This window comes from Oncorhynchus tshawytscha, linkage group LG20 (assembly GCF_018296145.1).
Source record: "Oncorhynchus tshawytscha isolate Ot180627B linkage group LG20, Otsh_v2.0, whole genome shotgun sequence".
NCBI lineage: Eukaryota > Metazoa > Chordata > Actinopteri > Salmoniformes > Salmonidae > Oncorhynchus > Oncorhynchus tshawytscha.
Window position 1 is genome coordinate 14,902,098 of NC_056448.1, and position 71,207 is coordinate 14,973,304.

The 71,207-nt window shown below is 42.9% G+C and overlaps 3 protein-coding genes across 5 annotated transcripts; 2 read left to right on the top strand and 1 right to left on the bottom strand.

Annotated features, from left to right (window-relative positions):
• Nucleotides 1-24,169: 24,169 nt before the first annotated feature.
• On the bottom strand, nt 24,170-37,072 carry stoml2 (stomatin (EPB72)-like 2). The gene is made up of 10 exons (XM_024380579.2): nt 36,893-37,072; nt 31,603-31,764; nt 31,365-31,464; nt 31,217-31,275; nt 31,019-31,120; nt 30,797-30,931; nt 30,485-30,629; nt 25,616-25,695; nt 25,388-25,516; nt 24,170-25,248 (listed from the first exon to the last, which is right to left on the bottom strand). The coding sequence occupies exons 1-10, from the start codon at nt 36,932-36,934 to the stop codon at nt 25,138-25,140; spliced, it is 1,065 nt and encodes a 354-aa protein (XP_024236347.1). The 5' UTR covers nt 36,935-37,072; the 3' UTR covers nt 24,170-25,137.
• A 1,476-nt stretch (nt 37,073-38,548) lies between these two features.
• On the top strand, nt 38,549-50,599 carry pigo (phosphatidylinositol glycan anchor biosynthesis, class O). Of its 3 annotated transcripts, none has more exons than XM_042302242.1 (12): nt 38,549-38,680; nt 39,280-39,758; nt 39,901-40,044; nt 40,136-40,259; nt 40,443-40,602; nt 40,729-40,911; nt 42,054-43,650; nt 45,208-45,240; nt 48,775-48,978; nt 49,222-49,412; nt 50,151-50,221; nt 50,393-50,599. In XM_042302242.1, the coding sequence occupies exons 2-12, from the start codon at nt 39,281-39,283 to the stop codon at nt 50,520-50,522; spliced, it is 3,315 nt and encodes a 1,104-aa protein (XP_042158176.1). In that variant the 5' UTR covers nt 38,549-38,680; nt 39,280; the 3' UTR covers nt 50,523-50,599. The 3 variants fall into 3 exon arrangements, with proteins under 3 accessions (XP_042158176.1, XP_042158175.1, XP_024236345.1); XM_042302241.1 differs by having other exon boundaries at nt 38,575-38,800; XM_024380577.2 differs by lacking the exon at nt 45,208-45,240 and having other exon boundaries at nt 38,576-38,800.
• Nucleotides 50,600-58,690: 8,091 nt separating this feature from the next.
• On the top strand, nt 58,691-59,925 carry LOC112219844 (C-C motif chemokine 19). Its single transcript, XM_024381345.2, has 4 exons — nt 58,691-58,848; nt 59,099-59,219; nt 59,348-59,472; nt 59,620-59,925. The coding sequence occupies exons 1-4, from the start codon at nt 58,788-58,790 to the stop codon at nt 59,634-59,636; spliced, it is 324 nt and encodes a 107-aa protein (XP_024237113.1). The 5' UTR covers nt 58,691-58,787; the 3' UTR covers nt 59,637-59,925.
• Nucleotides 59,926-71,207: the final 11,282 nt, after the last annotated feature.

Below are 71,207 nucleotides of genomic sequence, written 5' to 3' on the forward strand. Positions count from 1 at the left end.
TCGGTACTGGTACCCTGTATATAGCCAAGTAAATCGCTACTCAGTGCATTTATTATTACTCATCTCTTTTTTTCTCTCTCACACTGCATTGTTGGGTAGGACCCATAAGCATTTCATTGTTAGTCTACACGGGTTGTTTATGAAACATGTGACAAATACAATTTGATTTGATCCAGCATCAAGAAGCATAGACATTTCCTGCTTGAAGCTGGACTGATTGCTGACGGTCTACTATCAGAGTGTGGAGACTGATCAGCGAAGATCTGCCCAGGTTACTAAGCCATTCTTTGGGAGCTCACCAAGCCCCTCTGTCTGTCGCTCCAACTCACCCCACATGCCTTAGTCAAGTGTCTTCATTCATTATTAAACGCATGCTAAGTTTCTCAATAAATTAGTCAGAAAAACACGTGTGGTTTAAAGGCTGACATTTAAAATTAAGACCTCAATGTTGTATGAGTTAGGAGACATATTCCTCTGTCACAAGAAGCACCTGGGTAGTTGTGTTTTATGAATAGCTTACAGTACAAATGTATGTGGTGGGTAAGTATTTGCTAGTAGCTACAGTATATTTGTATTCTGGGCAACAATTTATGTCAAGCACGACCAGCTGGATTAATTTGCAATTGAAAAACTATCCTAACATGGAGTAGTCAAAACATTGAGCTCAACCAAACCCTGCCTCAGAAGATACGTACTGTACCGTGCAGTATAGCTACACCATCCTCTTTCCCTTGCCCAGTGACTACCATAAAACACAGCCATATTCTGTCCAGTTCTAGGACTATATAACCCCGTTGATACTTCCAGGAAAACATCAGTGCATGCACATTTCAAATCAACCACGTAGCCTCGTATCAAGTCTCCATTCTGAGCACCAGAACTCTGCTAAAGCAGAAAACAAAGGCACCCATTGGCCGGTTTCAAGGTAATATGGAAGCAGCATGATGCAAGCCCTCGCAAAAATCCCAGGCCAATTCAAGGTCAGTCTTAATGTGTGGTAAAAGCACTTGACCAGAGACCAAAACATTAAAAGGGCTGTGCATGTGTGAATGTGTGTGCCTGCATATGTGTGTCCATGTTTATTCTGCAACTAAAACCTCTATCACCTCAGTCAAGTCACAGAACTTTTCAGACCAGAGCTTACAAATCAAGCCATGATTACAGGCTCAATAGAACTGAATAAACAGACAAAAGACAAACGGCTGGCAAACTGGTCCTGTCCTTGTCTGTGAGGTGAATGTTTACATGTAGCCCACAGCACAATGGAGGAGATTGAACAGACTTTATGTCTTCTGTTCAGAGAAGTGGAGTGTTTACTCTGCGGCTGAGCTATTGTCAAAGTGGAGGAGGGGCCAGAGGGATACTGCTCTCTTACCTCCTAGGACATAGGCTGTTCACCTAGGACTATACAACACAGCCCAGAAAAAGTACAAAGTTGAACTGTTTTAAGACAAAAAGAATCAAACAACTCTAGGAGATAAAGTCTAGGGAATCAGTGATCGTTAGCCAAGACAAGGGTCAGTCAAGGACCTGAGGTGTGCGAGTTCCACCACACTGGGAGATGCCATGGTAAGGTCAGCAGTGACTCACTGCACTGCTGCAGCTACTGCTAGCCAGGAACACATTCATGGGGCTTATGGGATAGGCGTGAAGGCAAACAGTGGAAGGATTTGCCTAGGTGGAGGGCGTGGGGATTTGGACTTAGCCAACACTGATCTGAGCAGCTAACCTGAAGCACATGGGCTAGAGCTAGGCAGGAAGCAGGGACACAGAGCTCCATGAGATTATGCAATACACAATCAACCAATCACCGCCCTGACATATTTAACTGTTTGACCTACAAGATAAATGGGTGCAAGTGACTAGCTGCTAGGAAGGCTTTAAGGTTTACACACAGGCAGGCATGTGCACAGATAGGGCTCTACCTGCACTTTACCCTTTGTCCCGCCAAAGTGCCCTTTTCAGTGGTGATAGAATTTCCCAAAAAACATTAATTTATTTTGTATAATTTTTTTTGTCGTTGTTCAGAACCCACAAGTCGTGGTTAAATTCTCATCTACGCTTTAGAACCAATAGTTGCACGTCTTGATTGTTGATGTTGACCAATGACCAAACATACTTCAGAGGCATCTTTGCCAAAACAATAATAGACAACCTGGCGATTTGATTGATCATTTTCCACATAGGCCTAGTTTGAGTGGCTACATGTCTAAATATAAGCAGCTGTAAAGTCGCACTGCCTTCAATATTATGGGATGAAGATGTTACATATTCTGGCAAATGTATTACGACAAGGAAGAACAAGGCTTCCCGGCTGGCAACGAGCACTCTGCAGGCAGGCTGCACTCCAAAAAGATGGCGCAGTGCAGACATAACATGCTTTCCATCCAATCCTACAACATCTGCTAATGTAGGGTATATGATTTTCCTTGCCCTGGACTCCAAAAAAAGCTACATGATATACCCCTAGTTGATATTTGCTGCAAACATGAATGAATTTCTGCTCAAAATGCAGTTGTAAAACAGTAGATTTCTCTAGCCGATCTTGCATTTTGAAAATGCATCAACGTTTATGGCTGTAATGACAGGCTAGATTTGTGCAGCGATTGTGAGCCTATGCACACTTGCATGTACAGTGGACTTGGAAATATTCAGACCCCTTGACTTTTTCCACATTTTGATATGTTTTATCCTTATTATAAAAATGTATTAAATAAAAGTTCCCCCTTCAATGCACACACACACACACACACAATACCCTGTAGTGACAAAGCAAAAACAGGTCTAGAAATGTTGGCAAATTTATTTTAAAAAATTAGAAAAAATAGAAATATGACATTTACAGAAGTATAAAGACCCTTTACTTGGTACTTTGTTGAAGCACCATTGGCAGCGATTACAGCCTCGAGTCTTCTTGGGTATGACGCTATAAGCTTGGTCCACCTGTACTTGGAGCTCTGCCAGGTTGGATGAGGAGCGTCACTGCACAGCTATTATCAGGTCTCTCCAGAGATTTTCTATCGGGTTCAAGTACGGGTTCTGGCTGGGCCACTCAGGGACTTCCACGAAGCCACTCCTGCGTTGTCCTGGCTGTGTACTTAGGGTCGTTGTCCTGTTGGAAGGTGAACCTTCAACCCAGTCTGAGGTGCCTAGCACTCTGGAGCTGGTTTTCATAAAGGATCTTTGTACTTTTCTTCATTCATTTTTCCCTCGATCCTGAATCATTTCCTTGTCCCTGCCTTTGAAAAACATCCCAACAGCATGATGCTGCCACCATGTTTCACAGTTGGGATGGTGCCAGGTTTCCTTCAGATGTGATGCTTGGCATTCAGGCCAAAGAGTTCAATCTTGGTTTCATCAGACCAGAGAATCTTGTTTGTCATGGTCTGAGAATCCTTTAGGTGCCTTTTAGCAAACTCCAAGCTGGCTGTCATGTGCCTTTTACTAAGGAGTGGCTTCCATCTGGCCACTCTGCCATAAAGGCCTGATTGGTGGAGTACTGCCAAGATGGGAGAACCTTCCAGAAGGACAACCATCTCCACAGAGGAATTCTGGAGCTCTGTCAGAGTGACCATCGGTTCTTGGTCACCTCCCTGACCAAGATCCTTCTCCGATTGCTCAGTTTGGCCGGGAGGCCAGCTCTAGGAAGAGTCTTGGTGGTCCCAAACTTCTTCCATTTAAGAATGATGGAGGCCACTGTGTTCTTGGGGACCTTCAATGCTGCAGACATTTTTTGGTACCCTTCCCCAAGATCTGTGCCTCGACACAATCCAGTCTCAGAACTCGACGGACATGGCTCATGGCTTAGTTTTTGCTCTGACATGCACTGTCAACTGTGGGACCATATATAGACATGTGTGTGCCTTCCCAAATCATGTCCAATCAATTGAACGTACCACAGGTGGACCCCAATCAAGTTGTAGAAACATCAAGGATGATCAATGGAAACAGGATACACCTGGGCTCAATTTCGAGACTCATAGCAAAGGTTCTGAATACTTATGTTTTATTTTTAATACAATTCCAACAATTTCACTGTCATTATGGGGTAGTGTGTGTAAGTTGATTGAGTAACTTTTATTTAATCAATTTTAGAATAAGGCTGTAACGAAATGTGGAAAAAGGGAAGGGGTCTGAATACTTTGAATGCACATGTGCCACATATAGTTTTGGGGGGGTAGCGGGACAAAACGTTTGAAAACCACTGGGATACATATTAGTGGCAAGAAATGGAGTTGGGTTGGATATAGTAATGTTAGGCTATAATATTTCTAACTCTTCTATTTTGACGGAATTATTGTTAATAAATGTATAATTTATTCCAGATCAAAATAGTTTACTTATCCGATTGTGCTGATTTCCCCACTTGTGTTAATTGCTGAATGAATCTGTGACCGCGGTTGTGGGAAACCTTTTTTGGGATGCCCCCACAAAAGGTCTGTGCACGTTAGATTTAGGCAGTTTTCAGACTGTCAAACAGACCTTGTGCCATCCTGGGATATTCAGTAACACCGGCACTGAACACAAGGGGCAAACCCCACTGAGCCGCTGTAATCTGAAGGTTAGCAATGCTAACAAGTACATGTCAAATCTCATAGCAAAATGCAAGCTATTTGCAGGACAGTCATCCCAGCTCAAAGTTATGCAAGCAACTCAAAATTCTACTCAGTTTGCTGCATACAAAACAAATAGACAGCAAGGCTCTTGATCCTGGAGGGGATTCTCTGCTGTTACGTTTCATTTTGCAAGACTATATAACTAGCTACTAAGTTAGCAAACCAAATGCAGAACATTTAGCACATTTTAGACAGTTAGGGTAATAATTATAAGATCTATCATTTTGTGAATTCCATACTGTAACTAGATCACCTGGTGGGTGCTGCACCACAGTGAGTGACTCACAAGGCTCTGGTCTCTTGTCGTTGTGTGTGTGTAAACAAAAACGTGACTTAGGACAGCCCTAGCACATTAGTCGACCGGTTGATTGTTGGGACGTTAGGCTGTTGGTTGACCAAGAGTGTTTGCTACTGCTTGACTAAAACAAACAAATATATATTTACCCCCATCTCAGTGAACTAATCCATTGCGGAGACCTAGACTAAAAGACAATTTATGCTTGATCCGCCATCTTACACCATAACAGGTGTGACGCAAATCGCGGAGCCTCCAGAGGCATGCAGAGGCCAAATCCAGCTCTGTACTGCATCGCCATGCACCCCCCAAATGTTGTAACAATGCGGAGGGCTGCATATAGCTCCGCATTGACATGATTGGTTGACACTAGGTGGGGGCGGTAAATCCTGTATAAACAAACTCACTTCATTGACAACTCTGCGCTGCTCCATGAATCGCAAGAAGTATGAATGCCCTAACTGTGCTGAGGTCATATCACCATAAATGCTGCATGGCCAATGCAGACGTTGGATTGACCATGCACAATGTACTTCTCTCTCCAGAATGCGCTCTCTAGCCAATTTGTGCACATTCATTGTTTCATAACTTAATTGTGTGAATTGTTTGCGTCTGATTGTTAGTGTATATCAATTCCCTATTACATATATAACCAGTAGTACATCAGAAATTATAGGAATTTAAATTGTAAGAATTTAAACTTTAAATCTACAATGTTTTTTATTTGGTTATGGTCATTTCTGTTAATGCATTCAATATTATTATTCCAATCTTCCTGTTCTCAATGTAGGAGTGGAAACATTGTGCACTCAGCAGACAATGCTACACTTGTGAGAAACAAGTTTTGGTTTATTTCATTCCATTTACAAGTTGCAATTTAGTCATTGTCTTTTGTTCGGAACGCTCCTGTCAATGATGTGTAAGGACGCACACACATAGAATTAGGCCTATACGTGCAAATGTAGGCATATAAAATGTGCCCATTTGGGGATCTGAGTCTTTCTGATTGGCTTTACGCACCACCACTAATGACCTATGGAGTTTCGCAAAGTAATGCTTTCTTCACTTCAAACAGCAAGCATGTATGTTTTTACATACATCCATTGAGAATTACAATAGTCCCTCTATGTATTTGAAAAATCTTTCCAGCTCTCCCTTTCGATAACCACTGTGTGAAAAGGGAAAAATGTAATGCTCTCATCCAGTAGAAACCTAATAAAATAGGCCTACCTGACTAGTTCTTATCAAAATCATATCAAACTTTGTCACGTGCGCCGAATACATCAAGTGTAGACCTTGCCGTGAAATGCTTACATACAAGCCCGTAACCAACAGTACAGTTCAATAAGAGTTAAGAAAATATTTACCAAATAAACAAAAAATTCAAGAATAAAAACACAATAACGAGGCTATATACACAGGGGGTACCGGTACAGAGTCAATGTGCGGGGTTACAGGTTAGGTAATTTGTTGGTATGTAGGTAGGGGTGAAGTGACTATGCATAGATAACAAACAGCAAGTAGCAGTAGTGTACAAGGGGGGCATTTGATTAATTGTTCCGCAGTATTATGGCTTGGGGGTAATAGTTGCCAAGGAGCCAATTGGTCCTAGACTTGACGCCCGGCACTACTTGCCGTGCGGCAGCAGAGAAAACAGTCTACGACTTGGGTGACTGGAATCTCAAATCAAATCAAATTTTATTTGTCACATGCAGATGTTAATGCGAGTGTAGCGAAATGCTTGTGCTTCTAGTTCCGACAATGCAGTAATAACGAGCAAGTAATCTAACTAACAATTCCAAAAAAACTACTGTCTTATACACAGTGTAAGGGGATAAAGAATATGTACATAAGGATATATGAATGAGTGATGGTACAGAGCAGCATAGGCAAGATACAGTAGATTATATCGAGTACAGTATATACATATGAGATAAGTATGTAAACCAAGTGGCATAGTTAAAGTGGCTAGTGATACATGTATTACATAAGGATGCAGTCGATGATATAGAGTACAGTATCTACGTATGCATATGAGATGAATAATGTAGGGTAAGTAACATTATGTAAGGTAGCATTGTTTAAAGTGGCTAGTGATATATTTACATCATTTCCCATCAATTCCCATGATTAAAGTGGCTGGAGTAGAGTCAGTGTCATTGACAGTGTGTTGGCAGTAGCCACTCAATGTTAGTGGTGGCTGTTTAACAGTCTGATGGCCTTGAGATAGAAGCTGTTTTTCAGTCTCTCGGTCCCAGCTTTGATGCACCTGTACTGACCTCGCCTTCTGGATGACAGCGGGGTGAACAGGCAGTGGCTCGGGTGGTTGATGTCCTTGATGATCTTTATGGCCTTCCTGTAGCATCGGGTGGTGTAGGTGTCCTGGAGGGCAGGTAGTTTGCCCCGGTGATGCGTTGTGCAGACCTCACTACCCTCTGGAGAGCCTTACGGTTGAGGGCGGTGCAGTTGCCATACCAGGCGGTGATACAGCCCGCCAGGATGCTCTCGATTGTGCATCTGTAGAAGTTTGTGAGTGCTTTTGGTGACAAGCCGAATTTCTTCAGCCTCCTGAGGTTGAAGAGGCGCTGCTGCGCCTTCCTCACGATGCTGTCTGTGTGAGTGGACCAATTCAGTTTGTCTGTGATGTGTATGCCGAGGAACTTCAAACTTGCTACCCTCTCCACTACTGTCCCATCGATGTGGATGGGGGGGTGTTCCCTCTGCTGTTTCCTGAAGTCCACAATCATCTCCTTAGTTTTGTTGACGTTGAGTGTGAGGTTATTTTCCTGACACCACACTCCGAGGGCCCTCACCTCCTCCCTGTAGGCCGTCTCGTCGTTGTTGGTAATCAAGCCTACCACTGTTGTGTCGTCCGCAAACTTGATGATTGAGTTGGAGGCGTGCGTGGCCACGCAGTCGTGGGTGAACAGGGAGTACAGGAGAGGGCTCAGAACGCACCCTTGTGGGGCCCCAGTGTTGAGGATCAGCGGGGAGGAGATGTTGTTGCCTACCCTCACCACCTGGGGGCGGCCCGTCAGGAAGTCCAGTACCCAGTTGCACAGGGCGGGGTCGAGACCCAGGGTCTCGAGCTTGATGACGAGCTTGGAGGGTACTATGGTGTTGAATGCCGAGCTGTAGTCGATGAACAGCATTCTCACATAGGTATTCCTCTTGTCCAGATGGGTTAGGGCAGTGTGCAGTGTGGTTGAGATTGCATCGTCTGTGGACCTATTTGGGCGGTAAGCAAATTGGAGTGGGTCAAGGGTGTCAGGTAGGGTGGAGGTGATATGGTCCTTGACTAGTCTCTCAAAGCACTTCATGATGACGGATGTGAGTGCTACGGGCGGTAGTCGTTTAGCTCAGTTACCTTAGCTTTCTTGGGAACAGGAACAATGGTGGCCCTCTTGAAGCATGTGGGAACAGCAGACTGGTATAGGGATTGATTGAATATGTCCGTAAACACACCGGCCAGCTGGTCTGCGCATGCTCTGAGGGCGCGGCTGGGGATGCCGTCTGGGCCTGCAGCCTTGCGAGGGTTAACACGTTTAAATGTCTTACTCACTTCGGCTGCAGTGAAGGAGAGACCGCATGTTTCCGTTGCAGGCCGTGTCAGTGGCACTGTATTGTCCTCAAAGCGGGCAAAAAAGTTATTTAGTCTGCCTGGGAGCAAGACATCCTGGTCCGTGACTGGGCTGGGTTTCTTCCTGTAGTCCGTGATTGACTGTAGACCCTGCCACATACCTCTTGTGTCTGAGCCTTTGAATTGAGATTCTACTTTGTCTCTGTACTGGCGCTTAGCTTGTTTGATAGCCTTGCGGAGGGAATAGCTGCACTGTTTGTATTCAGCCATGTTACCAGACACCTTGCCCTGATTAAAAGCAGTGGTTCGTGCCTTCAGTTTCACACGAATGCTGCCATCAATCCACGGTTTCTGGTTAGGGAATGTTTTAATCGTTGCTATGGGAACGACATCTTCAACGCACGTTCTAATGAACTCGCACACCGTATCAGCGTATTCGTCAATGTTGTTGTCTGACGCAATACGAAACATCTCCCAGTCCACGTGATGGAAGCAGTCTTGGAGTGTGGAGTCAGCTGACAATGTTATGGGCTTTCCTCTGACACGGCCTATTATATAGGTCCTGGATTGCTTGAAGCTTGGCCCCAGTGATGTAATGGGCTATACTCACTACCCTCTTTAGCGCCTTACGGTCAGATGCCAAGCAGTTCCCATACCAGGCAGTGATGCAATCGGTCAGGATACTCTCGATGGTGCAGCTGGAGAACCTTTTGAGGATCTGAGGACCCATGCCAAATCTTTTCAGTCTCCTGAGGGGGAATAGGTTTTGTTGTGCCATCTTGACGACTGTCTTGGTATGTTTGGACCATAAGTTTGTTGGTGATGTGGAACTTGAAACTCTCAACCTGCTGCACGAAAGCCCCATCGATGTTAAATGGGGACCTGTTCAGCCCGCCTTTTCCTTTAGTCCATGATCAACTCCTTTTGTCTTGCACACACAGAGTTAGAGGTTGTTGTCCTGGCACCACACGGCCAGTTCTCTGACCTCTTCCCTATAGGCTCTCATCGTTGTCAGTGATCAGGCCTACCACTGTTCTGTCATCAGCAAACTTAAGGGTGTTGGAGTCGTATTTGGCCACGCAGTCGTGGGTGAACAGGGATTACAGGAGGGGACTAAGTACACACCTCTGAGGGGCCCCAGTGTTGAGGATCAGCGCGGCAGACGTGTTGTTACCTACCCTTACCACCTGGGGGTGGCCAGTCAGGAAGTCCAGGATCCAGTTGCAGCGGGAGGTGTTTAGTCCCAGGGTCCTTAGCTTCGTGATGAGCTTCGTGGGCACTATGGTGTTGGACGCTGAGCTGTTGTCAATGAACAGCATTCTTACATAGGTGTTCCTTTTGTCCAGGTGGGAACGGGCAGTGTGTAGTGCGATTGAGATTGCGACATCTGTATTCGAATTGGAGTGGGTCTAGGGTATCCGGGAGATGCTGTTGATGTGAGCCATGACAAGTCTTTCAAAGCACTTCATGGCTACCGACATGAGTGCCACGGGCGGTAATCATTTAGGCAGGTTACCTTCGCTTCCTTGGGCACAGGGACTATGGTGGTCTGCTTGAAACATGTAGGTATTACAGACTCGGTCAGGGAGAGGTTGAAAATGTCAGTGAAGACACTTGCCAGTTGGTCAGAGCATGCTTTGAGTACACGCCCTGGTAATCCATCTGGCCCTGCGGCTTTGTAAATGTTAACCTGTTTAAAGGCCTTGCTCACATCGGCTACCGAGAGCGTTATCACACAGTCATCCAGAACAGCTTGACTTGGACTGAAATAGGTTTTGGTACTCATTTTGGGTGCTGGTACTGTTTATATTTAGGTACAGGAGATCCACAATACTTTTGAGCTAATATTCTATAAGAGGAACAGCTCAAGCAGTAGAACATTTGAGGCTCCTGCCCAAGTCAAGCACTGCTTCTTATCCCTTGCACAAATAGCCTAGAGCTGTGTCTGTCCCGAGCTCACTGGCGCAGGAAACTGAGTGCCCAGAATATTTTATACAATGTTGCAAGTTCGCTAGCACAAGCATCATGACTGGACCCAACTTAATAGTTGATACAAAGTTTCAAATTCGTTGCAGAGAGGTGTTGGCAAAAAAAGTTTACCCCTTTCTCTTCCCAATTTTGTGGTATCCAAATGGTAGTTAGCGTCTTGTCTCATCGCTGCACCTCCAATACGGACTCAGGAAAGGCACAGGTCGAGAGCTGTGCATCCCCCGAAACAAAACCCAACCAAGCCGCACTGCTGCAAATCCCCACTTAACCTGGAAGTCAGCAGCACCAATGTGTTGGAGGAAGCACTGTACACCTAGCAACCGTGTCAGCGTGCACTGCACCCGGCCCACCACAGAAGTCGCTAGTGCACACTGGGACAAGGCCATCCCTGCGGGCCAAACCCTCCCTTAATGACGCTGGGCCAATTGGGTCTCCCGGGCATGGCCAGCTGCGACAGAGCCTGGACCCGAACCCAGAATCTCTAGTGGCACAGCTAGCACTGAGATGCAGTGCCGTAGACCACTGCACCACTCGGGAGGTTGTATAGGATTTTTTATACCTGCAGGCTGCAATGTTTTTATTTGTTGGCTTTATGTAGGCTATTTCTACATACTTGGCAATAATTTACTTTTTTAGGTTTATAATTTTCATTTAGATTTTTATGGAATTTTGATTAACCACATGACAATGATTTTGAGACATGAAGACATTATTATAGATTAAATTAAACTGTTACACGAAAATGTGCATATGAAAACCATAACTGGCACACAGATCGGTAGAAAAGATAAATTGGCATTCAATATGAGAAAGGTTGCCAACTCCTCGTGTAGCACATTTACAAGCAACTTCAGGAGAGTAATAGCAGAATCTGCAAAAGCCAGCTGGAGGAGAATAGTTGGGTCAGGTTACTTTTTTTCCTTCTGGTTATTTAGATCTCTGGCGCCCTCTTGAGGCGTTTGTCTTATTTCATCAAACCGTAAGCTTTAAGCATCAGACAAGCTCAATGCATTAGTTGATTTCATTAACCTGTTGAGTGTAGGGGGCAGTATTTTGATGTTTGGATGAAAATGTACCCAAATGAAACTGCCTATTTCTCAGGCCCAGAATCTAGAATATGCATATAATTGTCAGATTAGGATAGAAAACACTAAAGTTTCCAAAACTGTCAAAATATTGTCTTTGAGTATAACAGAACTGATATTGCAGGCAAAAACCTGAGGAAAATCCAACCAGGAAGTGCCTAAGAGAAACTAATCTCCCTGTTCCATTGCATGCCTTCCCTCCATTTAAAGTGATGTCAACCAGATTCCTTTCCCTATGGCTTCCACATGGTGTGAACAGTCTTTGGACATAGTATCAGGCATTTATTCTGAAAAATGAGCGAGAAAGATCACATCGCGTCAGTGGATGGCTGGGTGCCAGCAGAGTTTTGCATGCGCAACTGCTTGGAGCAGACACTTTCTCTCTCTCTCTCTCCTATTGAAAAAGCTAGGGTCCGGTTGAAATATTATTTATTGTAAAAACAACCTGAGGATTGATTATAAAAACGTTTGACATGTTTCTACAAACTTTACGGATACCATTTGGAATTTGTCTGCCGTCATGACCTGCACGAGCCTGTGGATTTCTCAACGAAATGCGCCAAACAAATGGAGGTTTTTGGATATAAAAATAATCTTTATCGAACAAAAGGAACATGTGTAACTGGGAGTCTCGTGAGTGTAAACATCTGAAGATCAAAAGGTAAGCGATTCATTCTATTGCTTTTCTGACTTTCGTGACCAATCTACTTTGCTGCTAGCTGTTTGTAATGTTTTGCCTGCTGAGAGAGATGTCCTAACATAAAAGCTTGGATAGCTTTTGCTGTAAAGCTTTTTGAAATCTGACACGCCAGGTGGATTAACAACAAGCTAACCTGTTTTGCTATATTGCATTTGTGATTTCATGAAAATTAAATATTTTTAGTAATTTAAATTTGACGCTCTGCAATTCAGCGGATGTTGACGAAAATGATCCCGCTAACGGGATGGGTGCGCCAAGAAGTTAAGTTAAGGAGGCTGCGAATTTTCGCAGCTTTTTGTTAAAAATCGCGCAACATTTCAGCGTCCTGCTACTCATGCCAGGAATATAGTATATGCATATGATAAGTGTGTGTGTATAGAAAACACTCTGAAGTCTCTAAAACTGGTTAAATCGTGTTTGTTGCTATAACAGAACGTGTTTAGGAGTCAAAATCCTTCGAAAAACTGTTCACCAAAAACACAAAAATAATATTCATCCGCCAGTCAATGTATTGTCTAAGGCTGAGGAAAATACATGGGGATCCCCTGTAAACGCCTACAGCTTCCACACGATGTCTCCAGTGCTGCCATTTTCAGTCTCCTTTATCCTTGGTTTTGTGACGTATAGGGACTTCCTTTCTTGGGGCTCACCACAGGATGTTATGAAAGTGAAAACAGAGTATGATTTCAAGACTTGCTGCTATCGAATACAGATCGCCCCGTGATCAATTTGATAGATTATTAACGCTTATTAATACCTAAAGTTGGTTTAGATAAGTAGTTTGAAGTGATTTGTAAAAGTATAGGCAACTTTTGTAATTTTAAAAAGTCCCTCTTGTAAAGGGGCATTTTTCTGGATCAGACCGGTCTTTAGCAAATCACATTTTGGGTATACAATAACGGATTTAAATCGGGAAAAAGACCCAATTGTGATGTTTATGTGACATAGGAGTGCCAAGAAAGAAGCTCGTCAAAGGTAATGAATGTTTTATATTTTATTTCTGCGTTTTGGGTAGCGCCGGCTACAGCAAAATCTGTTGTTTTGTTGACGGTCTGGTATTCTGGGGGTACATGCTATCAGATAATAGCTTCTCATGCTTTCGCCGAAAAGCATTTTACAAATCTGACTTGGTGGCTAGATTCACAACGAGTGTAGCTTTAATTCAGTACCTTGTATGTGTGTTTTAATGAAAGTTTGAGTTTTAACGAAAACTATAGGTTGCGCTCTAAAATTTCCGCTGATTTGATCCCGCCACAGGGACCTAGTCCATAACAAACACAGGGTGTGTCTATATGGAAAAATACATGTTTAAAAATTTCGACCAATTGATTGGACCAAGATTTTTTTAGTCGGGACAGCCCTAGACTGGAGCCTACCGGTAAGCTTCATAATGTAAAATAATGTGACAGGTGAAATGAAGAACGCAATCTGCTTTCTCTCCAACGATCGAAGAAGTTCACTGCAGGTATTTACTTAATAAGTAACTACAAATATTCAAATGTAATGAAAGCTTCAAATAAATTGTTTCAATGGCATTGACAGTATAGAAAATCATCCCGTGGCCATTTCCAAATACCTCGGTAATACCTCTATTTTTAGGCTGGCAATTGTCAAACACGCTTGTTGGCAATTAATACTTGTTAAAACCAGTGCTCTGCTATTTTCCAACCCTTGCAGCAGGATTGGTAATTTACCTGTTTTATGTGCTCGCTTGAGCTGAGGTGGGAGGGATGGCAATATCTGAGGTGTGTCCTTAAAAACGTGCACCAGTGCTAAATCAGTCTGACAGTACTTTTGACAGTCCTTCAATCATATGGAAGTATGGTTTGCAGTGACAAATACATCAAAAAGATATTGAGAAATTCATGAGATCATCAGGCAATACGTGTTCCTGCAAGTCTTATCTTTCAGTGATGGAGTCATAATATTTTGTAGCTTAAACCGTTCAAAAGACAGCTATACAGTGGGGAGAACAAGTATTTGATTCACTGCCGATTTCGCAGGTTTTCCTACTTACAAAGCATGTAGAGGTCTAATTTGTATCATAGGTACACTTCAACTGTGAGGGACGGAATCTAAAACAAAAATCCAGAAAATCACATTGTATGATTTTTAAGTAATTAATTTGCATTTTATTGCATGACATAAGTATTTGATACATCAGAAAAGCAGAACTTAATATTTGGTACAGAAACCTTTGTTTGCAATTACAGAGATCATACATTTTCTGTAGTTCTTGACCAGGTTTGCACACACTGCAGCAGGGATTTTGGCCCACTCCTCCATACAGACCTTCTCCAGATCCTTCAGGTTTCGGGGCTGTCGCTGGGTAATACGGACTTTCAGCTCCCTTCAAAGATTTTCTATTGGGTTCAGGTCTGGAGACTGGCTAGGCCACTCCAGGACCTTGAGATGCTTCTTACGGAGCTACTCCTTAGTTGCCCTGGCTGTGTGTTTTGGGTTGTTGTCATGCTGGAATACCCAGCCACGACCCATCTTTAATGCTCTTACTGAGGGAAGGAGGTTGTTGGCCAAGATCTCGTGATACATGGCCCCATCCATCCTCCCCTCAATACGGTGCAGTCGTCCTGTCCCCTTTGCAGAAAAGCATCCCTAAAGAATGATGTTTCCACCTCCATGCTTCACTGTTGGGATGGTGTTCTTGGGGTTGTACTCATCCTTCTTCCAAACACCGCGAGTGGAGTTTAGACCAAAAAGCTCTATTTTTGTCTCATCAGAAAACATGACGACCTCCCATTCCTCCTCTGGATCATCCAGATGGTCATTGGCAAACTTCAGACGTACCTGGACATGCGCTGGCTTGAGCAGGGGGACCTTGCGTGCGCTGCAGGATTTTAATCCATGACGGCGTAATGTGTTACTAATGGTTTTCTTTGAGACTGTGGTCCCAGCTCTCTTCAGGTCATTGACCAGGTCCTGCCGTGTAGTTCTGGGCTGATCCCTCACCTTCCTCATGATCATTGATGCCCTACGAGGTGAGATTTTGCATGGAGCCCCAGACCGAGGGTGATTGACAGTCATCTTGAACTTCCATTTTCTAATAATTGCATCAACAGTTGTTGCCTTCTCACCAAGCTGCTTGCCTATTGTCCTGTAGCCCATCCCAGTCTTGTGCAGGTCTACAATTTTATCCCTGATGTCCTTACACAGCTCCCTGGTCTTGGCAATTGTGGAGAGGTTGGAGTCTGTTTGATTGAGTGTGTGGACAGGTGTCTCTTATACAGGTAACGAGTTCAAACAGGTGCAGTTAATACAGGTAATGAGTGGAGAACAGGAAGGCTTCTTAAATAAAAACTAACATGTCTGTGAGAGACGGAATTCTTACTGGTTGGTAGGTGATCAAAAACTTACGTCATGCAATAAAATACAAATGAATTACTTAAAAATCATACGTGATTTTCTGGATTTTTGTTTTAGATTCCATCTCTCACAGTTGAAGTGTACCTATAATAAAAATTAGACCTCTACATGCTTTGTAAGTAGGAAAACCTGCAAAATCGGCAGTGTATCAAATACTTGTTCTCCCCGCTGTATTTGTAGGTAGAAAACAGACACCGCTCTGTTTATTACAATCTCAAAAAGCTTCGGAGCAGGTTTTCATTGGCCAGTGAGTGGTCAAACCCTCATCAGACCTATAACTTTTTTGTTGCGTTTATTACGCTAACGCCAGGTGTTCTGCCCATAATTCCCACTGTCAAAATAGCTAACATATTTATGACACACCTACAAGGTCCTAGTTTGGGACAACATTCAAAGACATAACACCAAACTAAAGAGTTTAAGGACTTACCCCGTGATCCATGTAGCTTGGCTTTCTTTACTGAAAAAGAAAGAAACATAAAATAACCATTAGAAACATTGAAGATGTGTTTTTATTTTTTATTTTTAAAGAAACAGCAAGTCAGTATCCCTGCTCATGACTTACTTCGGGGATATCACACAGCTTAAACAGAAACAAATTGCTGTAGACTACATTGTGTACAATGACTGTGATCCCGTGGTCACTTCATGTCTCCTCAATGGCATCCCCTGAGAGGCTGCAGTCAGATCCATCATGCTGAGTGTAACCCAGCAGTGCATGCCAATTGGTGAATCAGGGACCAGGAACCAGTCACACAAACACCAATCAACCACAACAAAAAAAGAGCACATGACATGTGTAGGTGAGGCCTGAAAAATGAATTAATAATGTATGCAGACCAACAGATGGAGCACGTGTTGATGAAGCATCGAGTAGGAATCAGTTGAGGGTGAGACGTGGCCATCCAGGTGATGTCTGTATGAGTGAGCATCAGCATTACAATATCCTCTCAACCTCAACCTAGCAGCAGAAAACACCAGCCTCTCACATTTTAGACAATCACTAAATACTGACAAAAAAATGAATCTAAACCCTAAAGATGTGGGATACTTTCATAAAAACTGCTTAGTTATTCCGATGGAGAACAGCAAGGCTGAAAACATCAATATTTTAAAACCAAAAGAAGCCATGATGTTTCAATACACCATTGAACATCATAAAAAGGAGTTAAAATAACATGTTACAAGGTTATCAAGTTCTCATGTAAATATTCAGATGTAAATGTAAATTTACCACTACTCTGTCAGGCCACACTTTCATATTGTGCTGTAATCTTTCACAGTCAAATCCCATAATACACAATCCACTCCCGTACTGACTTAGCCTATCTGGGAGGGCTATGTTCTCTGGCACTGGAGCCATAATCCCAACCTTTGCCTGGACAAAACCCTGATAGACTGGAATATGGAGAGCCCTAAATCCTACACACACAGGACTAGTATTACTATAGAACGTTGGTTATATAAATGTTACCACAGCATGTCCGTTTTTCCAGTGGACAATTCAGACGGAATTAGTTTCACCAAACTTCCCCTGCAATATATATATATATATATTTTTTTTTTTTAAACTTAAAATGGACCATTATGACAGAAGCCTGGAAGCTCTTCTAGACATGAAGATATTTCACATGTCTAGGGATAGCCTAATGTTGACCTAATGACCTTCAGTTCGCAGAAAGTCAAAGTCATACCTATCATTCCAGTGTAAGGTGTGTGAAACATCAGAATGGTGAAAAGGTAGTCATTGGTTGAATGGCAGATTAATCTACACGAAATATAGGTATCACAAAGCAGAATGTAACATACAACAAGGGCAATGATATGATGCTAAAGCCTACCAGATGTTTATAAAACAAAACAATTAGCAAATTCTCTTTTCATCTACTATGTAGACAACGAGAGCAGAAAAACAACATCTAGTGCACTCGTGTATTTTTAGACCTAGCTGACTTTAGACATTTCCTGTATCTATACAATAAGCGTTATGGATTTGAAAAACGGTTTAGAGGGGATTAATTGTGAATGCTGCTTCAGCCTTATGTACCACAGCGACTAAACGACAGGGCTGGGATGGCAGATGGGCAGGATTGGGTGGCGGTGAGTGACAGGAGCGGACTCTACATGATTTTAATATCAGCACGTACAGCTCTTCCCCCTCTCTCGCTCTGTACACAGCTAGAATAACATGCAGCCCAAGTAAGTGTGGCTCTATTTATTTGCCCATCTTAGTTAGCCTCTTAATCTCCCCAGCAACAATGTGGCAAAGAGACGACCCCAAGGAGGGAAATGGTGGAGGAGAGAGCGCTTTCAAAATGCATCTGCCATCTTCCATTCTCTACACACACTGAGATATTCTCAAATGGGCAAAGGTCTGTCCAATCCGACTCCTCCTTCCTCCAGGACCCGGAAACAGACAAGCGGTCGCCATGTGTTGGAGAGCATCAATTAGTTAATAGGTGACCGGAGGAATTTGCTCCTCTCCTAGATTGCCTCATGTGGGGGAGTATGTTCAGGTGTATCCTACCACGGAAGAATTTGTAATCCACCACACTCCCTTTGAAACTGCTGTTGTTTTCTCAGATGAGAAAAGCATGCGCACAAATTGATACGCTACTTATCCTTCTATATATAAAAAGTCTAGCACAACTAGCTACATTCATCACTTTACACATTATTTTGGGATTCCACTTCTGTAATTGTCATTTTCCTGATGATGACGCGCTAGACAAGAGTCATTTCATACAAGCTCATTTATTTCCATCTTTCCTCTCGGAGGAACCAAGGAAATCCAATTGCGATTCTCCCACTAGCTATGCGGAAATAGGAAAGGGAGCAGTGGAAAAGCAGAGGGTCAGGAGTGTGACGTCAGTGTTTCCAGAGAGGCTCTTCTAGGCCACCAGACTGTGACTCTGGCCTGAGCTGGCACGACGGCAGGCATGATGTCCCAATCAAGCTGACGTCATTGTAAGCGGAGGCGAACAGAGCAGAGGGCCATAAAGCGAGGGGCCATTATGATGGAAACCGATTCTTATCGCTCTTCTGCTCAGCCGTCCATCTTTGTGACTGGAGGAAGCCATCAGTGTTTGGCCAGGGGCAGTTGCTCAGTTCCCCTATCAACCTACTGTTTACTAATCTGCTCTACTGTGTGCTCACCTGATGTTTGACCATAGCTTTGTTTCTTTACAAAATGATAGGAACAACAAAAGAACCCTAACTGTAACCAAAGTAAAAGGAAACAATTGGCTATATATAATTGAAGATAGGGTATATATTAGTTTTAGTATACTGGAAACACAGCAGCAGAGTAATAAAATGATAAGACAGAAAAAAGGTCCAATAAGAATACTACATACCAACTATATCATTAATCACATAGAGTCAAATTTTAAGATACGTTTGAGAGTTGCCAGCAGCCCAGCACAAGGTGCATTTGAATATTGAGTTAAGGGATTTCCACCAGTGAATCCACTGGACGCCTGCCTGGCTTGCGATTGTTACTCAGCTCGGAGGATTAGTACTGGTAACCCTTAAATTGGGGTCAGAGGAAGCAAGTCACGTGACCACATTGTGGATGGGACGGACACACTGCTTACTCCGGCCACGCATGCCTAGGGAGTGTTGTCAGGCGGTACAGGGAGACAGGAAGAGAAGAGCAGGGTCAGAGTCTTCTATTGTTCTGTATTTACACACTGCACTGGAGCTGATCAGGTGGAGCTTATGGGCGGGAAAGCAGACCAGAGAGCAGAGAGAAACAGAGACAGAGCGAGCGAGACAGAGCAACAGATGGCCAGGGGATTACTGTTGCAATCTCTCAGCTCTCTCCCTCGCTCTCACTGCACTTTATACTCAATCTCGCTGTCCTCTCTGACCAATTCTCTTTCCCCTCTCACACTATCTTCTTGATTTATAGGCCTAGACCATACATCTCAAGCTATCCTTCTGTCCCTCTATCTATATATCAGATTATTGACGCAGCTGAATCTGTGACAAAGTCAACATGGCCCATTTCCTCACGCAGTGTGCTTTCAATTCATCAAGACTGTCACAAACACTTTTTTATAGCACTGAGACACACACATCAGAGTTTATTCATAGGAGCCACAGAATAAATCCCTCTCCATGTCAATGGCACACTTAGCATTTGAAAAGGCTTGGTGGTACTCCTAAAACACTCAGTCTGCAATAATAATCATCTACCAAACCAGGATGCCTATTCAGCATCCACACAATAGAATCCCTAGGTTTGCAGGACCATATTATTATGAGAGGTCCATGTGTACTGTCCACCCAGCCCAGCCCTGATCCACACACAGCATGGGTCTCTGTGACTGTCCACCTGTCACACTTGGAGGGGTAGAACACATATCTGTTGTGTAAAGACATCACCATGGAGATGGGCCTTTCTATGGGCAATAAATAAACAAAAAACCATGACACTGCTGTACAGGGGAAGGGGTGAGTCACAGCAGCCAATCACATACAGGCTGACCATCCGGTCTAGGATTCAATGCACTACTACTGTGTTTGGGTTGGTAGACTAAACTACGGTGGCTCCAGTTCCCATTTTCTCAATACTAATCAATAAATGTATGTTGTACATTTTCTAGGACGAACGTGTTCGAGGAAACCACAGCATATTAAACAAACATGCTAAATTACTATAAATTAGAGTGTTCGTTTCTGGATGTGCTGTGTTCACCTGTCCAGACTCCTCATGACCCATACACTGCCACAAGCCCTAATCTCTTCTGGCCTGTGATGGGCCCAGGTTGAGGCTTGGCCTAATGAGGTGTCAAACAAGATTCTACTGGATGGGGAGAATTAAGGTTAGCCCATGGAGAGATGCCAAGAGAAGACAGCTATCATTTATATTGTTTTATTACATCACCATCTGGTATCATGCACCTGCTGTAAGTCTGGACGTGACAACAAAAGCCATCGACTCAATTAGGTGAGCTAACAACTTAGACGCCTCACTTGTTAGGAGGAGCCTGATTACAATGAAATTGTGACAAGGCACAAATTCCATCAAAAAGTCCCTCTGCCAACTGCTGTTCCTACTGACCACAATCACACATCTGTGCCATTATGTACCTGCCAAAATAGAATGTTTGAAGAGATAATGAAAATAACACTTCAAGCATGGTTGACACTGGTCTATTACCTGGTCTGCTATGTATACTAACATGAGATGTCAGGCATAAAATGTTGTTTAAACATCATTAGTCTTGATGGAGACAGGTCTGAAAGACTTGACAGTCAACACCTGCCTGTTTTTCATCCCATTTCCCTCAGTGCCAAAAAGAGAGATTTCCCGTACCAGCTGAAGAGCCATGGGTATTGATCCTGAACCACAGGTATTGACGACAGAGGGGGAGCTAATAAAACTAGTCGGATACTAGTCATTATTTTTCAGTTTCATTAATAGATATATCTGAGTGATATTTTGCCTCATTTTTGTATTTTTCAGAATGGAAAAAAAAGAAACAGGGAAAAGCTTTTCTTACAGTATAAATAATTGAGAAGTTCTAAGAACTCAGTCAAGCAAAATTGTATTTTTTGCCTCTATTCCTTGATGGTATTTTGTGCATAATTTCAATGACTAATTACATCATCAATTGAACAAGGAGTCACTGCACAAGCATAAATTGTGCCAGTATCAAGTACCCCCAGAAAAAGAATAGAAAAACATGCGCAGCCAGCTTAACCAACAAAAATGCCAGTCAAGCATGAATGAATAACGGCTGTATATTACACATGTATAAGAGGAGAAATGTGGTTTTGGCTAAGTTGACACTTATTTCACTTTAGACAACCTTATTTGCTAAATGTTACCTGAACTGTAGTATACAGTATTGTTAAGACACTTCAGATGTTAAGCAGAAACACTACCACTTATTGGATTATAGGCTACTCTTTGTGAAGTAAATGAGATGTTTAGAGGGCATGGCAATGGTGATCTTAGACACCACACAAACTGAAGATAAAAGGCTGTCCAGTGTCTCAATCACACACACACCACACAAACGGTAACACAATTGCAAAAACCAGATTGTGTACCATAAGAGCACACAATCATACAATATTCTAATTTTACTTGATATAAAAGTCAACCAAATTCTAAATATACTTTTGATAGCCAATTACAACCATTACACAAGCAAAAAATATTTTGCAAGTAAAACTGCTTTTTCCTAATGTTGTAATATGGAAACTGACATGTCAAACTAACAAACGTTAAATCAGCTAACAAGAGCAGAAACACTGGAAAACAGCTGGTGGTAGAGGTGACGGCTCCCATCTCAGAATTATGTAATAGATAATCTCCAAATCCAAATAAAATTGCCTAAATAAACTATTTTTATACAATATATTAACTTCGAGCGTTTCTTTTACATCTACATAAGGGAGACGCATACGGAAACAACTTTGTTTCAACAAGGGAAAAACAAACAATCACGGCCGCAAAAGTTCAATTCATCCAGTTTGGTCTATCCGGCTTTCAAACCGGTTACTGCTGGGTTTCACAATCTAACGTTACTTCACTTGAAACAATTGTTCTGTTTTCGATTTATGAAGTCAAAATATATGAAAATGTATTAAAGAAAAAAGGAATAACTCACCTCTTACACAAAGTAGAGACATGGCAAGAGCTTTTCTCTGACAATCCCTCTAGTTAAAAAAATGTACCAAACGTCTCAGAAAAAATGCGCTCAGCCCGGTAACATTACAAACAATGTCTCCAATCACTTTTTTAAGTTGTTACAGGTGGGCTTGAGATGCTGTAAAGGGAAACATAAAGGTTCGGCAGAGAGCAATAGCCCCCTGCCACGGGCACGCCATGATAAAATTCATTAGACTAACCTGAGGACACCGAGATAAGAGGGCGGCGCCGAAATACTCTCTAATGACATCTAGTCCATCCATTGAGTGAGCATAATCTCTGAAAAGGTCGGACCGTAGAGAAGGTTCTGACCAATCAATGAAGAGAGACTAAAAACCACAGATTGAGGGAACAGGTGGTGACGCAGAGTTGTCGCTCCCAGTTAGTGGCCTGTTTTGTAGTTTTCACCTGTCCAAAAAATATAGAATTAAAAAAGTTTAACTTTTTGGTCTAAATATAGGCCTATATCAAATTTGCACAGAACATAAGGCTACATATTTATCTTCCCTTAAGGATTAAAAAGTATGCTTTTGCTTTTTTCCAGACATGTTTTTTTTTAAATCTAGAGACATAAATGGATAGAAATTTCCCAATGTGTGTTCAGCAAAATGTGTCGGGCAAGCGTATGATACAAATGACAACAACCCATGCTGAAAAAATAAATAAATAACTACTAAGGATTGGAGTAATTTTCTTCATGATTAAAACGATCAGAAACTGCTTGGAAGCAATGGTGTCACATGAGTAAATCCTAAAATATCACAAACATTGATGCCATCAACAGTACATTTTGATAGCCCTTTATTGTCCATTCACATGGATATTCTAGACTGTTATATTTTCTGCTGACAGTGTTTCCTATTTCAAATAAACTACATTATGTACATATCTAGGTGGCCAATACCTTGTCATTGTTGAGTCTGAGTGATGTCATTATGCCTAAAAACAATCAGGATAACCTAGAATTTGACCAATATAGCTGGTTCACAGTTGGTTTTAGTATTTTAACCTGCGTGTCATGAACACATCTGGTGGGGATAGTGAAAATCAACATACGCACGATGGCGCAGAGGTGGTTTGGTCAGCATGTAGCTTTGATCGGGTGGTTCATGGGATAATTGACGATATTGAACAATTCTCAATTATACAAAATTCCATCCTCTCCTGTGACCCAGAGACCGGTAGGTGGTCGAAGTGTCAATTCGTTAGTAGGCGAACAGTATGCTCACCTCCTCGATTATCTACTTCGGCAGAGGATGCACAAGAGCATCCTCCCTACGGCCTAGCATGAACGCGTTTTAAAATCTGCCTATTCCCCTTTGAATCAGCTGTTTTCTCAGAGGAGAAAAATATTCTCTACTTATCCTTTGATCTATAAAATGTCTGGCAAAAGCAGCTTAATTTTTGGGGCACTTAACACATATTTTGGGATTCCTCCTGCCTGATAAAGTGCTAGCGGCCTAGTCTCATTTCATACAAGGGCATTTGTTTCCACGTTTCCTCTCTTTGCCACCGAAATTATCTTTGACATTTTTCGGAAGCAGGCGAAATGAGGATGGAGGACGACATAAGGAGTTGAGCCCCCAGTCACGGTGCATCAGAAATGGTTAAGAAAGGCTGTAAAGCAGCTTTGTAGACAAACTACCACTGAATAACACAACAGCCCCCCCCGAAGCTTTTTCTATGTGTAACATGCATACTGATGGAAAACATCTGATGTCGAAGGTGAAAAATCGTCAGAAAATTGCACTTTAGGAGAAATCCCACTGAGATAGTTGTCATTTTCAGAGAGCATGACTTCTGTATGTATATTTACTACAATATGTAGAAAATAATTACTGGAAATCACTGCTGTGTCTACTTCCAAATCATTCAAACCAAGATTTATTGTGATGAGGTGTTACAATCCTCCCTAAAGTCAATCACAATTCCTTTAATAGTGACAGTATCATCGTGGATGACCATTATCGGTATATTGGCCATTTAAATCAATAAACTTGCTATGTTATGCAAAACCTTCCTCCAAAACAGAGGCCCCTTCCCATTCGGTATTGGTGTGAAATAAAACATTCCACTTCAAACTATTTCCATCCAAGGTAATTTTCTTACAAGTACCTTTGGTGACTTAACTTGATGTAGTTTATAATTTACACAGGCATCATTCTTTTCATTAATTGGTCTTTTGACCAATCAGATCAGCTCTGAAAAAGATCTGATGTGATTGGTCAAGACCAATTAGTAGAAGAAAGATCAGAATGGTCTGCCCGTCTAATTGCAGCCAAATTGAAAGTATTCCAGGAAAGACTGCATCCTAACCTCTATTCATATACCTGACCTTATTCCCTCCTCTGCTTGCTCTGACCCTGGGTGGCTCTTAATGTAAGGTCACAAGCTCTCACATGAAGGACAAATAGTTGGAAATATAAAAGACAACAATACAGCACTTAAACAGAACGCTCTAAATCAGGTTACTAGTTTTCGATCATCGCAGTCATTTGGTATTTGAAGCAAGAGAAGAGTACCAATATGACAGCTTGTGGATTTGTAATTGGAACATATGTATGTAATGTGTGCAATAACACTCAATCAAAATTAAACAATGTGTAAGTGACATGAATCCTCCAAAATGGGTTGATGTTTCCAGGCCTCTAAACAAGTCTTTATGTTCTTATCCTGTTCCAATGTCCTTCAATCTGCAACAGATAGTGTGTCCTTTGGGCCAGACAGTGGTGGTGCTGACCAGGCAACAATGCCTTGGCGCCTCATGGTTGTCTGTCACTGCTTCCGGTTCGGTGACTGCTTTGAGTGGTCTTGACATCCTTCACTACTGGGCTGGTGGTACAAGCTCCTCACTCTTCTCCATCGCCCACTCTGGGGACACACTTTCTAACTTTTTTGAGCTCTGCTTAGCCAGGCTGCCATAAATAGTCATAGCCTGAGGGGAAGGGGAAGATATAGACTGTTACTGTTCTGAGAGAGAAGACGGAGAGACAGGGGTGTGTTGAAAGGGAGGATCAGGGAGGATGGGCTGAGCAATCACACATAATTAAATTGTTTCTTAAACAGAGACAGACCTGTGTGACCATGCCACTGATGTCACCAGAGTTGGAGGGCAGCAGGATGGTGTTGGACTCTTTGGCCAGGTTGGAGAAAGCGGAGACGTATTGCTCAGCCACACTGAGGGAAGCTGCAGCGTTTCCATTCTGTTCGAAACAATATCAGTTGGGTCAATGTGCCATCTAGATGCGCTCGCACACACACACACACACACACACACACGATGAAGCCACCAACTATTTTACCTGTTCAGCTAGAGCGTCTGACAACAGCCGGATAGCCTTAGCTTTAGCCTCTGCTTTGGCTAAGACAGCATTGGCCTCACCTAGGTGAAGATAACAAGAGTCTAATCAGAAACGGTCACAAAGGCTTGCGTCCTGTCAAGTGGGTGTACTTGTTCAGTGCATTCGAAAGTACTCAGACCCCTTGACTTTTTCCAAATGTTATTACGTTACAGCCTTATTCTAAAATTAATTAAGTTCAGAGGTCGACCGACCAATTACGGCCGATTTCAAGTTTCAGCATTTTTGGACGCCGATTACAATGCACACCTTGAGGAGACCGAGTGGCAGGCTGACCACCTGTTACCCGAGTGCAGCAAGGAGCTAAGGTAGGTTGCTAGCTAGCATTAAACTTATCTTATAAAAAACAAATCAATCTTAACATAATCACTAGTTAACTACACATGGTTGATGATATTACTAGTTTAACTAGCTTGTCCTGTGTTGCAAATAATCAATGCAGTGCCTGTTAATTTATCATTGAATCACAGCCTACTCGCCAAACGGGTGATGATTTAAGCACATTAGTGAAAAAAGCACTGTCGCTGCACCAATGTACCTAACCATAAACATCAATGCCTTTCTTAAAATCAATACACAAGTATATATTTTTTTAAACCTGCAGATTTAGTTAATATTCCCTGCGAACATGAATTGATTTTATTTTAACTAGGGAAATTGTGTCACTTCTCTTGCGTTCTGTGCAAGCAGAGTCAGGGTATATGCAGCAGTTTGGGCCACCTGGCTGGTTGCAAACTGTGTGAAGACCATTTCTTCCTAACAAAGACCGTAATTAATTTGCCTGAATTTTACATAATTATGACATAACATTGAAGGTTGTGCAATGTAACAGCAATATTTAGACTTATGGATGCCACCCGTTCGATAAAATACGGAACGGTTCCGTATTTCACTGAAAGAATAAACATTTTGTTTTCAAAATTATTGTTTCTGGATTTGACCATATTAATGACTTATGGCTCATATTTCTGTGTGTTATTATGTTATAATTAAGTCTATGATTTGATATTTGATAGAGCAGTCTGACTGAGCGGTGGAAGGCAGCAGCAGGCTCGTAAGCAGTCATTCAAACAGCATTTTCCTGCGTTTGCCAGCAGCTCTTCGCAATGCTTGAAGCACAGTGCTGTTTATGACTTCAAGCCTATCAACTCCCGAGATTAGGATGGCAATACTATAGTGCCTATAAGAACATCCAATAGTCAAAGGTTAATGAAATACAAATAGTAGAGAGAGAAATAGTCCTATAATAAAGACAACCTAAAACTTCTTAACTGGGAATATTGAAGACTCATGTTTAAAAGGAACCACCAGTTTTCATATGTTCTCATGTTCTGAGCAAGGAACTTAAATGTTAGCTTTTATACAGGGCACATATTGCACTTTTACTTCTCCAACACTTTGTTTTTGCATTATTTAAACCAAATTGAACATGTTTCATTATTTATTTGAGACTAAATAGATTTTATTTATGTATTATATTAAATAAGTGTTCATTCAGTATTGCTGTAATTGTCATTATTACAAATAAAATACATTTTTTTAAACATAAAAAATAAAATAAAATTTAAATTGGCCGATTAATCTGTATCGTAGTTGAAAAACAAATCATAATCGGTCGACCTCTAGCTAAATTGTGTATAGATTAAGGAGAAATAAAACAATACGCCATAATGACAAAGCAAAAACAGGATTTTAGAAATTTGGGCAGATTTATTCAAAATTAAAAACTGAAATCTCACATTTACATAAGTATTCAGACACTTTACTCAGTACTTTATTGAAGCACCCTTTGCAACAATTACAGCCTAGAGTCTTCTTAGGTATGACGCTACAAGCTTGGTATTTGGGGAGTTTCTCCCATTATTCTCTGCAGATCCTCTCAAGCTCTGGCAGGTTGGATGGGGAGTGTCGCTGCACAGCTATTTTCAGGTCTCTCCAGAGACGTTCGATCGGGTTCAAGTCCGGGCTCAGGCTGGGCCACTCAAGCACATTCAGAGACTTGTCCAGAAACCACTACAGTCCAGTGGTGTAAAGTACTTAAATAAAAAAATACTTAAGTACTACTTAAGTAGTTTTTTGGTGTATTTGTACTTTACTATTTATATTTGACAACTTTAACTTTACCACATTCCTGAAGAAAATAATGTAATTTTTACCTGATACCCAAAAGTACTCATTACATGTTGAATGCTTAGCAGGACATAGAAAATGGTCAAATTCACACACTGAGTGTTGGAGTGTGCCCCTGGCTATTCATAAATGTTAAAACATGAAAATGGTGCCGCCTGCTTTGCTTAATAGAAGGAATTTGAAATGATTTATACTTTTGATACTTAAGTAGTATATTTAGAACCAAATACTTTTACTCAGGTAGTATATTACTGGGTGACTTTTACTTGAGTAACCTTCTATTAAAAAGGCATCTATACTTTTGCTCAAGTAGGACAATTGGGTACTTTTTCCACCACTGCTCCTATGCTGTCTTGGCTGTGTGCTTAGAGACGAGGCCCTGAGCGCTCTGGAGCAGGTTTTCATAAAGGTTCGCTCTGTACTTTGCTCTGTTCATCTTTCCCTAGATCCTGACTAGTCTCACAGTCCCTGCCGCTGAAAAACATCCCCACAGCATGCAACCACCACCATGCTTCACCGTAGCGATGGTGCCAGGTTTCCTCCAGACGTTACGCTTGGCATTCAGGTCAAAGAGTTTGATATTGGTTTCCATCAGACCAGAGAATCATGTTTCTCATGGTTCGGAGTCCTTTGGGTGCCTTGTGGCAAACTCCAAGCGGGCTGTCATGTGCCTTTTACTGAGGAGTGGCTTCCGTCTGGCCACTCTACCATAAAGGCCTGATTGGTAGAGTGCTGCAGAGATGGTTGTCCTTCTGGAAGGTTCTCCCATATCCACAGAGGAACTTTGGAGCTCTGTTAGAGTGACTATTGGGTTCTTGGTCACCTCCCTGACCAAGGCCCGTCTCCCCCGATTGCTCAGTTTGGCCAGGCGGCCAGCTCGAGGAAGTCTTGGTGATTCCAAATGTCACGCCCTGGCCTTAGTTATCTTTGTTTTCTTTATTATTTTGGTTAGGTCAGGGTGTGACATGGGGGATTTAAGTGTTTTGTCTTGTCTAGGGGTTTTGTATGTTTATGGGGCTGTTTCCTTTCTAGGTAGTTTTGTATGTCTATGGTTGCCTAGATTGGTTCTCAATTAGAGGCAGCTGTCTGTCGTTGACTCTGATTGGGAACCATATTTAGGCAGCCGCCAGTCTTCTGTCTGTGTCATTGCACCAGATAGGACTGTTTCGGTTTTCACTTTTGTTGTTTTGTATTTTGTAGTGTTCTCATGTATGGTCTTGATTAAACATGTTGAACTCTAACCACGCTGCATTTTGGTCCTCTCCTTCAGCGGAAGAAAACCGTTACACCAAACTTCTTCCATTTAAGAATGATGGAGGCCACTGTGATCTTGGGGACATGCAATGCTGCAGAAATGTTTTGGTACCCTTCCTCAAATCTGAGACAAAACACTATCCTGTTAGTTTTTGCTCTGACATGCACTGTCAACTGAGGGACCTTATATAGACAGGTGTGTGCCTTTCCAAATCATGTCCAATCAATTGAATTTACCACAGGTGGACTCCAATCTAGTTGTAAAAACATCTTAAGGAAGATCAATTGAAACAGGATGCACCTGAGCTCAATTTCGAGTCTCATAGGAAAGAGTCTGAATACTTATGTAAATAAGGTATGTTTATTTTAAATAAATTGGCAAACATTTCTAAAAACGTGTTTTTGGTTTGTCATTTTGGGGTATGTCTCACCAGGGCTGATGGCCGAAATCGCGTTTATCGTCGAAGGAATGGGCGTTACATCGAGGCCTGTACTCTGGAGCGGGATCGATTTGGAGGTGGAGGGTCCGTCCTGCTCTGGGGCAGTGTGTCACAGCATCATCGGACCGAGCTTGTTGTCATTGCCGGCAATTTCAACGCTGTGCATTACAAGGAAGACATCCTCCTCCCTCATGTGGTACCCTTCCTGCAGGCTCATCCTGACATGACCCTCCAGCATGACAATGCCACCAGCCATACTGCTCGTTCTGTGCGTGATTTCCTGCAAGACAGGAATGTCAGTGTTCTGCCATGGCCATTGAGCACGTCTGGGACCTGTTGGATTGGAGGGTGAGTGCTAGGGCCATTCCCCACAGAAATGTCCGGGAACTTGCAGGTGCCTTGGTGGAAGAGTGGGGGTAACATCTCACAGCAAGAACTGGCAAATCTGGTGCAGTCCATGAGGAGGAGATGCACTGCAGGTCTTAATGCAGCTGGTGGCCACATCAGATACGGACTGTTACTTTTGGTTTTGACCCCACCCCCTTTGTTTAGGGACACATTATTCCATTTCTGCTAGTCACATGTCTGTGGAACTTGTTCAGTTTATGTCTCAGTTATTGAATCTTATGTTCATTTTCACAAATATTTACACGTTAAGTTTGCTGAAAATAAACGTTGACAGTGAGAGGACGTTTCTTTTTTTGCTGAGTTTATTTAATCAATTTTAGAGTAAGGCTGTAACATGGAAAAAGGGGACTGAATACTTTCTGAAAGCTCAGTACATCAAGCTGCGAGGGCACAACAGAAACATTTACGTAATTTAGCAGACACTTATCTAGATCGACTTACATTCAACTAAGGCAGATAAGGCAAACAGAAGCCGTTCTAACTCAGACAAAACGTACATCAAAAACAACGGTCCAACTTTCACACCATCCTTAGTAGTTAACAAAGGCCTTAAGTTATCTAGATATGTGTATTAACCTACCAGCTGCTTTGTTGATCTGTTCTGTTTTCTGTCCTTCCGAGGCCAGGATCTGAGCTTGCTTGCGACCCTCAGCAACATTGATGGCTGCTTCCTTGTGACCTTCAGACTCCAGCACAGTGGCTCTCTTCTTACGCTCTGCCTCCACCTACACAACGGAAGGCAGTCAGAAAGGGTGCAAACATACAAAACTGATAGGCTAAGTCTTAATAATGTGCAATGTATCACTAATCTATAAATAAGATCATGCTCAGAAATAGTTTGAGGTTAAGACCTGTCTCCCAGTTTGTTGGCAGCAGTGCCAGCCCCTCTCACCTGCATCTGCATGGACTCTTTGACACGTGGTGGAACATGTATATCCTTGATTTCATAACGAAGGCAACGGATTCCCCAATCATCTGACGCCTGGTTGATGGAGTGGACTATGTTGGTATTAAGGGTCTCTCTTTCCTGGAGAAATAGAGAAATATAAAACAAGGAAATTAGGTTAAAAAAAAATATCACAAACACAATTTGTAAAAAAGAACTGAGACTCACCCTGAATACTTTGTCCAGGGTCAGTTTTCCCAGCTCTGACCGCATGGTGGTCTGGGCAAGTTGGGTGACAGCATACTCTGGGTCCTCAACTCCATAGCTGGCCTGGAAGGAAGTACATCTTGTAATAAAATATCTACAAACAAAGCAAAAACTTCCATGAACAACAACCTCAAGAAATCATGGACTTCACAAACGTACCTTAAAAGGATCCAATATCCTAAGATAGAGGACTCCATCTATCTGTAGTGTCACATTATCTGTGGATGTAATCAGATATCAGTTAATTCCGAGACAAGGACTGACTGAGAATAATGAAGACTGGCTTACAGTGACAGTTGTCACTCACCTAAAGAGACTGCAGACTGCTCTGGGACATCAATGACTATCTCTTTAAGACTTTGCACATAACGGATTTTGTCCAGTATTGGTATTAGGAAATTCAAGCCCTACAGAATATCCAGAAAAGTGAAAGACAAATTCGTAAATTGATCATTTTTATGCATTCGGGATATAAACTGTGAAATAGTGTGAAAGTAATTAAGGGTGCAGATCACTGGCTAATTGGAAAACAATGGTTAAATTACCGGCTCTAAGATGCGATGGAAGCGGCCCATCCTTTCCACAACCCAGGATTCTTGTTGTGGCACAAACAGAACCACAGTGTTCATGGGCAGACTGGACGCCCATCGCTGCTGGGCTTGTGTCACCCACAACGCTGGGACTGTGGGCACTGTTCTCTGGGAATGCTGGAGGGAAACAATAAAATCACCAATGTACATTACACATTGTTGCTCCATGAGAGTTGCAACTTCAGAATCACCTTTATTCACCAAGTACATTTACACACTCAGAATTGTACTTGGTGATATGGTGCTGCTAGTGATAGACAACATTTAGAGACAACATTAAGAGACAGAATTGACAGTGTTTACATACATTATATACAAACAGGTAGAGAGAACATCGAGCTATAAGAGAATGAGTAGTGGCTGTACAGATATACAGTGGGTGTACAAATGTACTGTCAATATAAATATTTCCAAAAGTAGAGAGATGAACATAAACCGAGAAACATCTTGGCTCCTGGGGAAAAAACCCTGTGCTATGCTGGAGCACGAGTACAGGACATTACAAGGCAGCTTTTGACTGTTCTAAGACAGATGCCGGGGGCTGACACTGTCGTAGTCCATGTGGGGTCAAATGACGAGGGCTAGCTCGGAACTTCTGAAAATTGATTTTAAAATAACTGATTCTAGCACTGAAAGATCCCAAAAAGCAGCCAATTATTTCAGGTCCGGTACCATCGTCTAGCCGCGGTTGTGAAAGATTCAGCAGGTTACTGGCATTACACACCTGGCTAAAAGATTACTGTAGTTCTGTTGGAATCACTTTTATAGATAACTTCGACACATTCTGGAAATAGAAGATGCTCTACAGGAATGACGGATTGATCCAAATCATCTTGGCTCCTGGACCCTGTCCACGCATTTCAAGTTGAGAATGACTTAATGACCCAAGACCAGCTCAGTTAATCCCTACCATTGTGTTGCTAAATTGTCATAATGCAGCATCAAATGTACATTAGCCCAGGGGCGTTGGCAAACAACATAAGTAACTTAATTTGTCCTTCTAAATGCCCTGAATGGGTCTGTTGATCCAACAGCTATTGTATGCAGTAATCATGTGCCTATGAACCAGAGTAATACTATTAGCAGAGGTGGTGTGCCCTAGTAGGAAGTCCACCATGTGCAGCTCACCCTACACTATCAGCTCAAACAAACAACACGAGCATGTCTACTTCTGATCAGCTTCAGCAATAAAGACAATCAAGCATCCCAGAAAAGTGCTAAAAATAGCCCACATTAACATATGTAGCCTAAGAAACAAGGTTCATGAAATGAATAACTTGCTAGTTATAGATGACATTCATAGTCTATCTCTGAAACTCACTTAGATAATAATACCTTTGATGATACAGTAGTAGCAATACATGGTTATGACATCTACAAAAAATACAGAAATGCCATGGGGGCGGTGTTGCGGTCTATATTACGAACCACACTCCTGTAAAGCTAAGAGAGGATCCTCATGTTAAATACTGTTTAAATAATATGGCTACTGGTTCATCTGCCTCACCTAAAGCCCATTCCTGTGGGAAGCTGCTTCTTGTTCTATACTAGTATTCTTTATTATCCCGGCACCTATGTTAAGGATGTGCGTATGGCCACAAACTTTTCTAAAGCTGTTGTAGAACACCAAGTGCTAACCGTCAGTATATGGATAATATGTCTGAAATTCTTGATAATGTATGTGATATACCTCTCTATTGTCTGGGTGATTTCAGTGGATTTCAAACTGCACAGTCAAGAAAAAGCTTCAAACTGTAACCAGTGCCTGCAACCTGGTTCAGGTTATCAGTCAACTGACAAGGGTAGTTACAAACAGCACAGGAATGAAATCAACATGTATTGATCACATCTTTACTAGTGCTGCAGAAATAAGCCTGAAAGCAGTATCCAAATCCATCGGATGTAATGATCACAATATAGTAGCCATATATTGGGAAACCAAAGTATGAGGTCATAGAATACATTCTGTAGTGATTCCTATGTTGATGATGTAAAGAACATTTGCTGGTCCATGGTGTGTAATGAGGAGCAACCAGACACTGCACTTGACACATTTATAAAATTGCTTATTACAGTTACTAAAAAGCATGCACTCATTAAGAAAATGAATAAAGACTATAAAATCCCCTTGGATTGATGAAGAATTTAAACATTATATGGTTGAGAGGGATGAGGAAAAAGGAATGCCAAATAAGTCTGGCTGAACAACTAATTGGCAAACATACTTCAAATGGAGAAATCATGTGACTAAACTGAATTTTAAAAAAGAAACTATGAAACAAAGATACATGATAAAGAATTAAAGTAAAAAGCTTTGGAACATCTTAAATTACATTTTGGGCAAAAGGGTAAACTCAGCTCCATCATTCATTGAATCACATGGCTCATTCATCCCAAAATCCACTTATATTGGCAACTAGTTTAATGATTTTTTGGGCATGACATGCCAGCAACAAACACTGACACTACACATACAAGTATAACTGACCAAATTTTGAAAGACAAGCATTGTCATTTTGAATTGTGTGTGTGGAATAGGTGAAAAAATGGTTGTCTATCAACAATGGACAAACCACCAGGGTCTGACAACTTGTATAGGAAATTACTGAGAATAATAGCAGACAATGTTTCCACTCCTATTTGCCATATCTTCAATCAAAGCCTACTAGAAATGTGGGTGCCCTCAGTTCTGGAGGGAAGCAAAAATAGTTATGCTACCCAAGAATTGTAAAGCCCCCTTTACTGGCTCAAATAGTCGACCAATCAGCCTGTTACCAACCCTTAGTAAACTTCAGTGCGGCTTTTGACATTATCGATCATAGTCTACTGCTGGAAAAACTTGTGTTATGGCTTTACACTCACGCCCTAGTTTTGTTGCACCTGGACTACTGTTCAGTCGTGTGGTTAGGTGCCACAAAGAGGGACTTAGGAAAATGACAGTTGGCTCAGAACAGGGCAGCAAAGCTGGCCCTTAAATATACATGTCAATCTCTCATGGCTCAAAATTGACTTCATCACTACTTGTTTTTGTAAGAAGTGTTGACAGGCTGAATGCACCGAGCTGTCTGTTTAAACTAATAGCACACAGCTCAGACACCCATGCATACCCCACAAGACATCTCTTCACAATCCAGAACAGGCTATAGGAGGCACACGATAGTTTAGGCTTACATTAATAAGCCTATTTGAATCCTACCTTTTTAAGCAAATCTCATGAGTAGCAGGCTCTTTTCCTTTCTGTAAGTGCCATTAAAATGTGCCTAAACCTACTGTCACGTTACCAGGTTGTTAGATAGCTAGGTAACATGACTGAACAACATTGTATATTATCAAACCAATAATTAGCGACCCAGGATTAGTTTAAGGTGTCCCTCGACATGGTTTGTGAAATTATATAAAATGAGTGTGAATCCTGATAGAAAGAAAAAAGGCCTCTCTGGTAATATGGCAAATTTTTGGAACCATTTAGGCTAGAGAAAAGCCATTTTCTTTGCTGTAAAGCTGCAAGCATACCTGTCGCGGAGCGGTGCTTTTTCCATCTCCGACACTCAGATGCTGCATGAGAGTGAGCTTGCAAAGGCTACTCAGACTGGTCAGTGGTCTTGGTTATAACAGGTGATGAAATGATACAAAGAGCAATGTTGATACATTGTAACAGAAGACTCATCAGGGTCTGCATCCCGGCTAAATTTTATATTTTTTCAAACTGACTGAGGAATAGATGTGAGCAGAGTGGACAGCGAGTAGCAGGTGAGTGAGGGCTGATAGGGGATGCGGTTGGCGATTACAGATGCCACAAGTGATATGCACATGAAAGTGGATATTATTGGATCTGCACATACAAGAGACTAGCGAATGTAGCTTAAATTCAACTGAATTTATAAACAAAACTGACTTTATAAAGATTTTATAACAGGCACAAGCAGGTTCTTCTGATGGGTAGGGCTGAAAAAGTCAGTAGTATCTATCATATGAAATGGTATTCTAAAATGTTGGTTCATAAACGTTTTGGTACCATGATATTACCGTGCAACACTAAATATAATAGCAACAAAGGTTTATAAACTCTAAAAACACCATTCGGCTAATGCGACAAATACAACTTGATTTGATTGTATTGTTGAGGGCATTTTCAACTGGCCAACGACATACACTACATGGCCAAAAGTGTGGACACCTGCTCGTCGTACATCTCATTCCAAAATCATGGGCATTATCATGGAGTTGGTCCCCTCTTTGCTGCTCTAACAGCATCCACGCTTCTGGGAAGGCTTTCCACTAGATGTTGGAACATTGCTGCAGGGACTTGCTTCCATTCAACCACAAGAGCATTAGTGAGGGCGGGCACTGATGTTGGGCGATTAGGCCTGGCTCACGTCAGCTTTCCAATTCATCCCAAAGGTGTTAGATGGGGTTGAAGTCAGGGCTCCGTGCAGGCCAGTCAAGTTCTTCCACATCAATTGACAAATCTCGCTTTATGCACAGGGGCTTTGTCATGCTGAAACAGCAATGGCCCTCCCCAAACTGCTGCCACAAAGTTGGAAGAACAGAATCATATAGAATGTCATTGTATGCTTTAGCTTTAAGGTTTCCCTTCACTGGAACTAAGAGGCCTAGCCCGAAACATGAAAAACAGCCTTGGACCATTCTTCCTCCTTCACAAAACTTTACAGTTGGCACTGTACATTGGGGCAGGTAGCATTCTCCTGGCATCTGCTAAACCCAGATTCGTCTATCGGACTGCAAAATGGTGAAGTGTGATTCATCACTCCAGAAAACACGTTTCGGCTAGTTCTCTATCGGCGAGCTTTACACCACTCCAGCCGATGCTTGGCATTGCACATGGTGATCTTTGGCTTGTGTGCGGCTGTTCGGCCATGGAAACCCATTTCAAGAAACTCTCGACAAACAGTTGACATTGCTTCCAGAGGCAGTTTGGAACTCGGTGGCGAGTGTTCAAAACGGAGGACAGACTTGGTGGTCCCATTCAGTGAGTTTGTGTGGCCTACCACTTTGCGTTTCACCTTCACAACAACAGCACTTAAAGTACACCAGGGCAGTTTTAGCTGCGCAGATATTTGACGAACTGACTATATATAATGTAACTAGTTATCTAGTTAGCTGACTAACATCTCAGTGAACACATGATAGCAAGGCAAGCTAGCTGGCGTACAGTAGCAAGCTAACTCAGTAAACTAACAGTAATTACCTAACGTTAGCTAGCTTGAATTAGCATGTGTCTTACCATTAAAAGGGCACCGCCAGTCCGGCACAATGTTCGGAACATTTTCTTAACGTAATTGTTGGCTGATATGTGGTTTAGGTGAAATGAATGAATATTTGTTCATGCGTGACCCTCGGCCGATTCAGGAAACGAAGTTACAACATCAAATTGGTGCACTGGTTAAACACGTCCCCCTGTTGATAGGGGAAATGGAACTTTGGCGATTATCTTTCCAGATGATGCTTAGTTTCCTGAAAAAAATATACGTTTAAATTATTGTAAAATATAATAAAAATACATTGTGAATGTTTAATATTTCTAACACTTTCAGATGTTTTTAATCATTGTTATGTAGGCCTTGACAATATTCCGAGTCTGAATTTCCAGCACTTTCCATATGTTGCAGTGCGAATGTCAGCATAGACCAGAGAAGACACTGTCTGTACTCTTGAGTTTTGATGCAGGAGGACATGAGACAAAGGAATGTGTAGTATTGGTGGGAAAAGTTGTGTGTGTAACAGTGGTGTAAAGTACTTAAGTAAAAATACTCTAAAGTACTAAAGTGTTTTGGTGTATCTGTACTTTACTTTTCTATTTCTATTTTTGACAACTTTTACTTCACTACATTCCTAAAGAAATGAATGTACTTTTTACTACATACATTTTTCCTGACACCCAAAAGTACTCTTTACATTTTGAATTCTTAGCAGGACAGGAAAATGGTCCATTTTACACAGTTATCAAGAGAACATCCCTGGTCATCCCTACTGCATCTGATCTGGCGGACAAACTAAACACACATACTTTGTAAATTATGTTTGAGTGTTGGAGTATGCCCCTGGCTATCAGTAGATAAAATCAAATTAAAATAAACGGTGCCGTCTGGTTTGCTTAATATAAGGAATTTGAAATCATTATTTATTATTTTGAAACTTAAGTATATTTTAGCAAATACATTTACTTTTGATACTTACGTATATTTAAAACCAAATACATTTAGACTTTTACTCAAGTAGTATTTTACTGGTTGACTTTATTTTCTATGAAGGTATCTTTACTTTTACTCAAGTATGACAATTTGGTACTTTTTCCACCATTCGTGTGTAAACTGTTGGGGTGCCCATGATGCTGGAGATCAGAGGTGTCCATTGAGAGAAAGGCAGGTTGAGGTTGCCAGGGTCAGAGTAGTGCAGAATGTCGTATGCTGAGGCAGTGAAGAGAATAGAAGAGGAAAATGGGTCCAGGGTGAGGGATCCTAAGAGGATACCTGTGTGTAGGCCGAGGCCTATAGTGACATGAATAACGTGCTTCAGTAAGGTTGCTTATTTGGTGTTCATGGCCCTGGTTGTCGATTGTACCACAGGAATGGAACGTAAATCACAGAGGATAGATGTTGTGGTGGCAGTTGCAGAGAAGTACTTGGGTGTCTTAGATTTACCTGCTGAAGAGTTACAGGATGTTTTGAACGATAGTGTTCCGTCCTCCCAGACTGCTGGCCTGGAGTAGGATCAGATAGGGCCAAAGTAGTGGAATAGTGGTGAGATTTTAATGTGTGCAGGGTTACTTGGTAGGGCAATGTTTTCACATTGTGTAATTAATTCGTACTACAGAATAGTAGGCTGATACACAGCCGATACAGTAGGTGGTAGCATGCAATTCTAAAAAAAAATTGCAGACCACAATAATACCAAAGAAGAAGTATATACCGGAAGTGGGGTTACAGCGAGAGGTGACCGTGTAGGGACATGCGCTTCTGCTCTGTTAGGCGCTGGCAGTTGAATGAATAGCTGAACTGGAGTCCCAATGAAGGTAAGAGGGAATATTATCGCACTGTGTCTACCTGAGGCACCTGTCTCGTTGCTGGCTCTCGTGTATACACTCGTTGTCGACAAGCCCCGTCTCAGAGAGGACAAAACGGAGCTCTACAAGGTCAGTAACGTTAGCTAGTAATTGTACAGGTTGGTACCTAGGCTAACTAGCACTAGCAACTGATAAGCGATATGGCTGTTGCGTTTAAAACAGATCATGTAAATAGCTACGTGGTAACAAGTTACAAGTCCAGCTCGCTAACTTGAATTATAACGAAGCCAGTCTTAAAGTCTTACGGAAAAGACACGTCAGATAATTTCACTTTTTGGCCCATGGTTATGGATGCTATGGCACCTCCTGTGTACCAGTAGCTAGCGAACGTTAGCCAGTTTGCTGTTACATAGAGGTTGAATCTGTACATATATTGCAAGTCTACACTATTTTTAAATCACGTTAGAAATGCTGCTATTATAGCAATTACCGTGATTATCAGTTGGCTATTGACATTTTTATGTCATGATCAAGATTTCAGCTACAACCAGCAAATTGTTTCTACACTCATGCATTTGGCCCATATACAGTCTATGATCTGTCCCTAGGATGAAGAGACTCCCCATCCTAGTTCTGCTCTTGTGGCTATGTGCCATGTTCTACATTGGCATCTTCCTGTTTGTGGGCGGCTTCCTGCTGGTGAGGCTGGAGGTCAACCGGACCAGCACCTGTGGGGATGTTTTGCTGCCAGGGGACCAGCAGGGGGACTTCTGCCAAGGACAGCCACGCTTCCGCAAGGCTGTGGTTCTCATCATAGACGCCCTGAAGATCGACTTTGCCCGCTTTGACCCCGCAAACAAAGAGCCCCGCCCTTTCGAGAACAAGCTGCCCGTGCTGGAGGAAGTGACCTCATCAAAGCCCTCCCATGCCCGCCTGTTCCCATTCCGTGCCGACCCCCCCACCACCACTATGCAGAGGATCAAGGGCTTCACCACAGGCTCCCTGCCCACCTTCATTGATGTGGGCAATAACTTTGCCTCCAGTGCCATCCTGGAGGACAACCTAGTTCACCAGCTAGCAGAAGTGGGTGAGTGACAGTCTATAAAGTCTGTCTCAATTCGCCATCCTGTAAGTAAAACATTCAAGGTTATGCTCAGAAAGGCACAGATGGGACATGACAAAAATTTGAACTCAGCTTTGCCTGATTATTCCCTTTCTCCTTTCTATAGGCAAGAGAGTGGTCTTCATGGGTGATGACACATGGGAAAGTCTCTTCCCAAAAAAGTTCCACCGTTCCCTGCCTTTCCCCTCTTTCAATGTCAAGGATCTGCACACAGTGGACAATGGAATTCTGCAGCACCTGTACAACATCAGTAAGCATTGGCAGACAGCCAGACACATTTGTATTTGTGGTGTACAGTATTGGCTTCTCCTTCACATCTCCCTTTCTCCTCTCTTCCTCAGTGGTAAGTGATGACTGGGATGTGCTGGTAGCTCACTTCCTGGGGGTGGATCACTGTGGCCACAGGTTTGGTCCTGACCACCCGGCCATGGCTGACAAGCTCACCCAGATGGATGGGGTCATCAGGTCAGTGGGAATTATAAGGTCTCCTGGCCACAGTAGCACTAGGCTATTTCATACTCTCTTAGATTCAGTAGTACAGAATGTAATATCAATACCATTTTAAATAACTATCTTTAGGATTGCATTTGTACAATGCTCTCTAAAATACTGTGGCTCTACCAGTCTGACCATTGTTTTGTCCCCAAGATCTGTGCTTGATCGGCTGCAGAATGACACCCTGTTAGTGGTTATGGGAGATCACGGTATGACAGATACAGGTGACCACGGGGGGGAGAGCCAGAAGGAGACTGATGCTGCCATCTTCCTCTACAGCCCCTCTCCCCTCTTTCCAGCATCCCCTTCCAAGGTGAGTATAGCAGCTGCACATTCCCACCATTCCTATAATATCCTCAACAATCATGATATGAATAGTGAGTGTTGCATTGATCATTCCACATTGAATGACCCTTGTTTTGTTTCTGTCTCCCTGTAGAGTGATCCTGAGGTAGTGCCCCAGACAGACCTGGTGCCTACCCTGGCCCTGCTCCTGGGCATCCCCATCCCCTACAGCAGTGTGGGACAGGTCCTGCTGCCTCTGTTCCCTGCAGAAAGCCAGACAGGGGGTGCACCAGCAGGTCTCAGCCAGGCAGAGGCACTGTGGATCAATGCCAAACAGGTAATCCCAAAGATCTGTTATCATATCAGATGCACACGTGATGTATGTTGAACATTACAATTGACTGCACATTTCTGAGCATATTCTAACCATGAATACGAGCTTATATTAATTTGGATTATTAAGTGTTGTACGGTATACTGAAACTTCTGTACTTTTTTGATACTATAACATGGAAAATGAGTCGGTACTAGAATTGTTGTTACTTTCAGTACTTCTCACATCATCTACTGATTTGAGAGAGGATCAACTCTATCAGTGCATCTGATGTCCCCTTATAGCCCGAGCTCACTGTACCTGCTCCACTTATTTATTGCTAGCTTTAGCCTGTACTGAGGAACCGCTTCCCTCACTGGGAGTCTGGGCTGCATGTTAGCTCCTCACTCATGCTACACTGAAGTTAACACACTTCAATAATATGGCATGTAGAAATGTGGCAAATAAATGATTACCATTATGTAGTTATACTGAACAGAAATATAAACGCAACAATTTCAGTCAATTGAAATAAATTCATTAGGCCATGGGTGGGCCTAATGGGGAGCCAGGCGTAGCCAATCAGAAAGTTTTTCCCCACAAAAGGACTTTAATTACAGACAGAAATACTCCTCAGTTTCAGACGATCCTGCAGGTGAAGAAGCCGGAGGTCCTGGGCTGGCATATGTAATGATCAAGCTGTTTATTCAGCTTCTTGATATGTCACACCTATCAGGATTATCTTGGCAAAGGAGAAATGCTCACTAACAAGGATGTAAACAAATTTGTGCACAACATTGGAGAGAAATAAGCAATTTGTGTGAATGGATAATTTCTGCAATCTTTTATTTCAGCTCATGAAACATGGAACCAACCCTTTACATGTTGCCTTTATATTTTTGTTCAGTATATATTGGTAAAAACAAAGTCAAATTGATTGTAAAATTGATTCATTAATGCATACATGGCTATCTCTGAAAAATGTCTAATAATATTGAACTCGAGATCTTTCTGGATCAAGTCCCGCTCTGTGACTTTGGCTAATACGTCTTGTTTTGACGTGGTATCGGGCATGGTAATGCTAAACCTGGTGTCGGTATCAAAGCCAAAATTCTGGTATCGTGACCACACAAATGTTAAATTTGACCCTTTTTGTCTTTTTAAAGGTCAACCGTTTCCTAGAAACCTATTCCAGCATGGCCAAAGACATCCCTCCAGAGAGTCTGTCTCAGCTGCAGGCAGACTTCTCCCGCCTCTCCTCCAAGTACCTCAGCACTGTCAAAGAGGGCCGCTCTCCCACCCCAGAACTAGTGGCCTCCCTGCAGGGGTACCTGACCTCTGTCCGGGATACCTGCCGTGCCACCTGGGCCCACTTCAACCCAGCCAAGATGGCTGCCGGCATAGCTGTCCTGGCGTGTGCCTGTGTGCTGTGTTACGTCCTCTCTGAGATGTCCTCTGTGCTGGTGAGGGAGAGTGGTCTGCTGAGGGTCCCTCTGGTGGCAGCCACTGTGGTGGGGGTGTGTGTGGCTGCAAGTCAGCTGTTCACCCAGGGCTATGCTGAGGGGTCCTGGTGCCTGGCAGCTGCAGCCCTCTCCTCTGAGGTACTGGTCCTCTGGCGAGCCCAACAGGCCAGGAAGACTACAGCGGCTGAGGGTGGAGAGGTGGCCCCAAGACGTGGCTGGCTGACCCTGCCTCGCTTCTTATTAACCCCTCCCCTTTTGGTGCTCCTCCTGCGCTGTGCCTCCCTGCTCTCTGACAGCTATGTAATAGCAGAGGGCCGTGTGGTCACCTTTCTGCTTTTTTCCATGAGTCTCTATGTCCCCTTCCATCTCAACTGGGATGGCCTCCTGCTACCCCCTGTCCATGACCCCCTGAAACCCGCCGGTCTGCTGCCCTCCCCGGTTCTATCCCCCTTAGCCGTAAGGAGGGAGAGCAGCACCTTCCTGGCCTGCCTGGGGGTGTTAGTGGGCTCTCTCTACCTCTCTCTCTTCTTCCACGGCTGTCGTGAGGAGCAGGGCTCCTGCCAGCCCTCCCCGTTCCTCTCCCCCCTGTCACGGGTGCAGGACAGCCGTCTGAAGAACCTGCACTACATCCTGTCTCTGGCCTCTCTGGGCGCCTGGACCTACCTGCTGCGGCGCTGGCTGCGGCACTACGGCAACCTGAACAGCCCTGGTGGCACGGTGTTCACGGCCCGCTGGATCCTGCCTCTGCTGTCTGTCTGTTTGGGGCTCCACTGGGCTGTGGCAGCCACCCCAGAGGACAGCTTTCGGAACCTGGCTGAGCTGATCAGCTTGGGCCAGCGGGCCCTCCCTAGGGTTGCCTTCTCTCTGCTGGGTGTAGGGCTGGCACTGCTATGGCTGGACCCGCTCACCGTATTTATCAAAAGCAGGGCTGCAACCCCTGTCCGAGGCCCTGTATCGCTCCCCCCACCCCGCTACCGGGCCAGCACGGGCATCAGCACCCAGGCAGAGCTGCACCACCTTATCCCCCAGCTCTACCAGCGCATGCGCCGCTCCTTGGAGGATGGAGAACCAGCCAGGGTTCCTGAGGGGGGCGACCGGCCAGCCGTGGAGGCCTACGGGCTGGGTACGGTCTACTCGGCCCCCGTGGTCCTGCTGTGCGGCCTGCTAGGGCTGGGCCTGCTGCTGCTGCATCCAGAGGGCATGTCCCTGTCCTTCCTGCTGCTGCTCCTGGAGATGGGAGCCCTGCTGCAGATTCACGCCTCCTCCACTACCCTCAACTCCCTGCAGGGGTCGCACTCTGGTAAGCTGCTCACAGTGTGTGATCAATGGTCTGACTATTTGGTCCTCTTTTCATCTTCAATAACATGACTGTAATTTTTACTTTTGCATATGTTGCATGTTTGTCTCGAACTAACTACTAGAGATACTAATGATTATGGATTTATCTTATTTGCCTCTGACTTATTTGTACCCTGCCCTGAACTTTAGTAACTGTCACTGGCCGGCTACCACCCGGTTACACTACCATGCACCTTAGAGGCTGCTGCCCTATGTACATAGTCATTGAACACAAGTTACTTTAATAATGTTTACGTATGTTTTACCCACTTCATATGTATATACTGTATTGTAGTCAATGCCTATCCTATTTAACTATTGCTGTACATTATACAATTCTTCAGAATATACAGTGCCTTGCAAAAGTATTCACCCCCCCTTGACATTTTTCCTATTTTGTTGCCTTACAACCTGGAATTAAACTAGATTTTTTTGAAGGGTTTGTGTCAATTGATTTACACAACATCCCTACCACTTTGAAGATGCAAAATGTTTTTTATTGTGAGACAAACAAGAAATAAGACCAAATAAACTGAACTTGAGTGTGCATAACTATTCACCCCTCCAAAATCAATACTTTGTAGAGCCACCCTTTGCAGCAATTACTGGTATGGGCAAAACTGCTCCAGCTCCTTCAAGTTGGATGGGTTCCGCTGGTGTACAGCAATCCAATCTTTAAGTCATACCACAGATTCTCAATTGGATTAAGGTCTGGGCTTTGACTAGGCCATTCCAAGACATTTAAATGTTTCCCTTAAACCACTCGAGTGTTGCTTTAGCAGTATGCTTTGGGTCATTGTCCTGCTGAAGGTGAACCTCCGTCCCAGTCTCAAATTTCTGGAAGACTGAAACAGGTTTCCCTCAAGAATTTCCCTGTATTTGGCGCAATCCATCATTCCTTCAATTCTAACGAATTTCAAAGTCCCTGTAGATGAAACATTCCCACAGCATGATGCTGCCACCCCCATGCTTCACTGTGGGGATGGTATTCTTGGGGTGATGAGAGTTGTTGGGTTTGTGCCAAACATAGCATTTTCCTTGATGGCCAAAAAGCTCAATTTTAGTCTCATCTGACCAGAGTACCTTCTTCCATATGTTTGGGGAGTCTTCCCCCATGCCCTTTGGCGAACACCAAACGTGTTTGCTTATTTTTTTCTTTAAGCAATGGCTTTTGTCTGGCCAATCTTCCATAAAGCCCAGCTCTGTGGAGGGTAGGCTTAAAGTAGTCCAGTGGACAGATACTCCAATCTCCGCTGTGGAGCTTTGTAGCTCATTCAGGGTTATCTTTGGTCTCTTTTTTGCCTCTCTGATTAATGCCCTCTTTGCCTGGTCTGTGAGTTTTGGTGGGCGGCCCTCTTGGCAGGTTTGTTGTGGTGCATAATCTTTAATTTAATGGTACTCCATGGGATGTTAAAAGTTTCAGATATTTTTTTTATAACCCAAACCTGATCTGTACTTCTCCGACTTTGTACCTGGACTGTTTGGAGAGCTCCTTGGTCTTCGTGGTGGTGCTGCTTAGTGGTGTTGCAGACTCTGCGGCCTTTCAGAGCAGGTGTGTATATGTATATATACTGAGATCATGTGACCGATCATGTGACACTTAGATTGCACACAGGTGATCTTTATTTAACTAATTATGTAACTTCTGAAGGTAATTGGTTGCACCAGATCTTATTTAGGGGCTTCATAGCAAAGGGGTGAATACATCCCCCCCCCGCCCCGCCCCATTTCACTTCACCAATTTGGACTATTTTGTGTATGTCCATTACATGAAATCCAAATAAAAATCCATTTAAATTACAGGTTGTAATGCAACAAAATAGGAAAAACGCCAAGGGGGGTGAATAAATTTGCAAGGCACCTTATATATATATTAGACCCAAACACAGTACCAATCAAACGTTTGGACATACTTACTCATTCCAGGGCTTTTCTTTATGTTTGCAATTTTCTACATTGTAGAATAATAGTGAAGACAAACTATGAAATAACACATGGAATTTAACAAATGTTATCTATTTTAGATTCTTCAAAGTGTCCACCCTTTGCCTTAATGACAGCTTTGCACACTCTTGTCATTCATTCAGCCAGCTTCGTGAGGTAGTCACCTGGAATGCATTTCAATTAGCAAGTGTGACTTGTTAAAAGTTAATTTGTGGAATTTCTCTCCACCTTAATGCATTTGAGCCAATCAGTTGTGTTGTGACAAGGTAGGGGTGGTATACAGAAGGTAGCCATATTTTGTAAACTACCAAGTCTATATTATGGCAAGAACAGCTCAAATAAGAAAAGAGAAACAGTCAAGCTCAGTCAATCCAGATAATTTCAAGAACATTGAAAGTTTCTTCAAGCGCAGTGATGAAACTGGCTCTCATGATGACTGCCACAGGAAAGGAAGAGCCAGAGTTACCTCTGCTGCTGAGGATACTTTCATTAGAGTTACCAGCCTCAGAAATAGCAGCCCAAATAAATGCTTCACAGAGTGTCTTTGTGAGACACAGAGTAGGTGAACGGATGATCTCCCCATGTGTGGTTCCCACCGTGAAGTATGGAGGAGGAGTTGTGGGGGTGCTTTGCTGGTGACACGGTCAGTGATTCATTTAGAATTCAAGGCACACTTAACCAGCATGGCTACCACAGCATTCTGCAGCGATATGTCATCCCATCTGGTTTGCGCTTAGTGGGACTATCATTTGTTTTTCAACATGAAAATGACCCCAAACACACCTCCAGGCTGTGTAAGGGCTATTTGACCAAGAAGGAGAGTGATGGAGTGCTACATCAGATGACCTGGCCTCCACAATCACATGACCTCAACCCAATTGAGATGGTTTGGGATGAGTTGGGCCGCAGAGAGAAGGAAAAGCAGCCAACAAGTGCTCAGCATACGTGGGAACTCCTTCAAAACTGTTTGAAAAGCATTCCAGGTGAAGCTGATTGTCAGAATGCCTTGACAGCTTTGCATACTCTTGGCAAAGGGTGGCTACTTTGAAGAAATCTCAAATATATTTTTCTCAACACTTTGTTTTGGTTACTACATGATTCCATATGTGTTATTTAATAGTTTTGATGTCTTCACTATTATTCTACAATGTAGAATGTAGTAAAAATAAGAAAACCCTTGAATGAGTAGGCGTGTCCAAACTTTTGATTGGTGTGTGTGTGTGTGTCTCACACAGGGAAAAAACAATTTAATCAAATGTTAGAATAAGGCTGTAATGTAACAACGTGGAAAAAGTCAAGGGGGCTAAATACTTTCCGGGTGCACTGTACATACACAACCATTCAAAGGTTTGGGGTCACTTAGAAATGTCCTTGTTTTCCATGAAAACACATGAAATGAGTTGCAAAATGAATAGGAAATATAGTCAAGACGTTGACAAGGTTATAAATAAGGATTTTTAATTGAAATAATTGTCCTTCAAACTTTGCTTTCATCTAAGAATACTCCATTTGCAGCAATTCCAGCCTTGCAGACCTTTCATTCTAGTTGTCAATTTGTTGTGGGAATCTCTAGAGATTTCACCCCATGCTTCCTGAAGCACCTCCCACAAGTTGGATTGGCTTGATGATTACTTCTTACGTACCATACGGTAAAGCTGCTCCCACAACAGCTGAATAGGGTTGAGATCCAGTGACTGTGCTGGCCACTCCATTATAGACAGAATACCAGCTGACTGCTTCTCCCCTAAATAGTTCTTGCATAGTTTGGAGCTGTGCTTTAGGTCATTGTCCTGTTGTAGGAGGAAATTGGCTCCAATGAAGTGCCTTCCACAGTGTATGGTGTTGCAGAATGGAGTGATAGCCTTCCTTCTTCAAGATCCCTTTTACCCTGTACAAATCTCCCACTTTACTGCCACCAAAGCACCCCAGACCATCATATTGCCTCCACCATGCTTGACAGATGGCGTCAAGCACTCCTCCAGCATCTTCTCATTTTTCTGCGTCTCACGATTGTTCTTCTTTTGTGATCCAAACACCTCAAACTTCGATTTGTCTGTCCATAACCCTTTTTTCCAATCTTCCTCTGTCCAGTGTCTGTGTTTTTTCCCCCATCTTAATCTTTTATTTTTATTGGCCAGTCTGAGAGATGGCTTTTTCTTTGGAACTCTGCCTAGAAGGCCAGCATCCCGGAGTCGTCTCTTCACTGTTGACATTGAGACTGGTGTTTTACTGGTACTATTTAATGAAGCTGCCAGTTGAGGACTTGTGAGGCGTCTGTTTCTCAAACTAGACACTAATGTACTTGTCCTCTTGCTCAGTTGTGCACCGAGTCCTCCCACTCCTCTTTCTATTCTGGTTAGAGCCAGTTTGCGCTGTTCTGTGAAGGGAGTAGTACACAGCGTTGCACGAGATATTCAGTTTCTTGGCGATTTCTCACATGGAATAGCCTTCATTTCTCAGAATAAGAATAGACAGACGAGTTTCAGAAGAAAATTATTTATTTCTGTCCATTTTGAGCCTCTAATCAAACCCACAAATGCTGATGCTCCAGATACTCAACTGGTCTAAAGAAGGCCAGTTTTATTGCTTCTTTAATCAGGACAACAGTTTTCAGCTGTGCTAACATAATTGCAAAAGGGTTGTCTAATGATCAATTACCCTTTTAAAATGATCAACTTGGATTACCTAACACAACATGCCAATGGAACACAGGAGTGATGGTTGCTGATAATGGGCCTATGTAGATATTCCATATAAAATCTTCCGTTTCCAGCTACAATAGTCATTTACAACATTAACAATGTCTACACTGTATTTCTGATCAAGTTGATGTTAATTTAATGGACAAAAATGTGCTTTTCTTTCAAAAACAAGGACATTTCTAAGTGGCCCCTAACCTTTGAACGGTAGTGTGCATACCTAGATACATAAACGCATACAGACAGACAGACTCCGACATTGCTCGTCCTAATATTTCTTCATTCCATTCTTTTACTTTTTCGATTTGTGTGTATTGTTAGATATTACTGCACTGTTAGAGCTAGGAACACTAGCATTTCGCTACACCTGCAATAACATTTGCTAAATATGTGTGTGCGACCAATAAGGTTTTACTTTGATTTGACTTGTCTCCCTCTGCCAGGTGGCTTTTCTGTGCCCTGGACCCCGGTAATGCTGTGGTCCCTGGCTGCGACTCAGTTCTTCCATGCCACAGGCCATCTGCCTACGTTCCCATCCATCCAGTGGGCTGCTGCCTTTGTGGGCTTCCCTGGTGGGCACACGGGCACCATACTCCCCGCTTCACTGGTCACCCTCAACACCTTCTCCTCACACATCCTCTTTGCAGGTACTCACCCGTTTACTGTGTTGTACAGTAAGAATTCTAATGTATTTAGGTTGATTGACATCCTGGTTAATGTGGCTATAATAATATCCCTCCTGACATTATTTCAGTCTATGCATAATACCGTACCACACTTCAATACTGACAACCTCTTAAGTTAATTGATGGCTACACAGTGTACCTGAATATTGATCATGAATATGATGCTCAGTTTATGCTGATGTGTCTGTATGTTTGTGAATACAGTGGCTTGTCCTCTGCTTCTCTTCTGGCCGCTGGTGTGTGAGGTGCGAGGGGGACGAGGAGGAAGAGGGGGGGGTGGGGAGGAAGGAGAGGACAATGCTATCATGGAGATGAGACTAAGGGAGAGTCCCCAGCAGTTCAGTTCTGCCCTTCTACAGCTCGCAACACGCTACCTCTTCATTAACGGGGCACAGGTAAGCACTATTAGAATAATACCATGCATATTTTATTTAAATAAACAAAATCTTGACTAATCAGAATGACACAAAATGTCACAAACACAGTTGTTTTCTGGGTGCTATTCTCCGGTAGTTTCTGGCTAACAGAAGCCTAGGCTAACAGCAACAGTGAACGAGAAGTCTGGCGTTTGCCATTGTAGAACTGATTCTGTTCTGGTGAGAGTTTTGCATTGATCTGTGTCAGGTCTCTGTTGGTGCGTGCCTGTAGGCTAATTGTTGTTTGAAGTGGGGGAAATAGCATATCGTTGTCAGGGCTAACCGGAGGGATAAATGCTGTAATAGTATAAAATGCCTTTTCATGTTAAACAACCCATAGTCCATGAGAGAGACAATGATATTAAAATAATCACTTTGTGTCCTCAGAAATGTAGGCTACATTTACAGCTGTAAATAGTGTACTGTCAGCCATGTGACGTCTGAAGCAGCAGTAGCTCAATGGACCGTACATAAACACTACATTTTTAAAGTTTTTATTAAATTAAGAATTATGAAAATATGCTTGTGTGTAACAAAGTAACTTGGACCATTTCAGTTAGACAACATTTTAAAATAGACCTACGTTTATCAAAATGAATACTCTCACAAATGTTTGAATAATAACGTCCATTCCGATAGTAGAATTACCATGCCCATCCCTAACACACACGCTACTGCTCTGCCATTTGACTCAGGACCTCCTCTCCCCTCTTTCAGGTCTTTGCATCAGTCTGTGCAGCTGCTATCCTCAGGAGACATTTAATGGTGTGGAAGGTTTTTGCACCCAAGTAAGTATCTTTACCAACTCACAGTAACCACAGTATTGGCTTTGTGTCATTCCTTCCTACTCTGTGTTACTGGGTTTGTCCCTGGTCATGCTTTCAAAATGTGTCATCTGTCTTCTCTAGCATGCTATTAAGCATTATGTCTTCTCTGACATGTTTCCTATATATTTGCAGGTTGATGTTTGAGGCCTCAGGGTTCCTGGTGAGCAGTGTGTTTGTGCTGGTGGGGGTGACCCTGGTGATGAGGGTGGACGTGGCAGTGGGGCGCTGGTTTAAGAGACTCCTCCCTGACACGTCTGGGTAGAGCTGCTATTGCACTGTTGCAATTGACCAGGGCCCACTGTAAGGCACCCTACACTGTACATCCTTCTCTGGTTCTGGGGGGGGTGCAAGGATGGACAGAGGGGGAGTCCTGGGGAATTTGCCATAAGGGCAGCCGTAAGTATCTAGAGGGACTGAGGTGTTTGGGTGACTTGTCCTCTCAAACTCAACTTCAGTGTAGGCTATATGATGTCAACAAAGGTGCTCTCTCCTCTTGCTCTGTCAATGCAGACGGACCACAATGGAACTGAATGGTTGAACTTTTCACATCCATCCTCAAAACGACAAACTCTAAAACCATTGAAGAACATCTGTAATACTCCACTTTATTCTCCTTGGTCATGTATGGGACAGATCCAAGCCTTCACAGCATTACTCTCCATTGTATTGCCTATCGGGTGGCCAGTTAATGAGGCTGTTTACAGAGTGGATGGGAAAGGGGCCTATGGGACCCACAATGCTCTCTGGCTCATGCTCAGTTATGTATGACAGGTCAACAAGAAATGGGTGGATAGTGTGCAAAAAGCAATGAAATTAATCCATCCCAGCAAAGTGCATTATGTCTGTCATCTCAAGTGTCTGCTGAAGGAAATGATCAATTCTTCTGTTTTTATCGTTTTTATATTTAAAAATGGTGGTTTCTTACTGCCAACACTGACGATTATATTACAATATTTTACAGCATCAGCAATAACTGTCTTAATTCATCTCGAATAACAGTATGATTTATAATAATGTTTTCTAATCCCAAATATACAGGTCAGTAGTCTTGTGAGCCAATAAAGCACCTTTTCCCTTGGACAGGATGGCTTTAATGAATGCCTTGTGTGATGTGACTTGTTGGATGAGAAAAAAAAGAGAAAAAAAGTAGAAATTGAGGACATAAGCATTGACTGTTTTTATTTATTTCTCTGTGGTAGGTACAGTGTTCTGTAGGTCACTGGACAAGGACATGTTACATTTCTCAGCTCTAGTCTACAATGCATGAAACTGAAGGGATGTAATTTGAGCTCAGGTTGAATTTGCCCCAATGCAATAGAGCTCCCTTGCTCAAGCTGTCTAAGTGAATGATTGATGTCTACTTCTCTTGGCGGAAGGTAGTGGGTACTATATTTATGCCAATCTGAGTCATGCCTTGTTATAAGTGTTGGTGAGTTGATAGGTTCAGTTGCCATAGATTCTTTTCGTTACAAATACTTTTGTTTAATATAACCAATGAACTAAATTGATCTTATTGTGAAACTCAAATTAAATAGTTTGTACATTTATGAAAGTGTTTGTCCCGCTTTAAATTGTTTAGCTTATACTGTGTTCATAAATCCTTCATAAGCACTATATGTGTTACAAAGCATCCATAACCGTATGTCATGCTTTATAAAGGGTTCACAAATGTGACATGTTTTGATGAAGGATTGCATACACTCTAAAGTAAGGTCACATTACACCTAATCTCATTCCCAGACACTATCGGCCAAATGTGTGGAAGGTCTGGTGTACCAATGCATTACACTTGGCCTTCATTAGTTAGGTTTCAAATCAAATAAATAGTGGAAATGGCCAGGGTTTAGACATCATTTTGATGACTTACTTTACTCTGTAAGGCCACTCCTGTAGAATTCTCTGGTCACTCCCACTAAGGCCAACTCTGAATGATTGATATCCCAGGCTTATACAGTGGGGCAAAAAAGTATTTAGTCAGCCACCAATTGTGCAAGTTCTCCCACTTAAAAAGATGAGAGAGGCCTGTAATTTTCATCATAGGTACACTTCAACTATGACAAAATTAGAAAAAAAATCCAGAAAATCACATTGTAGGATTTTTAATGAATTGATTTGCAAATGATGGTGGAAAATAAGTATTTGGTCAATAACAAAAGTTTATCTCAATACTTTGTTATATACCCTTTGTTGGCAATGACAGAGGTCCAACGTTTTCTGTAAGTCTTCACAAGGTTTTCACACACTGTTGCTGGTATTTTGGCCCATTCCTCCATGCAGATCTCCTCTAGAGCAGTGATGTTTTGGGGCTGTTGCTGGGCAACACGGACAAACTCCCTCCAAAGATTTTCTATGGGGTTGAGATCTGGAGACTGGCTAGGCCACTCCAGGACCTTGAAATAGTTCTTACGAAGCCAGTCCTTCGTTGCCCGGGCGGTGTGTTTGGGATCATTGTCATGCTGAAAGACCCAGCCACGTTTCATCTTCAATCCCCTTGCTGATGGTAGGCTTTGTTACTTTGGTCCCAGCTCTCTGCAGGTCATTCACTAGGTCCCCCTGTGTGGTTCTGTGATTTTTGCTCACCATTATTGTGATCATTTTGACCCCACGGGGTGAGATCTTGCGTGGAGCCCCAGATCGAGGGAGATTATCAGTGGTCTTGTATGTCTTCCATTTCCTAATAATTGCTCCCACAGTTGATTTCTTCAAACCAAGCTGCTTACCTATTGCAGATTCAGTCTTCCCAGCCTGGTGCAGGTCTACAATTTTGTTTCTGGTGTCCTTTGACAGCTCTTTGGTCTTGGCCATAGTGGAGTTTGGACTGTGACTGAGGTTGTGGACAGGTGTCTTTTATGCTGATAACAAGTTCAAACAGGTGCCATTAATACAGGTAATACAGGTGGAGGACAGAGGAGCCTCTTAAAGAAGTTGTTACAGGTCTGTGAGAGACAGAAATCTTGCTTGTTTGTAGGTGACCAAATTCTTATTTTCCACCATAATTTGCAAATAAATTCATTAAAAATCCTACAATGTGATTTTCTGTATTTTCTTTTCTCATTTTGTCTGTCATAGTTGAAGTGTACCTATGATGAAAATTACAGGCCTCTCTCATCTTTTTAAGTGGGAGAACTTGCACAATTGGTGGCTAACTAAATACTTTTTTGCCCGACTGTATTTCTTGTGCAATAACCTGAGGATGACATTACACCAAGAAACACCTACCTTGATGAAAGCCCCCAACCTAAATAAATAGAAAATGTCTTTCTTCTGGAACCAAGTTACATGTTCCACAGTTCACAACACACACACAAAAACTAGCCCTATCGTGGGGTGCTGTGCCCAATCAGGTCTTTGACACATTCATCCACTTCCCCACTGAAAGATCACCTACAGAATGTTGTCACCATTGTAACAGGCTGTAATCAAGCCCTGGTCTCAAGCATGGGAACAGAAGAGGAATACCTGGTGCAGTCATCTCAGGTTGTACACCAAGTCATCTTGGTTCTGACACACACACACACACAAATGCATTTAAATACCTCTCACACCCTACAGTAACCTGTGGATCACGAGAGAACCTTCATAAATCAGCAGAACGTTAATAACCTATTTATTGACTGTGTAGTGTCCTGTACTACTTAGTTTGAATTGAGAGACCTTCGGTCATTCACGTCACAGTACTTAATTTAAAGATATACCCCTATGGCCATTTATAACACATACATTAATGCCTTGTATCTTATGATGCTGTTCTGACTATAAAGTCAGACACCTTTGGTCATAACACATACAAAAAGGTTTAATGATGTACACACATGTATTTACACAAATCATAGATAAAAGCTAAAACACATAAACAAAGACATGTTTAAACCATACATTTCCTTTAATTTGTATTTTTTCTTAAACAATACAAATAAATACATTAAGTTTCAAAAAGTCCAGCAATGAGCTGTGAATAGAGTAGCTTTACCCTGAGCTGACGGACAAATGGTTATTGGTCTCTGCCTGCTGGAGGTACTGCATGTTGGTTCCAACCTTAAAAGTAACAACAAAGAAAGCTAGCAGGTCTGTTAGGAAATGCCTTTTGTCACACCATCTGGATAAGGGCATTTCTGTGGTGTGCCAGAAACTCTAAATGGGGAGATGAGAAACTCCATTAGATTCATATTATTATATTCCTCTTTCCTTTACAAATTTCATGACGTGACTATGAGACGTAGCCTTTTCTAAGGGGAATTTTATTTAGCTGAGCCTGCTAGCTAGCTTAATTTTGGCTAGCTAGCAATTGCTCTGAAGTCACCGAAATGATTAGAAATAACGATTGAGGTAAGTACAGTATGTAATCTAACTCAAACGAATTTAAATTACAATAAATAAAGGTTAAGTTACTTGTTTTTCGCTGTCCTGTGGCACCACAAGTGGGCATTTAATTTTTGAACTCAGCAACACTAAAAAAAGTACTTCTGAGTCACAGAATTTCAGAAATGTTCTAAATAAAAGTCCTAAACAAATAGTAGAAAACTGTCAATAACCTGTATTCATGATATATGAAAATAATTGTCTAAACATGAACAATAATTCATGTGTTCATATTTAAGGGACATTTGCATTGAATGTGGGTTTAAAAAACATTTTCCAAGATCACATTAATGCCCCCAATTCAAATCACTGTGTATGGAATACATATTGGCTTATAGCCGGTAGCTGTGCATGGGTAAAATCACTGTGTATCAAATACATATTGGCTTATAGCTGGTAGCTGTACATGGGTAAAATCACTGGAGAAGCCAAGCCAGTTAAAAAACCATGTAACAACCTATGTTGTGATATTTGCGTTGTTTGCTCAAAAACCCATTCGTTCATACGCCACGTGATATACAATAAGGCCGTGACAGCATAAAGACAACCGTCACACTGTGGCGGAACATATTAAACTACATCACAAAACCAGAGAGAAGCATCTGTCCGGGAATATTGTAGGGAATACTCAGTCAGGTGTGTAGAATGTATATATGGTGTAATGTCATGGGGCTCTGAATAATACGGAATGTTGCTGGCCTTTTACTCCACCCATTCCATTGGCCACAAAGCAAATCACTGAATATGGAATACATAACCATCACGTGACTTACTGAGCTACAGAAAAGCACTAACCAAACAACAGTACAGCGCATGTTCACTGAATTCAAGGGATAGTACCCTCAAATGTAAGTTTCCTTAGATTTTTCCCAGACTTCAGAAGTCATCCAATTATGCGGTCTAGGCATTGTTAGCAAGCAGCATACCACCCTGCATCCCACTGCTAGCTTGCCTCCCAATCTGGCTGTACCATCACGGCCATCTAATCATCCCCGGCTTCCAATTGGCTCATTCCTCTCCCCTGTAACTATTCTCCAGGTCATTGCTGTAAATGAGAATGTGTTCTCAGTCAACTTACTTGGCAAAATAAGGGTTAAAATCCAATGTTTTTCTACTAAAAAAGTCTGAAAAAAGGTGAAAAATAGAAACAGATTTTACAAGGCCTTACCAATGTTTTTTGCTGTGCATGACTGCACTTTAGAGTGTGCATTTTTGGAGTGGTTGAGGTCAGGTCCAACATTGTCTGTGCACCCAAAAGGGAAAGAGGTTGGGCCATCCTAGAAATGTTTGAGTAATATGATATAATATATACAATTTAGAAGCTTTAATCAAAAGGGACTTACAGTCATGCATCAATATATTTTTAAGTATGGGTGGTCCTGGGACTCAAACCCACTATCCTAGCGTTGCAATGTTCTACCAAGATGCATGACAGGGTAATAAATGCTTTTTGAAGCCTCAATTTAATATGATTTATAAGGCCTTTAAAGCACAGGTTTATGTCACATTTGACATGGGTGGTTATGTCACATTTATGAACCCTTTACAAAGCATGACATATGGTTAAAGATGATTTGTAACACGTTTATGTAGTGTTTATGAAGGCTTTATGAAGCCTTTATGAGCTGCACTTCATTTAAAGCAGGACCGAAGTTGGTCTGTCAGTCACACTAGTCATTGCTAGTCGCAAACTGGTAAGTCACAGTCATGACAACAGAACAGCTCTGCTCAAGGAAGTTAGGCTTGAAATGTGTTGCTAATTGAGATATGAAACAATGTCCAATTTTTAAAAAAACAGAACAAAGGGAAGCTGAAAAATGTTTTTTCCACATTTTTGGCACTCCCACCTGAAGAGAGGAGTCCATGTACAGCCCATTTCCATAGCTTGGTTCAGGCTGTGAGGTAGGAGTTGATACATTCTGTCGATTCAAGGTTACATCAGCAGTTTCCATGGCTCTGTGAGAGGGTGGGAATCCCCTGCTGACTGCCTGACGAATTTCTGGGAATTGTAGCCATTGACCCCTAGTCAGGGTGACACTTGCCATAGGGTCAAGCAGCCTTATCTCTGATTTTTGCAGAGTGAACTTGGGGCTTTCCACAACTCCCTGGCTCTCCTTTACCACCCAGTAGAAGATTAACATTATAATCATGTACAAATATGCAGTGCCACTACCACAGCCTTTCCTTGAACTGGTTCATTTCTAAAGATTACATAACTAACACTGTCAGAGTATAAAGGAATAGCTGTGTGAAATAAGTGTGCAATATACATTGTTAAACAGTCTCGTACTGCTTATTTTAGAAGCTAGGATTGTTTTCATACGACATTGCTTTCTTGTGAAAAGAGGTGTACATAGCGGGTCATTATTGGTCTTATGTTATCTGTCAGGGATCCCTGTGGAATGACTTCCCAAAAACCAAGTATTCTTGGAACTGTTACAATGAATTTCTGCTTGGCTTCTGGCCAAAAACAAGACATACCATTTACACATACAACCCTCTTAGTACTGGCTAATTGTTTGTTGACTGAACAACTACATAACTCTGTAGTGACAGTGGCATCGGCAGGCCAGCTCCAACTTTACGGTTGACATGAGGCGAGCATGGGGCAAATTACTCACCTACGGATGACCACCCCAGTCTATTAGGATTTAACTGCTGCGAGGGATTGTTAAGGTACTAAACATTCATGGCCTATGAAACATGAGAACAGTCATTGGCAACTTCATCCTCCATTTGGCATCATCATCAGGTCTCTGTAGCTCCAGCCGTTGGTAATTACATGTCTCTGTCACAGCAGAACAAAACACTGACTGACATTCCCCTTGCTGGCACTGGAGGACTGCCATCTATTGTGCCATGCCTTACTTACCTGCATATCCTGTATCTTTCATGCCAGTACATTATCAAGGGCTCTCTTTCCCGGAATAGACTTACCCAACAAAGATCCCAGCATAGATCTGGCAGGCGTTGAATAGAGTTATGTGAAACTGGTAAGAATTGACACAATGTGGTGTTTATGTGACATGACACTTTGAAGAGACTTCACAGTGTTTAGATAATCATTCCTAATAACCGATCTGGAATTTTTTTACGAGATACAAGTTTGAACGAGTAAGTTTATTAGGACTCTGATGGGTTTAGTTATGTGTCAGATAACAAAATGGGAAAACTGCAGTGCCAGTCCTATGTTCTGCAGCTTATTTTGTTACGAGCTACTGGCCCATTGTGTGCAGAGATATTCTAAACAACGTAAGAGATTTAACGATAAGTACTTAGTATTGAGAAGCCATATTGTGTACCCTTTTGATAAAACACAGTGTAAAAAGAGTTGATCTAATCGCTGGGTTTTGAAGGAGAAGGCTGCCTCTCTCTGGCTTGATTCATCGTAGAGACTGGGTGGCATATAATAGCAAAACGAGCTGGAAGGGATACACATTTAGCTCAACGCAGGATCAAAGTAAACACTAAGCCTCTGTCTCTTTTCATGCCTCACTAGTCTTCATAAGCGTTTCAGCCTAGACCTGACACAGGGTTAGTAAGACAACCGCTGGAATGTACATTTAATGCTACGGTGCATTTGAGAAGGTTCCACACAATTCATATCTGGGAGACAGACAGGTAAGGGCAGACGGACACATCATAGATGTAGCCTGCCTCAGACGTGTGTGTCCCCTCTGTCACACAGTAAAACACAAACATAAAAGAAAGAGTACTGACTTACAGTAACAGCCCCCCTCTTACATACACACAAACAACCACAAACCAATACACGTTGACACAAGCCACACACATTGACACACACCCACACACAGGATTGTGGCCATCCTCTATTATCAGTTCTCATAGGTTACTTATCTCCCCATCAACGGTGAAAATGATTTACAGACATTACTGCCTGGAGGCGTAACTGCAATGAAAGTATTCTTAATCTCAGAAGAAAGCACTGGCAGAGCCTCTATTTAGTTTTCTTTAAAAAGGTGAGAGGTCAAGGGGCGTACTGAGCTGAAGCATGGTTTACGGGAAATGGGTGCGTGACTTGAGGACAGTGAAAGTGAAAGGAGTTCTACGGTGAGGATATATATATAAAGCTGTGCCTGAACCACAGTAGTCCATTGATCTGCAGATCCTTGTCTAACGCATTAAGACAGAGCACAACTGAGACAGGATGTCATTACGGGTGGCTGCACTTCTTCTGTTGGCATCTGTCCTCTGGAGCCATGTAGCAGGTGAGATCCTCTTATTTTCTACTGCAGAGTTGCTGTTATTACTACTTTTGCTGCAAGTTGCCGTCATAGTAACTACGCTAACAACGTCTTAGTAACATGATGCTGTGCCTTGATCACTAGTTGTTATCATCATCTGTGGAACTGTAAACACGCTCTTCATTTAATTTGAGTAGAACGGTATACGCACGCAGAAGGGATACACAGAGGGTATAATCTAACCTGCTGTGTGTTTGTGTGTGTGTCCCTTCAGCAAGCACAGATCAGGCTTTGGACTGCTGCTTGACAACGACCGATACCAAGCTTCCCCACAGAGTGGTGAAGTCATACAGTATCCAGACAGTCAGTGGAGGATGTCGGATAGCTGCCACTGTGTAAGCAAACTTATACCTTCTACAGACTGAATTGAACCCATTCACCCTAACCACAAGTGAATGTTTTCTGCCTGTGTGTGACTGCATTGATGCAATGTGTCTGATCTGCCATTTACTTCTGACAACAGGTTTGTCACGAAGAAGAACCTTAGACTGTGTGCTCCTCCTGCCACCAAGAAGAACTGGGTGGCCAAACTCATCAAGCAACTGAAGAGGAAATCGCATAAGGGAAAGGACAGAAAAGGGAAGAATGGTGAGCTTATATGTAAAACTATGATGCAATTGAATAAACAATTCTATTAAGGGTACAAATAGTCAGTCATGGGGCTCATCTATATTCTTCCTTTAAGAGTGAGGTTTCCCAACCGGCCTCTGTATTGACCTGTTGATTTCCCATCAGGCAAGAGAAGACACTGAAAGGCTGTGGGTGATCCTTAAACCTCGGAGCTCCAGTATACGTCCTTTGAGAAGAGTCAACATTTCAAATATTTTGTGAATGGGACTGAGAGTTAGTTCTCATTTTAAGGTGGACGCCACTGTGATACCGTTGAATTATTTTTGACCAACCCTCTTGTCACTTGTTGTGTATTGCAGAACGTCATTGTCAAAATGTTACTCACAGTTACTATAAGCTTGATTTTATATTGTATAACTCATTTAATGTAAATAAATAAGTGTTTATTTTTAATAGAAACATTGCATTTTTCATCTTGGTATCAGTGATTTCATAATTTCATTCAGTCAAATCCTTGGTCTTATATTATTGGGAATAGGTTAAATTTCCAAGTTATCAAATCAAATCAAATGTTATTTGTCACATACACATGGTTAGCAGATGTTATTGCGAGTGTAGAGAAATGCTTGTTCTTCCAGTTCTGACAGTGCAGCAATATATAACATGTACTCTAACAATTCCACAACACACAAAAGTTAAGGAATGGAATAAGTAATATATACATGTAAATATATGGATGAGCAATGACAGAGTGGCATAGGCAAGATGCAATAGATGGTATAAAATACAGTATGTACATATGAGATGAGTAATGCAGATATGTAAACATTATTGAAGTGGCATTATGAAAGTGACTAGAGATACATTTATTAAAATGGCCAATGATTTCAAGTCTGCAGCAGCCTCTCTGTGTTTGTGATGGCTGTATAAGTCTGATGGCCTTGAGATAGAAGCTGTTTTTCAGTCTCTCGGTCCCAGCTTTGACGCGCCTGTACTGACCTCGCCTTCTGGATGATAGCGGCGTGAACAGGCAGTGGTTGTTGTCCTTGATTATACAGGACACCTACAGCAACCAATGTCACAGGAAGCTGTGACATTGGTTGCTGTAGGTGTCCTGGAGGGCAGGTAGTTTTCCCCCGGTGATGAGTTGTGCAGACTGCACCACCCTCTGGAAAGCCTTGCGGTTGTGGGCGGTGCAGTTGCCATACCAGGCGGTGATGCAGCCCGACAGGATGCTCTCAATTGTGCATCTGTAAAAGTTTGTGAGTGTTTTAGGTGACAAAACAAGTTTCTTCAGCCTCCTGAGGTTGAAGAGGCGCTGTTGCGCCTTCTTCACCACACTGTCTGTGTGGACCATTTCAGTTTGTCCGTGATGTGTACGCCGAGGAACTTAAAACTTTACACCTTCTCCACTGTTGTCCCGTCAATGTGGATAGAGAGGGGTGCTCCCTCTGTTTTTTCCTGAAGTCCATGATCATTTCCTTTGTTTTGTTGACGTTGAGTGAGAGGTTGTTTTGCTGACACCACACTCCGAGTGGCCTCATCTCCTCCCTGTAGGCTGTCTCATCGTTGTTGGTAATCAAGCCTACTGCTGTTGTGTTGTCTGCAAACTTGATGATTGAGTTGGCCACACAGTCATGGGTGAACAGGGAGTACAGTAGGGGGCTGAGCACGCACCCTTGTGGGGCTCCAGTGTTGATGATCAACGAAATGGAGATGTTGTTTCCTACCTTCACCACCTGGGGGCGGCCCGTCAGGAAGTCCAGGACTCAATTGCACAGGGAGGGGTTGAGACCCAGGGCCTCTAGCTTAATGATGAGCTTGGAGGGTACTACGGTGTTGAATTTTTGTATTAATATTTTTTTATTTTTTTATTTAAAAATATTTAACCAGGTAGGCCAGTTGAGAACAAGTTCTAACTGCGACCTGGCCAAGATAAAGCAAAGCAGTACAACACAGACAACAACACAGAGTTACACATGGAATGAACAAACATACAGTCAATAACACAATAGAAAAAAAGTCTATATACAGTGTGTGCAAATGAGGTAAGATAAGGGAGGTAAGGCAATACATAAGCCATAGTGGCGAAATAATAACATTTAGCAATTAAACACTGGAGTGATAGATGTGCAGAAGATGAATGTGCAAGTAGAGATACTGGGGTGCAAAGGAGCAACAACAAAAAAACAGCATGGGGATGAGGTAGTTGGATGGGCTATTTACAGATGGGCTATGTACAGGTGCAGTGATCTGTGAGATGCTCTGACAGCTGGTGCTTAAAGTTAGTGAGGGACATATGAGTCTCCAGCTTCAGTGATTTTTGCAATTTGTTCCTGTCATTGGCAGCAGAGAACTGGAAGGAAAGGCGGAAAAAGAAGGAATTGGCTTTGGGAGTGACTAGTGAGATATACCTGCTGGAGCGCATGCTACGGGTGGGTGGTGCTATGGTGACCAGTGAGCTGAGATAAGGCTGTGCTTTACCTAGCAAAGACTTACAGATGACCTGGAGCCAGTGGGTTTGGCGACGAATATGAAGCGAGGGCCAGCCAACAAGAGCATACTGGTCGCAGTGATGGGAGTATATGGGGCTTTGGTGACAAAACGGATGGCACTGTGATAGACTGCATCCAATTTGCTGAGTAGAGTGTTGGAGGCTATTTTGTAAATTACATCGCCGAAGTCGAGGATCGGCAGGATAGTCAGTTTTATGAGGGTATGTTTGGCAGCATGAGTGAAGGATGCTTTGTTGCGAAATAGGAAGCCGATTCTAGATTTAATTTTGGATTATAGATGCTTAATGTGAGTCTGGAATGCTGAGCTATAGTCAATGAACAGCATTCTTACATAGGTGTTCCTCTTGTCCAGATAGGATAGGGCAGTGTGCAGTGTTATAGCGATTGCGTCGTCTGTGGACCTATTGGGGCGGTAAGCAAATTGAAGTGGGTCTAGGGTGACAGGTAAGGTGGAGGTGATGTGATCCTTGACTAGCATCTCAAAGCACTTCATGATGATAGAAGTGAGTGCTACGGGGCGATCGTCATTTAGTTCAGTTACCTTGGCCTTCTTGGGTACAGGAACAATGGTGGCCATCTTGAAGCATGTGGGGACAGTAGACTGGGATAGGGAGAGATTTTATATGTTCGTAAACACACCAGACAGCTGGTCTTCACATGCTCTGAGGACGAGGCTAGGGTTGCCGTCTGGGCCGGCAGCCTTGCGAGGGTTAACACGGAGTCGGAGAGCCCACAGTCCTTGGTAGTGGGCCGCGTTGGTGGCACTGTATTATCCTCAAAGCGGGCAAAGAAGGTGTTTAGTTTTTCTAGAAGCAAGACGTCGGTGTCCGTGAAGTGGCTGGTTTTCTTTATGTAGTCCGTGATTGTCTGTAGACCCTGCCACATCTCGTGCCTGCTACGTTGAATTGCGACTCGACTTTGTCTCTATACTGACATTTCGCTTGTTTGATTGCCTTGCGGAGGGAATAACTACAATGTTTGTATTCGGCCATAATCCCAGTCACTTTACCATGGTTAAATGCGGTGGTTCGCGCTTTCAGTTTTGCGTGAATGCCACCATCTATCCATGGTTTCTGGTTAGGGTAGGTTTAAATAGTCACAGTGGGTACAACATCTCCTATGCACTTCCTTATAAACTCACTCACCGAATCAGCATATACGTCGATATTATCCTTCTAGCTGGCATCAGAGAGAGGTATGCTAGGCCTAGAGCAGGTTCTAACAACATCAAGGGATAGGTACAGAGAAACAAGTCTCTGAGTTACAGTACATGCTTAAGGTGTTAATACTTTGATGAGGTTACTTAAGAACAAGCTGGTTCAAGAAATGTCTTCTTTGCCATGAACAACTCTCTTGACACTTTACAAATAAAGAATGAACACACTTTAAGACAGATTTACACTTTTACCTGAATGGGTTATTCCTTATTCTCATAACCTTTATATTTTATAATTCTGTTCTATGCAAGTTCTATGTTTAATTTCCTCTAAAAAATAATCTGGGGACCTCCTGGGTGGCGCAGTGGTCTAGGGCCACCAAAGACTCTGGGTTCGCGCCCAGGCTCTGTCGCAGCCGGCCGCGATCAGGAGGTCCGTGGGGCGACGCACAATTGACCTAGCGTCGTCCGGGTTAGGGAGGGTTTGACCGGTAGGGATATCCTTGTCTCATTGCGTACTAGCGACTCCTGTGGCAGGCCGGGCGCAGTGCACGCTAACCATGTTGTCAGGTGCACGGTGTGTCCTCCGACATTGGATGCGCACTGTGTGAAGAAGCAGTGCGGCTTGGTTGGGTTGTGTTTCGGAGGACGCATGACTTTCGACCTTCGTCTCTCTCGAGCCCGTACGGGAGTTGTACACAAGATAGTAACTACTAACAATTGGATACCACGAATTTGGTAGGGGTAAAAAAAAAAAAAATATATATATATATATATATATATATAAAAAAATATAAAAGAATCTGGCCCAAGTTGTGGCCTAGCATATCTCTCTCCGATGATAACAGTATGTCAACTGAAAGAATTGAGCATTGGGACATCAGCTTCATGTCTCCCTGTAACTCACCATCTAATGGCTCATGAGAATGTGACATCTCTATATTCATGGAAGCCCATGTAGGTGAAGTTTCCTCAGGTTACTCCTCTACATCCCAGCTTCACACCCAGACCTGTCAGACTAATGTGGGAACATACTAACTCCCTCAGATTGACAGTTGAAGTTGAAACAACCAGTATGTTCTGTCAGGGATGTGACAGAGCCTGGGCTGTATTCATATTCCTATCAAGTTTCAATCCTCTATCCATATATAATGTGTTTCTAGTATTTCTAACCCATGCTGTATGAAAAATACCTCAAATGGGATGTGCCACTGAAAGTCATTTATACAGACATTAGATGAGGGCAGTTCATTACAGCGGCTGATTGTCTCCATTTTCTGATACAGGGCCAATTTGGCTGATTTGAGCAGAATCAACAGTCATGAAGAGGTGATGGTCAACGTGCGTCATCTTCTGGTGATTTATGAAGATGAGGTGAGGTAGAGCATGCTTTGTAAATTAGATTCATTTCCCCTTTTGCTCCGCAGAAAATGTGTACCTGCAGTGTGGATGGCTACAGGGTAATGGAATAGAATTACAAAGTCATTTTGCTGCATAAAAACAATATTTAGTGCTAGTGTAATGGATGTGAAACGGCTAGCTAGTTAGCAGTGTTCGCGCTAAATAGCGTTTCAATCGGTGACGTCACTTGCTCTGAGGCCTTGAAGTAGTGGTTCCCCTTGCTCTTTAAGGGCCGCGGCTTTTGTGGAGTGATGGGTAACGATGCTTCGAGGGTGACTGTTGTTGATGTGGGCAGAGGGTCCCTGGTTCGCGCCCGGGTATGGGCGAGGGGACGGTCTAAAGTTATACTGTTACATTGATGCTGTTGACCCAGATCACTGGTTGCTATGGAAAAAGGAGGAGTTCAAAAGGGGGGTGAGTGTAACGGATGTGAAACGGCTAGCTTAGTTAGCGGTGCGTGCTAAATAGCATTTCAATCGGTGACGTCACTTGCTCTGAGACCTTGAAGTAGTAGTTCCCCTTGCTCTGCAAGGGCCGTGGAGCGATGGGTAACGATGCTTCGTGGGTGACTGTTGTTGATGTGTGCAGAGGGTCCCTGGTTCGCGCCTGGGTATGGGCGAGGGGACGGTCTAAAGTTATACTGTTACACTGGGGATATTTTGAGTATGACCTTAGAGCAATTCACATAAATCATTTTCGGGCTGGATTTGATTGATATCAAAAGCTGTCTAATGCCAATGTTATATTACAGAAACAGTGGCACACATACATAGGATCACACACACCAGACAGATCCTGATTTCTTTTGGATATGATATTTTCCCAGCCAGCGGGTAATCATCTGATTTCTCTCTCCACTGGGGCTACTGCTAAGATTAGGAACTTGGACAACACAACACAGCACACACACACACACACACACATACACACACACACACACACACACACACACACACACACACACACACACACACACACACACACACACACACACACACACACACACACACACACACACACACACACACACACACACACACACACACACAACACACACACACACACACACACACACACACACACACACACACATCCCAGATGTCCCAGAATCCATCATTGCCTGCAGCCCTGAACGCACCCATTACAGTCCTACACTCTATGATATGAGACTAAATTCAGCTTTCTCAACACGGTCAATTGCTTTCTCAGCAAGGGTGAGGATGTTACTGTAGTTCTCTTCACCAACATTGAGGATATCTGGGGAATGCTTTTCATTCATTATAAAATATAAACAACGTTTTTACATCAAAGCACATTTTGGTTTAGCCTTCATCAATTTTGCAGCAGTGGAACAGGAAAGGGCTTGTGTACGAAAATAAAGTTCCCATCTGTCTCTTGCTGCTCTATTTTCTTTCCCTTCCATTTATTCCCTTTCATAGTCACTTTGAGTCAGTCTCATGCACTGCACCCTGTTTCTGGTCCTCCCAGTGTTCAATCCCACTGGTAACTGTTACACTCTGCAATCACACACCCATTCAGCAGCCTCTTACTCTGCCTCTGCCTCTCTCCTCAATCTCTCTCTCTGTCTGTCTCTGTCTCTCTATCGCTCTCTCTGCCTCTTTCTGTCTACCTCTCGCTCTCTGGGTTCCCCTCAGCAGTACACTCATGTGGGCACTTCACAGAGCTGCTCCCGCCCTTCTCAACCCCTTGCCACTTTGAGGATGAGAGAGAGCGAGAGACGAGGGGCTGTGATATCTCTTTTCTTTCTTTCAGTTCCCCGGAGCAGAGCTCTGACAGTGCACTGAAAGAGGATGGGAGGGTGTGTGTGTGTGTGTGTATCTCTGTGTTTGGGATGGGGCAGTGGTACTGATTTGGCTGAAGGAACACAGGCTAATGGATGGAGCCAGTGGGCTACTCCTTACACTCCTCTAACCTCCAACCTCTGTTCACTAATGCACCATCTACCCAAAGCGTGCAGGGGAATCACTGGGTCTGCCTGGGAGAAACTATGGTATGCTTTTTATCAGTGTGTTGCAAGAGCAGACTTTGTTGGAGAAGCTACCGTATACTATTTTCTTATACAAATATTGAGCCTATTTTTGTATTTATACTCGAGATATAATGTATCAAGGATTATCTATTATACTGACAAGATACTGGACTGTCTGGTCTAACAATGGGAGTACATTTCCTCAAAGGCCGAAGGCAGGCTGGAGGAGGGGGGAACAGGTGGGAATATTCTAGCCAATGAGAGGGAAGATGCACGTGAACAACAGGCACAACAAGGATATAAAATATTTTTTCTCAAAGTTGCCAGGAAGCCACGTGCATCCGCTTATATCAGTACATTCATAACAACCAAAACATTACAAAACGTCTATTTCACTTTTAGCAAATTACCAATTCAATTTTATGTTGACCAAATTTGACACTCTCATTGACCTCCATACAAAACATCTCCACTTGGTCTCCTTCACTCTTTATTCTCACACAGACAGATTTTGGGGGGCAGAGTCAGCCTTCTCGCTTCGCCTCTTCCTCTCTAGCTGTATTGGAAGAATATCATAAGAGAGTTCTGAACTCTGACCTAATGGCTGTTTAAAGTATGAAACAGTGCTAGGTGCCACGGTTGTTGTGGGCAACTATAGACCTTCTCATCCTTTCAGGACTTGCCTGTCATGACTAGAGGTATAAGCTAACCTGGAGTCGATTTTTTTCACTGGTCCATCACATCCTGGTCCGGCTGTGGACTTCCCAAGGTGTTCTCAAAACCCTTCAGTATAGTTCTGTATGGGATGTGTTAGAGCAGTGGTTCCCAAACTTTTTATAGTCCCGTACCCCTTCAAACATTCAACCTCCAGCTGCGTACCCCCTCTAGCACCAGGGTCAGCGCACTCTCATTATTATCTGACCCTGCTGGTCATCTATGAACATTTGAACATCTTGGCCATGTTCTGTTATAATCTCCACCTGTCACAGCCAGAAGAGGACTGGCCAAATCCCAGAGCCTGGTTCCTCTCTAGGTTACTTCCTAGGTTCTGGCCTTTCTAGGGAGTTTTTCCTAGCCACCATGCTTCTACATCTGCATTGCTTGCTGTTTGGGGTTTTACACATACAGACCGTTATGGGAATTCCCGCTAGATAGTAACGGTTAATGTGATTGGATGTTAATTATTTGACTAGGCTACCTGTATTTGACATTGTGTTGTTATTTCGCTGAACACTAGATGGTTTAATTTTATTTATGGCAGTGAAATGAGGCTACTCAGGCCAGAAAAAAACCTCACCCAAATGTACAGCCACGTTGGAAAATATAAAATGGACTGTTTGAAAATGTGTTAGAGGACATGGAAGCAAGCCTTCAAACCAATTCTGTATCTTATTCCATCTTACATATTTATCTGCAGTTGTTAACATCATTGGACAATGGGAGGGGAGTGGATAACTTCAGCATTGATAAAGTGAAACAGGATGAGGATGCTGAGTAAATAATCTCCACAACTAACCATCATTATTGATGAGAGCAAAGGGCAGGCATTTTCTACATTTGTCTGTGCAAGGCAGGAGGAAAGCAAAGGAAGAACCAAACTAAATCACCAAAATAGGCCTCTTTTCCAGATGTGGATCTTTGTGGAGGGCTCCTTTGCTTACCTTCTAAATGCACCTCTCTTCACCAACTGGCATTCTAACCATTATCTGCTTTTGAGCAGATGAGATTAAAGTCTCTATTGTAAATATACAGAAATTCTATCCCTTCTATAATAAGCTTAAAGTGCATCACACCACAGTCAAGGGTTGCACGGCTGTGGATTGCAGAAAGCTCCATGTCTTATTGTTGCATACTAAATGTCCAAGTCCGTGAGTGGATACTCAGGGAGTCCCTTATTCTCCAGTAAACCCCTTAAGTGCTCCTAAGAAGCCATGTAAGAGGAATGTGCATGGCTGATCATAGCCCTGGAGGTCTTCAGGGGACCATAATGATAATGAAGCCTGTTCAGGATCACCACTCTTGGCGGATTGGATCATGAAATCCTGCCTGATTCCCAGAGGCTGTCTATCACTGCTCTGTTATGTTACTGCAGCTACTGGCAACACAGAGGAAGGATGTTTTCAGGACTACAGGGTGAAAGCCTCTTCACCGGCTACCACTCACTTCCTGGAGTGAGCAGAATCGATAGTGTTGGAAAATGTATAATGGAGAGAGAAAAAGAGGGACAGTGTTTTTGCTGAGTGTGTTTTGTGTTTTTGCAGTGTGTTTTTGTCCACCTATCTTATTCTGAAGCGTGTGCACAGTCTGCTGTCTGAGTTATTGTTTAGTCCAGTGAGATAGCATATTGGAATTTTACAGCGTTACCTGACCTTACTTGGGGGGCCCAGGAATAAAACGCTGAGGCAGAAACGACCAACTTTGCTGGAAATAATTGAGCCTTTAAAAGCCGTTGAGCAGCTGATGAGCTTTATATCATCAGATTAGCAAGAGTCTGAGGAAAGAGCTAAATGTTTTTCAGGAAAAACTGAAGATAGTTTGCATATGATCTTTTGGTGTAAACCAGTGAAACCAAAGCAAATCAAAGACTTGTCAAAGAATCTTATTAAAATCCAATCAAATGTTATTAGTCACATGAGCCGAATACAACAGATGTAGACCTTACAGTGAAATGCTTACTTACAAGCCCCTAACCAACAATACAGTTTTAATGTTTTTTAAATGAACATAAAAAATATATATATGTGAAAAATAAAACAAAAAATAGGGAAAAAAATAAAATATCAAATAACAATAGCGAGGCTATGTAATGTACAGGGGGTACCGGTACAGAGTCATGTGCGGGGGTACCGGTTAGTCCCGGTAATTGAGGTAATATGTACATGTAGGTAAAGTTTTTGAAGTGACCATAAATAGATAATAACAGAGAGTAGCAGCAGCATAAAAGAGGGGGGGGGGCAGTGCAAATAGTCTGGGCAGTCATTTGGGTAGATGTTCAGGAGTCTTATGGTTTGGGGGTAGACGCTGTGTAGAAGCCTCTTGGACCTAGACTTGGCGCTCCGGTACCGTTTGCCATGCGGTAACAGAGAGAACAGTCTAATACTAGGGTGGCTGGAGTCTTTGAACATTTTTAGGGCCTATCTCTAACACCGCCTGGTATAGAGGTCCTGGATGGCAGGAAGCTTGGCCCCAGTGATGTACTGGGCCATACGTACTACCCTCTGTAGTGCCTTGCGGTCGGAAACCGAGCAGTTGCCATACCAGGCAGTGATGCAACCCGTAAGATTGCTCTTGATGGTGCAGCTATAGAACCTCTTGAGGAGTTGAGAACCCATGCCAAATATTTTCAGTCTCCTGAGGGGGAATAGGTTTTGCTGTGCCCTCTTCACGACTGTCTTGGTGTGCTTGGACCATGTTAGTTTGTTGGTGATGTGGACGTCAAGGAACTTGAAGCTCTCAACCTGCTCCATTACAGCCCTGTCGATGAGAATGGGGGCGTTCTCTGTCCTCCTTTTCCTGTAGTCCACAATCATCTCCTTTGTCTTGATCACGTTGAGATTATTGTCCTTGCACCATAAGGACAGGTCTCTGACCTCCTCCCTATAGGCTGTCTCGTCGTTGTCGGTGATCAGGCCTACCACTGTTGTGTCATCGGCAAACTTAATGATGGTGTTGGAGTCGTGCCTGGCCGTGTAGTCATGAGTGAACAGGGTGTACAGGAGGAGACTGAGTACGCACCCCTGAGGGGCCCCCGTGTTGATGATCAGCGCGGCGGATGTGTTGTTACCTACCCTTACCACCTGGGGGTGGCCTGTCAGGAAGTTCAGGATCCAGTTGCAGAGGGAGGTGTTTAGTCCCAAGATCCTTAGCTAAGTGATGAGCTTTGAGTGAACTTTGGTGTTGAACGCTGAGCTGTAGTCAATGAATAGCATTCTCACATACTGAAGGGGTTCCTTTTTTCCAGCTGTGAAATGGCAGTGTAGAGTGCAATAGAGATTTCATCATCTGTGGATCTGTTGGGGCGGTATGCAAATTGGAGTGGGTCTAGGGTTTCTGGGAAAATGGTGTTGATGTGAGCCATGACCAACCTTTCAAAGCATTTCATGGCTACAGACGTGAATGCTACGGGTCGGTAGTCATTTAGGCAGGTTACCTTAGGGTTCTTTGGCACAGGGACTATGGTGGTCTGCTTGAAACATATTGGTATTACAGACTCGGACAGGGAGAGGTTGAGAATGTCAGTGAAGACACTTGCCAGTTGGTCAGCGCATGCTCGGAGTACACGTCTTGGTAATTCGTCAGGCCCTGCGGCCTTGTGAATGTTGACCTGTTTGAAGGTCTTACTCACATCGGCTGCCGAGAACGTGATCACACAGTCATCCAGAACAGCTGATGCTCTCATGCATGTTTCAGTGTTCGTTGCCTCAAAGTGTGCATAGAAGTAGTTTAGTTTGTCTGGTAGGCTCGTGTCACTGGGAAGCTCTCGGCTGTGCTTCCCTTTGTAGTCTGTAATAGTTCGCAAGCCCTGCCACATCTGACGAGCGTCTGAGCCGGTGTAGTACGATTCGATTTTAGTCCTGTTTTGACTCTTTGCCTGTTTGATGGTTCGTCTGAGGGCATAGCAGGATATCTTATAAGCTTCCGGGTTAGAGTCCTGCTCTACCCTTTATCTCAGTGGGGATGTTGCCTGTAA

Coding starts and splice junctions, on each gene's coding strand:
- LOC112219844 (XM_024381345.2), top strand. CDS start 58,788: ATGTCATTACGGGTGGCTGCACTTCTTCTGTTGGCATCTGTCCTCTGG. Junction 58,849..59,098: donor CCTCTGGAGCCATGTAGCAG/GTGAGATCCTCT, acceptor GTGTCCCTTCAG/CAAGCACAGATCAGGCTTTG. Junction 59,220..59,347: donor TGTCGGATAGCTGCCACTGT/GTAAGCAAACTT, acceptor TTCTGACAACAG/GTTTGTCACGAAGAAGAACC.
- stoml2 (XM_024380579.2), bottom strand. CDS start 36,934: ATGTTCCGAACATTGTGCCGGACTGGCGGTGCCCTTTTAATG. Junction 31,121..31,216: donor GGATATTGGATCCTTTTAAG/GTACGTTTGTGA, acceptor ACTTCCTTCCAG/GCCAGCTATGGAGTTGAGGA. Junction 30,932..31,018: donor CCCTGGACAAAGTATTCAGG/GTGAGTCTCAGT, acceptor CTATTTCTCCAG/GAAAGAGAGACCCTTAATAC.
- pigo (XM_042302242.1), top strand. CDS start 39,281: ATGAAGAGACTCCCCATCCTAGTTCTGCTCTTGTGGCTATGTGCCATG. Junction 39,759..39,900: donor TCACCAGCTAGCAGAAGTGG/GTGAGTGACAGT, acceptor TCCTTTCTATAG/GCAAGAGAGTGGTCTTCATG. Junction 48,979..49,221: donor CTCACACATCCTCTTTGCAG/GTACTCACCCGT, acceptor TTGTGAATACAG/TGGCTTGTCCTCTGCTTCTC.